The sequence below is a fragment of the Patella vulgata genome, chromosome 6, assembly GCF_932274485.2.
Source record: "Patella vulgata chromosome 6, xgPatVulg1.2, whole genome shotgun sequence".
Lineage (NCBI taxonomy): Eukaryota > Metazoa > Mollusca > Gastropoda > Patellidae > Patella > Patella vulgata.
The window spans coordinates 71,833,392-71,905,480 of record NC_065884.2 but is presented as its reverse complement, the minus strand read 5'-3'; the positions used below and the strand labels follow the sequence as shown (position 1 = coordinate 71,905,480).

General features: G+C 37.3%; 2 protein-coding genes across 2 annotated transcripts; both read right to left on the bottom strand.

The window, feature by feature from the left end:
- Positions 1-1,570: 1,570 nt before the first annotated feature.
- On the bottom strand, positions 1,571-24,620 carry LOC126825508 (uncharacterized). The gene is made up of 11 exons (XM_050555151.2): positions 24,488-24,620; positions 20,614-21,295; positions 17,006-17,209; positions 16,159-16,328; positions 15,146-15,305; positions 14,712-14,860; positions 13,842-13,980; positions 12,750-12,923; positions 11,526-11,686; positions 9,334-9,559; positions 1,571-2,525 (listed from the first exon to the last, which is right to left on the bottom strand). The coding sequence occupies exons 2-11, from the start codon at positions 21,070-21,072 to the stop codon at positions 2,253-2,255; spliced, it is 2,115 nt and encodes a 704-aa protein (XP_050411108.1). The 5' UTR covers positions 21,073-21,295; positions 24,488-24,620; the 3' UTR covers positions 1,571-2,252.
- Positions 24,621-31,047: 6,427 nt separating this feature from the next.
- On the bottom strand, positions 31,048-70,621 carry LOC126825219 (ALX homeobox protein 1). Its single transcript, XM_056101981.1, has 4 exons — positions 70,388-70,621; positions 54,479-54,490; positions 41,692-41,829; positions 31,048-31,446 (listed from the first exon to the last, which is right to left on the bottom strand). Exons 1-4 carry the CDS (start codon positions 70,619-70,621, stop codon positions 31,048-31,050), a joined length of 783 nt encoding a protein of 260 aa, XP_055957956.1.
- Between the last annotated feature and the right edge of the window lie 1,468 nt (positions 70,622-72,089).

Below are 72,089 nucleotides of genomic sequence, written 5' to 3'. Positions count from 1 at the left end.
GCTTTGGGGGACATTTTGCCCGGACAGCGGCACTATGGCCTACTCTTATATCGAATTCCAACTGCCAAGGGATCTTTTTTACGTACACGCCAATGTATACACAGGACCTCGGTTAATCGTCCCATCCGAGCAACTAGACATCTGCCCTCCGTTCCGCACCACTGACAAAGGGAAAGCGCACGGAAAATTCCGATGACCTCGTAGGGTCCGAACACGCGACCTCCGGGCTAGCGAGCCAGCGTCTTACCTACCTAGCCACCGTGGCTCCATCAATGGAATAGAATGAGCTTTGGGGTCGAAACATTTCTTGGGTTATTTTTAGATTAATATATTGTATTTGTCTTGATTTAATTGAGAAAACAAATTCACAATATTTAAGATAGCTAATCTCCCGAGGTGGATTCAGACTGATTTTAAAAAGGGTGTAGGGTCTCGTTGACAAATTCAAAATATTAGAGGTACAGCTCATCTCCCGAGTCGATTCAGACTAATTTCAAAAAAGGGATTAGGGTTTCGTCGACAAATATCAAATACCACTAGACAGATTGAAAGAGGGGTATCAAAAGGTTCCACTAAAAATAATAAGTGGTGCTGGCTTCTGTTGATACTGTATATATAAAGCGGGGGGGGGGGGCGGCGTTGTGTCATAAGGTCTGTCATTGAGTCAGCTGGCGTGGTTTCGATACCCCGGCTGTAGGTGACAAGGAGTAGGGTCGTCGGGACTTCTGGTTTCCTCCAACTACTAATGACCCGTATGCGCAAGCGAATTATTGAAATAAAATTGAACCATATGTTAGTCCTGAAATGACCTAATTTGTGTCGAGTGACGTTAAATCCCCCATCTCCCTCTCTCTCTCTCTCTCTCTCTCTGAGAAAGGAACTAATATTCCCTTTAGAGGTCCTATTTCGTTTCGTTTTTTATAGTTCAAAATTTCGTTTTACCTGTCTTCACTACACTAGGATCTGGAAGAGTTGTTATATTGTGAGGGATTAGCTAATGAAACTGTCTGTTACGGCTAGTTATTGGCGTGAGATGCACGGAAAGTTGGGTAAACCACTAGAAAACATCAACGCTGATTAATTAATCAATGTCCGACATCATAAGGTCAAAAGCCGCTCGTATGACACTTGACGCGACCTTCCACTACTACAACCGGTCAGATCTTCATGGAGTGTAAGCCATTGAAAGTATAAAAAACGAAACGCAATATAGATCTTTATTTTAATTAGATTGGTATTGTAATTTGCAAAAGATAAAAAAAAAACCCTTAAATAACCATGCAAATTCGAAAACCAAATTTTGCTTTGATTTGTTTCCCGCATGCTCAACGATAAGAACTCGGCTCGACAGATTGATTGGATAACCCCTCACATCAACCAGAACACGGTTTATATAATAATTCATTCAGATCCTAGTGTAGTGAAGACAAGAAAAACGAAATTTTGAGCCATAAAAAAACGAAACGAAATAGGATCTGTGTTTTAATCAGATTGAGTCCTAATGTTCCTAATGAAGACGCGGTAACGTACAATTGGGCGGAGGGGGGTAACTGAAAATATAAAACTATCATTCTTTATTATAAAAATTATTTTATTAATTATGCGACTATATAATTTGTTTGTGTGTGACCAAGTCAGCCTTTCTATAGCCTACAGGAAACGTAAGATCACTAATATAGCCAGTACAAAATTTTAAAATCACTACTATAGCCTGTAGGAATTGTAAGATCAATATTATAGTCTATAGGAATTGTAAGAGCACTATAATAAGCTGTAAGATCACTCGTATGGTATGAACGGAATTGTAAGTTCAATATTATAGTCTGCAGGAATTGTAAGATCACTATTATAGGCTGTAAGGAATCGTAAGATCACTATTATAGTCCGTGGAAATTGTAAGATCACTATAGTAGTCTGTAGAAATTGTAAGATCACTATAGTAGTCTGTAGAAATTGTAAGATCACTATAGTAGTCTGTAGAAATTGTAAGATCATTATTACAGTCTATAGGAAGGAATCGTAAGATCACTAGTATAGTCTATAGGAATTTTAAGATCACTATTATAGTCTATAAGGATTGATTGTAAGATTCGCTATTTTATCCCCGTAAGACTCGTCTCAAAGATGTTTAAGATCACTATTGCTATTTGCGATCTGTTGACGTAAGGACAGTAAGATCACTATTGCGATCTATTGACGTAAGGAATGTAAGATCACTACTGTAGTCTATTGACGTAAGGACTGTAAGATCACTATTGTAGTCTGTTGACGTAAGGATTATAAGGTCTATCATAGAAATAAGCGTCCAATAACTTTAACGGGGGTTTACTTCCAGGAGGTTTGCACAAGAGTCTTCTAGGATTATCAATTATAACTCTGGCTCCATCGTTTTCATCCTGGTCTACATCAACACGTGGTGCTAGTCTCATTGACGAATCCTTGTCCTTCCTTTTATCCATTTGCTTTTCGGCTATCCTTCGTGCACGAGGGGGTTTTGGTGTTTTCACAAATTGGAAGATTTCCAACTGAAACAAAAGAAATATATATCAATGAATGAAACAATTTATTTATTTATTTATTTATTCATCCATTTATTTATGTATATATATATATATGTTTACATATGTATATCTATTAAGATCTATGTATGTCTATGTATATCTATGTATATTTATGTATCCGGCGAATCGAAACCACGCCAGTTGACTCAAAGACAGACCTTATGATACAACGCGCACGCGCTAGCCATTCAGCCATCGAACTCCCCAACCCGAAAAGATATCCTTGACAGTTGCCCGGAATATTTTCTTCAGTTGTACAATACATGACAAGCATTATGCTCGGACAGCGTTTTCACTAATTTTAGGGGATTTTATTTCTGGAAACTGTGAACTAGAATATTATAACAAAAACTACAAATTGATATGTTAGTTCTTGTATTGTCCATTGATTTTAAGAATCGACTGACTCCAGCCATCTGTGATGTTGATATAATCAAATAATGTTTATTGTTGTGAGGAGAAGATGACCAAGATATGGTGAAGAAACCACCATCAAATATTTATTACCTGGGTTATTGCTGTATAATAGAATTAACCATAGTTTATGAGCGGTCTTTCATAGTAAAATTAAATTTACTTGAAGTCTCTAGACGTTGTTACATGAATGGAATAGGGTATAACGTCACATCGACACAATACTTGGGTCATTACTATGGTTACGCGTGGAATGTGAATGATACTCGGATGAAGGCTTCTCTCACAACATGTCCTAGTATAAGGTCTGTTATTGAGTGAACTGGCGTGGTTTCGATTCCCCGGTTGTACGTGACAAGGAGTGGCTAATGAAGAAGGGCTCATACCATATGGGCAGTTGGATGGCCGAATGGTTAGCGTGTGCGCGCTGTATCATAATGTCTGTCATTTAGTCAACTGGCGTGGTTTCGATTACCCGGTTGTACGTGACAAGGAGTAGGGTCGCCTGACTCCGGGTCCTCCGGTTTCCTCCTACTCTAATTATAAGCCAATAATTGAAATAAAATTGAACCATATGTTAGTCCGGAAACGGCCTAGTTTTTATCGAGTGAACGTTCCAGAAGCTATTGATGGAATGTGGCTAATTTGGCGAGGCGCTGCCTCACTAACCAGTGGGTCTCGGGTTAAATCAACGGATTTCCCTCTTCTCTGTGGGCAGACCGGGGGGACTACGAAGAAGAGAGAGAGAGAGAGAGAGAGAGCACCCGATTAGATTTTATTACATACTTCGAGAAGGTATTTGTTGAGTAATAAAACCTTCTAGTAGTTTATCGAGGGCTGGCCGTCCTTACCGCACGGTACAAATTTTATCACCACTAGAAGCAACAAATTCCAGAACAAGCCAGAACTCATACCAAAATGGCCGCTTTATACAAATGAGTATTTAGGGGAATACTAACCCGAACCCTAACCCTAACCCTTTTAAGAGAAGTAAAAACTAAATAAGACCCAAGTTCAGTCTTTTAAAATGGGTTAGGGTTAGGGTTCGGGTTAATTATCCCCAAAATTCTCATTTATATAAAGCGGCCATTTTGGACTTATGAAGCACCCGAACCTCGATAAACTACTAGACGGTTTTATTTTACCGTGCGGTAAGGACGGCTAGCCCTCGATAAACTACCAGAAGGTTGTATTACTCAACAAATACCTTCTCGAAGTATGTAATAAAATCTAATCGGGTGGAGAGGGGGGGGTAACACAAACTAGGTCATTTCGGGACAAACACATGGTTCAATTTATTTCAATAATTCGCTTGTGCATAGGGGTCTTTAGCAGTGGGAGGAAACCGGAGGACCCGGAAAAACCCACGAGGTTAGACAGTGCGAAGAAGCGTCTAATCGTTCGTATTGGTTGAAACACGGATGTCCTGGTAACACGTCTCTCATAGCAACATATATGACTCATGCAGTCCTTCATGTTTATAAAATTGTGCGGGAGCCATAAAAAGCTCCTGGTACCTTGAATATATGCAGTTTAAAAGTAAACAAAACTGAAAGTAGTTTATTAATCTCAATATTTAGGAGAGCAATTTAGCTAATTTGCAGGAGTCTTTAATGACTCCTTTGAAGGAAAGCCGACGTGCGTCGAGAGGAGAAGGAGCAAAAGCTCCCCTTAAACGTGAAGGACTGCGCATGTCCGTTTTTATCTCGGTTGGTGCCGAAAAGTAGGATCTAAAACCTATTTCATTTTGATTTATTTTAGGAAATACCATCTCATGATATTAAACATACATTATGCAAGAGCTAAATCTGTTTATTGCTGGTCTTTCTTTAAGTCTAAAATGTCATCTAAATTATTAATTAGACATTAATTAACTTATCCAGGCCATAATCAACTCTCGATGTCAACGCTAGCCTGCAATATTTACTGGGTTAGGATCCCATTTGCTGCTCAACTTTCATTCATGATTTAATCATGAACTGGATAAACGAGACTATAGAACCGACTTCAGTAATGATGATCGGTTCAGAGTGCATCAATTTGACTGAATTTTTCAGCAAATTCCCTTTACATTATCTGGTGAAAACTTTATCTAATATTACCTAATGTATCTTTAAGATAGAGTTATATAGTGAGATGTCCTTCGAACATTGTTAGTCTATAGGTTTCATTTTAAGAGACATTATAGCCTGCTAACTCTTCTAAAGTGGTCTAAGTTTGTACTGTTTATAGCTCTATAGAGAACTACAAGTCTGAAGCAGTTATCATAAACCTTTAGGATGTAGGTCAGTGGATGACCATTAACACCATCAATTAACCCTCAAGGATTTAATAAAGCCATGGTCAGTAAATCACCTTCAACAATAAATTTTATGTAGTCCAAAGACATCTCAAGTAATGTTAATGGAGATCAACGTCTCTTTAACACATTATTTCCGTTATCATTGCTTGTCCAGGTTGAATAGGCGCGAAACAGATGAAATATTATTGAGAGAGAGAGAGAGAGACAGAGAGAGAGAGAGAGACAGAGACAGAGAGATGGGGGGGGGGGGTAACGTCCACTCGACTAACATATGGTTCAATTTTATTTCAATAATTCGCTTGGGCGTAGAAGTATTTAGCAGGAAACCGGAGAAAACCCACGAGGTTGGACAGGCGAACCTACTCCTTGTGACGTAAAACAGGTGTAGTTGACTCAATGACAGACCTTATGATGCAACGTGTACGCCCCTGAAACATTAGCGCTATCGTATATATTGGTTTTGTACTTTTGCAGTATTCATATACATATATGATATCGAGAAATGATCTATCGATTTATTCCCTGTCTTTATGTAATATCCCCGTCAGACCGGGGTGGCGTCCTTACTGCGCTGCTAAGGAGACGGAAAATGGTCTCAGAACGCGTCACGATCGCTGTCGTCTCCATGGTCGCCAATGATCGCCCAGCCACGGCGTTTATTTTGAGCATGTTCAAAACAAACGCCAAGGTTCTGCTATCTGACCTGGAAAGCTGTGAGAACGCGGCTTTTTCAAGTTTGTAATCTTTTGTGGACATTTTATCGAGTTGTTTGCCGGCGACCTTGTGCATTTTCTGTTCGCCGTGCGGTCGCAGCAGCGCAGTAAGGACGCCACTCCGACCTCACGGAGACATAAGGCTCTGCATAAAGACGTATGTCAGTTTGTTTGTAATATATAAGTTCAGTAATGTATTTAATATAGAAGTTTATATGTTTACTCTATTTTATTACTGGGGGTTAAAAATGGTCTACTGTCTGATTCATCGTAAATTTTAAACGGATTTCTTCGATTATGAACAAACTACTTAACTTTGGTTATTATAAACTTACCTGTGTGTTTGTAATGAACTCCCGTTCGATAAACTCCATTGCACAACTAATTATCACAACGATGAGAATAATTTCTCTCTTGAAAAATTTGAAAATTTACTTGTAATTTCGACAGAGTCGATGTCAACAATGTCTTCGTGACGTATTGGTCGAATCCAATATACCTGTTGCGGGGGTTGGTTAACATTGAAAGATAGTTTGACAGCGCGATCATTTTGATCGTATATGGGTTTGGGCGACGAAAAATATCAATTGAAGGCAATTACATAGGAGATTTATATGGAAACCATTGATCGCCAGTCTATCAAATTTTCTTCACAATTAAAATATCACTGATTGCACGGATACTCGTAAAAATAAAGTCATGAATAAACTATAAATATCCTATCTTCTTTATGTTATAAATAATTTAACAAGGATCATGAAGCTTACCTCCGAATTCTCTGAGTGTATTTTTAATTTTATACGCATTCTTTCGATCGAATAATAACCGCTTTATTAACATCTTTAAGCGTGTTGCGGCAGCCCTCAGCGTGTCTATTGCCGTATTGGGTGCCCGGATGGGTATATAATGCTACTAAGCCCGTATGACCCCGTAAGAAGCGGAACATTAATTCTCGATTCGACAGTTTTGACCGAAGTGTGATAAAGCCCGTAAAACGAATGTATAGTTGTGTTTGTGCGGCATGCGTGTTCAAAAGTAAATAATCCCATCCGAGTCGCTAATCAAATAATTAGAACAAAATATTTCAAAAAGTAAAGCTATAAAATTTGCAGAGATTTTACTAGAATGTAAAAGACGGTAACTAAATACAGGAATACGGGTAGTTATGTGTCCGAACGCTCAAACCCAATGCCAATTGTCGTAGGTATCCAGACCACTCGGACCAAAGACTACTCGGACTAAGACCAGTCGGACCAAAACAAGACCAGTCGGACCAATTAAATTATATTATAAGGCTAGACAATATGCTATTTATTTATTATTAAATCACAATACAAAGAAGCAAATAATTCTTATACGGAATTCTTATATTTAGAGTTGTTTGGTTCAATTTTGTGTACGAAAATAAATCAACGATTAGTTTTAAAATTAATTAATAATGGTGCCAAAAAAAAATATCAATCTAATTTTTCTTTACTCTTGCAATGAGACTCGGTATGTCCAGACTTTTGACAGTTTCTACATATACGGGTATACTGTTCTTGTCTGATAGCCTAATTTTACTTTTTCCACATTCGCGGTATCCCCAGTGGTTTCATTCCGTTCTACCCCACTAACCCCTGGGTTACTATATATGGGGGTGGGGCGGTGGAGACACGTTTTCAAGTTATCCGCCCCTGATGCGTTAATATAAACAGCACATAATAATACGAAGACCGGACGTTTATATGCCCCTTTTTAAACGTGACTACAAGTGTGGTTCTCGATATTTTGCGATTTGGAATACAATTATCAATTTATTCAAACAACACGTTATTATTAGTTCGAGTAGTCATATTAAAACACACACAATTATCAATTTATTCAAATAACACTTTATTATTGGTTCGAGTAGTCATATTAAAATAAACACAATTATCAATTTATTAAAATAACACTTTATTATTGGTTCGAGTAATTATATTAAAACAAACGCAATTATCAATTTATTAAAACAACATTTTATTATTGGTCCGAGTCGTCTTTCTGTTGGGTCCGAATAGTCTTTTTGTATGGTCCGAGTAGTCTATTTGTTTGGGCTGAGTGGTCTATCACTTGGTCCGACTGGTCTTGAACCGAGTGATCTTTGGTCCGAGTGGTCATGGATTCTTGTCGTAATTGTACTTGAATTTCCTATGCTGTCACCCCTAATACGAAATGATATCTTCCGCAGAGTGACGTAACCATCTTCCATATTGGTATTTTTCTCTGGGAAAAGTTTGTGATATTTCAATTTTTCAAGAGAGAACTTGTTTTCATCGTTGTGATAATTAGTTGTGCAATGGATTTTATCGAACGGGAGTTCATTACAAACACACAGGTAAGTTTATAATAACCAACGTTAAGTAGTTTGTTCATAATCGAAGAAATCCGTTTAAAATTTACGATGAATCAGACAGTAGTAGTTTAACTCGTGCGCGTGAAATCACAAGATCTGTCAATCAGTCAAGTTAAGTAATGTATTTGATATGTTTCTTTATCACGTGTACTCTATTATATTGGAGGGGGGGGGTGTAAATGGTCTAGCGCGTGCGCGTGAAATCATGAGGTCTGTCAATGAATTAAGTGGCGTGGATTCGATTCCCCGGTTGTACGTGACAAGGAGTAGGCTTGCTTGTCCAATCTCGTGGACTTTTTCTGAGTCCTCCGGTTTCCTCCCACGGCTAAGGACCCCTACGCGCAAGCGAATTATTGAAATAAAATTGAACAATGTGTTAGTTCCGAAATGACCTAGTTTGTGTCGAGTGGACGTTAAACCCCATTTCTCTGTATCTCCCTCCGTTGGTTTATTTGTATGAAATGTGTAAATTTGAGATTTTTGTTGGTTGTGGTGGTGTAGCTGATGAAATTGAAATTTATATTCGATTCAGATATACCCCACAAAATATCACCATGGAAACCCCGATTTTTAAACATGAGAACCCCCACCCCACGTCATCTGCAATCTGATTAAAACACAGATCCTATTTCTTTTCGTTTTTTATATTTCAAAATTTCGTTTTACTTGTCTTTACTACACTACGATCTGAAAGAGTTGTTACATGTATATAACCCGCGTTCTGGATGATGTGAGGGATTAACCAATGAAACGATTTGTTACGGCGAGGTTTTGGAGTGAGGTACACGGACCTGTGGGTAACCCACTAGAAACATCAACGCTGATTGGTTAATCAAATGTCTGACACCATAGTGTCATAAGCCACTTGTCAGATCTTCATGTAGTGTAGGCCATAGAAAGTATAAAAACGAAACGAAATATAGATCTGTATTTTAATTAAATTGCCCCACCCGTGTATATTCTTACCTTTGATTTTCCATCTGGTTCACTGAACACAGAACATTTCTCCTGAGCATCGTATGAATATCCTGGCCATTTCGCCCAACCACTTGTACCTTTGGCAGTAGCAGGAATATTAGCCAATAACTCTCCTCCATGCACCCGATCTAGGGTAGCTATAACCCGTTTCTGATAATGTGCCCAATGTGCGTTTTCTATAAATCGTTTACCCAGTTCAAACTCTGAAGGAATACTGAAGATATATGAAACAAGACATAAGATTCAACAACGATTAACAATTCCTAATGTTAGGTTCCCAATATCACGATTCGTGCTATAGTCGAAATCGTGGTTTTAATCGTGGAGTAATCGTGGTGATCCTATCAGGGCTTATCATATATTGAGGTTAGTCGTAGGTATCGTGTCGAAACGTGTTTGCACGTGGCTGAATGTGGACTATCGTATAGCAACGCATCGCACGACAGCACACTGATCAGCAGTGAATGATCGCTAGGCCGCTACAATCACCGATAAGGATGACATCAATACGACTTAATGAGTCCCAAATATTAACTTTTTTCTTCCGTCAAATTAAATTCTAAAACATTTTTTTCATTTATTAGAAAAATAAATAAAGACGTTTGAATTATTTGTAGGTAAAAATCATTTCCTATTTAGTGTAAATGGGTATTAAAATAAGTAAAATTCACCATTTAGCCCGAATCAGTAACGTCTTATGTAAACAATGCACGCGCTATTGAGCCAATGATTGACGCCGCGTGATGTGACGTCACGTGTCGAAACAGTCATCTGTCACAGAGATATTAGAAGATCTCCGTAAAACAGATTGGCACGACAGTGGGAACCTAGCCTCCCCACCCCACCCCGGTGTTATGTTTTTTTCATCATCAGCTTCTGTACCCCAATTCTAACAATTCAATTACAATATTCCCAGAATCTCACTTCGCTAGCTCTTCGGATTGAACGACAAACCTGGATCCACCAGCACACACACACTGGAGTGCAGATAAAAGACTATTGAATCGTATGTTAGTCTTTAAATGACCGTTTGTTAGTCTCTAAAGTCTCTAAATGACCGTTTGTTAGTCTCTTAAAGTCTCTAAATGGCCGTTTGTTAGTCTCTAAATGATCTAATGTTAGTCTCTAAATGACTGTTTGTTCGTCTCTAAATGACCGTATGTCAGTCTCTAAATGATGTTAGTCTCTAAATGACCGTATTTTAGTCACTAAATAACTAAATGTTAGTCTCTAAATTATGTTAAGTCTCTAAATGACCGTATGCTAGTCAATAAATGACCGTTTCTTAGTCTCTAAATGATCTAACGTTAGTCTCTAAATGACCGAATGTTAGTCTCTAACTGATGTCAGTCTCTAAATGACCATCTACTCACTAAATGACCGTTTGTTAGTCTCTAAATGATCTAATGATGGTCTCTAAATGACCGTGCGTTAGTCTCTAAATGACCGTATGTTAGTCTCTAAATGATGTTAAGTCTCTAAATGACCGTATGTTAGTCTCTAAATGATGTTAGTCTCTAAATGACCGCATTTTAGTCTCTAAATGACCGCATTTTAGTCTCTAAATGACTGAATGTTAGTCTCTAAATGATGTTTAGTCTCTAAATGACCGTATGCTAGTCTCTAAATGACCGTTTCTTAGTCTCTAAATGATCTAATGATAATCTCTAAATGACTGTTTGTTAGTCTCTAAATGACCGTATGTTAGTCTCTAAATGATGTTAGTCTCCAAATAACCATATGTTGTCTCAAAATAATCATATGTTAGTTTCTTAATAACTGGAGTAATGTGTTGACGAGACGCCACAGAGCACTTAAACGGAATGTTCAGTGCAATAGAAAATTAGTATTATTATTACAACATCCCGGTCTGTTGTCTGTAACCGTTCTTCGCTGTATATTTTCCTACCAATTTGTTCGTACTTTTATGTAACATTTCAATGCGTAGAAGGTTTGAGATTTGTTCAGCATAAATTGTAGGGTAACGATGGTAATTGTGAAAGAATCTATAATAATATTAATTTCACTGGCGACAGAATGACGGATCACGAGTCAGCCCCATTACCAGATCAAAAGAGAAAGAAAATGGCCTCAATCATGCCAGATAAACGACTATTGTAAAGATTAAAGGTTAAGTTAATAAGTCGCCATCTCAAATGGATCAGTCAATAATTACTTACTTGTGTTGTGTGTATCTATCTCGAATATAGTCCGTTATATCCTGTTTTGGTATTATTCGCCGGAAAGTGCGTAGTGATACCCTCAAGACTTCTGCACCTTGACTTATCATTTGAACGGGTGAGAGAGAATAGTTACTATCTGTTGACAGGATGTATAGATCCTACAACCCAAAAATAAAACATGTGATAATACTTATGCATTTCAGAGAGAGAGAGAGAGAGATATAGAGGGAGAGAGAGAGGGAGAGAGAGAGAGAGAGAGGGGGGGAGAGAGAGAGAGGGGGGAGAGTAATATGGTTCAATTTGATTTCAATAATTTGCTTGCTCGTAGAGGAGTTTAGCAGTGGGAGAAACCGGAGGACCCGGAGAAAACCCACGAAGTTGCACTGGTGGCCCTATTCCTTGTCACGTACAAGCGAGGAATCAAGACCCTATAATCCAACACGACCGCGTTAACAATTCGGCCACCCAACGCTTCTAAATTAGCTAAGGGTGAAATGAAAAGAAATGGGTTTAACGTCCTACTTTTCTGTGCCGACTGGGCTACAGAGAGAGAAATGGGGTTTAAAGTCCACTCAACTCAAACTAGGTCATTTCGGGACTAACATACATGGTTCAATCTTGTTTCAATAATACGCATGTGCATAGGGGTCTTTAGCAGTGGAAGAAAAAGATGTATGGAAATATGGAAATAGGGTTTAACGTCCACTCGACACAAACTATGTCATTTTGGGACCAACATATGGTTTAATTTTATTTCAATAATTCACTTGCGCGTAGGGGATCTTTAGCAGTGCGAGGAAACCGGAGAAAACCCACAAGGTTGGATAGGCGACACTACCCCGTTTCACGTACAACCGGAGAATCGCAACCACGCCAGCTGACTCAATGATAGACCTTATGATACAACGCGCAGGCGCTAACCATTCAGCCATCCACCCCTAGTAGGATACAAGACGCATTTTTCATTTTTATTTTGTTCTGTTGTAACAGTTTAAGGGGTGTTTTAGATGTGCACTTGGTCCACATTGGTTTTCCGCCTATCCGAACGACTAGACTGTGTTTTGCCATGTCAGCTATCCTGTACCACTGACAAGACTTAAGCACACTGAGAAATCAGGGGAACTATCTAAACCAACAGCGGGATCGAACTTACGCAAGTATTTTGCTTAGTATGAACATAAGATTAAAGCAAAAAAAAAAAAAAAAAAAAAAAATTCCTACGCTATAATCGCCTTCTTGTAGAGCTCCTACTAAAGCTATCTGTTTAGTTTGACCGACGCCATCTTCTACTAGTCGTTTTAGTGCCACCTCGGTTTCCAATATGTCTTCTAGGTCATCATCCATATCTTTAAGAACGGAAGTGACGTCAAAATCCCGGTAAAGTTTGATCGTACCCTGTAATAATGACAAGATGTGTTCAGAGAAGCAACAATCTGATTAGAATACAGATATATATTTCGTTTCCTTTCTTTTATACTTTCCATGGCCTGACCAGTTGTAGTGGGAGGTCGCGTCAGAGGTCATACGAGCGGCTATTCACCTTATAACGTCAGGCATTGATTAATCAATCATCGTTGACGTATTTTAGTAATTTACCTACAGTTCCGTGCACCTTACGCCAAAAACTCGCCCTAACAGACGGTTTAATTGGCTAATCTCTCACATCATCGAGAACGCCGGTTATAGTGTAATAAAGACAAGTAAAACGAAATTTTAAACTATAAAAAACGGAACGAAATAGGATCTGTGTTTTAATCAGATTGAGAAGCAAATTACTATGGGTGCGATTATGTTATATCAGGTATATTTGTTACAGATGATCTGAAGCTAGGATTCTGTTTATGAAACCAGAAATCATTACGCACACAGAGATCCATATACTTCATACTTCGAGAATAAATCTCTCTCCTTAATGGCCACCATATCCAAAAATGTCTATATTGTTTGGTAATGAAAAAAGGGTTTGAAAATACATTTTCTGACAGGTTTTGGTGAATATTCATGATTTTGAGGCGGAGGGATACAAGAGTTGAGTTGTTGGTTAGGTTGAAATGTAGGGCCACAAATTGCATGTTTACTTGTCTCTACTTCCAGCTTGTGTATCTCAAGTTTTTCATGAAGAACCTTATACGTTCTTTTGGGCAAGAGTTTGCCACATGTTGATCCATCTGTGGTAGAAAGCGTTCTACCCAACGAAAATTTGGGAAAAAGTTAGAGCCAGTCTAAGAGATGAGAATTAACATTAAAGTTAATGGGGAAATCATTAGTGATCTGTGGCCAGAATGTTAAACCAAACACTGTAGAGTTACCTACCTTTAATACGAAATAAACAAAGTTAGCTTTAGACCAATCGGCTTCCACAACACGGCCATGAGGCATTTTTATGATTTGTGACCTAAAAACTACGTCTTTTACCATTTCTTTGTCTAAACATCGGAAAATGTCGAATATCCTGTTGAATAAAATCAAATCATTTTGGGTTTTTTGAACAGCTTATTATTCTAACAATGTATTTTTTATAAACAATATTTAGGTCAGTGCTTATGTGGAGACTTAACCTCTCCCCCCAAATTCTTAAACCTAACCCTGATTCTGACCCTAACCAACAATTCTCATCTATTTCTTGATATCATAAGGTCTGTCATTGAGTCAACTTGCGAGGTTGTACGTGACAAGGAGTAGGGTCGCCTGTCCAACCTCGTGGGTTTCTCCGGGTCCTCCGGTTTCGTCCCACTGCTAAAGACCCCTGCGCAAGCGAACTATTGACATAAAATTGAACCATATGCTAGTCTCGAAATGACCTAGTTTGTGTCGAGTGGACGTTAAACTCTCTCTCTCTCTCTCTCTCTCGCTCTCTCTCTCTCTCTCGCTCTATCGTTCTCGCTCTCGCGCTCTCTCCCTCTCTCTCATACACACACGCACTAAGATAATGCGATATTACCCTCGGTGGAGCGGACGATAAACACCAAGAACAACAACGTTCTTCATATTCAGTACAGGAAACTCTATTTTCCCTGTATTTGGACTGATAAATGCCCAAGGAACTTTTTCGGTCCGGGTCATACTGGTTAATGAGCCACTGTCATATTCACAATTCTACTGCCCGCCCCCCCCCCCCCCACTCTGCTCCGCCCCAAACAAGAAAGAGTCAGAAGATAAAAGGATGTATTGGTAAGAACTTACTCGGCAAACTGCATCTTTTGATGTAGCTGTGAGTCTATATGATGAGGACAGATATCTAGAAATATCTCGCCATCAATATGGAAGAACTCGGCTGGTTCTTTAACAATGATAGTAGCAGATCGCAAACCTTCTCCTATTAAAGCTTCTTCCTTTTAAATAATATTTAAATAAGACATTGTATTTTAGTAGGATGCAAATACTTAAACGTTCGTCAACCTAAATACTTTAAATCAAAAAATACACATTATGCAAGAGGTAAATCTGCCTATTGCAGGTCTTTCTTTAGGCCTGAAATGTTATCTAAATTATTAATCTATCATGCAAGAAAATAGTTAACGGGTTGGGTGTACAATATGCAATAATAATAATACGAAGAAATATGAAAAGGCTAGGCAGTATAATTTGTACAAATAATACATTGTATAGGTATTTACCCCAAAATTTGCACCACTTTTAATAATATTTTCTGTCGTATTGAAAATCTTTCCGTTTTTGTCCTCCATTTCAACTTGTATCATCACAGAACCAGCATATATAAAATATAAATATTCACCAGGATGACCTTGTCTTAATACAACACGACCTCTAGCACACCTACAAATATATAAACAACATGGCCTCTAGCACACCTACAAATATAAACAACATGGTCTTGTGTTAATACAACACGACCTCTAGCACACCTACAAATATAAACAACATGGCCTCTAGCACACCTACAAAATAAACAACATGGCCTTGTTTTAATATAACACGACCTCTAGCACACCTATAAATATAAACAACATGGCCTTGTCTTAATATAACACGACCTGTAGCACACCTATAAATATAAACACCATGGCCTTGCCTTAATACAACCCGGCCTCTAGCACACCTAAACAATATTAATATGTACAATATCAACATGTACGATTTTCACCATTATTTGAACTAACTGTATGCCAACATCAAATGGTTGCGTCACATCTGTTTTTTTACTATATTGTAGTAACTTACATGGTATATCTGATATATTTTACTTGGTATATCTGATATATTTTAGTAGCTCACTTGGTATATCTGATATATTTTAGTAACTTACTTGGTATATCTGATATATTTTAGTAGCTTATTTGGTATATCTGATATATTTTACTTGGTATATCTGATATATTTAACTTGGTATATCTGATATATTTTACTTGGTATATCTGATATATTTTACTTGGTATATCTGATATATTTAACTTGATATATCTGATATATTTTAACTTGGTATATCTGATATATTTTAGTGCCTTACTTGGTATATTTGATATATTTAATTTGGTATATCTGATATATTTAATTTGGTATATCTGATATATTTCACTTGGTATATCTGATATATTTTAGTAGCTTACTTGTTATATCTGATATATTTTAGTGCCTTACTTGGTATATCTGATATATTTTAGTGCCTTACTTGGTATATCTGATATATTGACATATCTTGACTCGTTTATCCTCAGTAAACTTTTCTCTAAAACTCTGCATGTTAATCAATAAATCGTGCAATCTTTTAATCTCGTCTTTTGTTCTTTGTTCGGGTTTTCTAATTGTTATAGTTTGTGCCCATAGAGGTACCTTCGATATCTACAACAAACAAAAGCATAAAAGTTAAAGACACCAACTGTGTATAGTCCCTCGGTAGGTGTGACAATTCGATCTCCATTCGTGTACATTGAGTACTCTTGACAATTCGAAATCTAACAACAGTTATCCCGCCTACGTATCTTCGATTTCCAACCGCCACAATCTGACTAAAATACAGATCTAAACTTCGTTTCGTATTTTATACTTTCGATGGCCTCTACTACATGAAGATCTGACCAGTTGTAGTGGACGGTAGCGTCAGAGGTCATACGAGCGGATTTTGACCCTATGGCGACAGCCATTTGATTACTCAATCAGCGTTGATGTTTCTAGTGGGTTTCCCACAGTTCTGTGCACCTCACGCCAAAAACTCGCCGTTACAGGTTGTTTCATTGGCTAATCCCTTACATCATCCTAGTGTTTTAGAGACAAGTAAACCTAAATTTTGAACTATAAAAAATGAAATAAAATAGGATCTGTGTTTTAATCACAAATTGAATCCGGCTCTGAATGTCAGAGAGTAAACGTTTTCCCTGCCAGTTGTGTTTCTGTTAGGTCGTCTTCGAATTGAGACAGTGACCGACTTTCAAATTCGGACGCAAGGCTAACGGCATTCGCTTCCTCCGATCACTTGCTAACACAGTGACTGACTCACTTCACGATATCTCGTAACTTACCGCCCTATCTCTTGAAAACCATGATTTATCAAAGAAAAGTTTGGAACTTTCTCCTTCATTATTGGCATCTGGTTGTTTGACTGGTATATAGAACATATCCGACATTGGTACCTGTTCTGACATGCGTATAGACAATCTCTGCATGTCCAATGCTAATTTACTCACTGCCTTTATAACCATAGCATACCATCGAAATGTCCGAACCTAGAGAGAAAAATAAAAATCGAGCATTTAGTTTATCTAAGTAGGCGAAGGGTCTAAATGATTAATAAATTTGAAAAATAAACAATCAGAATGTTTAGTCCATATCGAAGCTTTGATCCACGGTATTACTTAGAGTAAATTAAAGATCCTGTGTGCTCAAAAAACAAGACGAACTGGTCTGTGAAAAAACAAGACGAACTGGTGTACAGCAAGATTAAAATACAACTCGTGTGCAAAACCAGAACTTGTGTGCAAAAAGTTAAAAACACACTGGTGTGTAGAAAGAACCAAAGGAACTGGTGTGTAGTAAGAACAAAAGGAACTGGTGTGTAGTAAGAACAAAAGGAACTGGTGTGTAGTAAGAACAAAAGGAACTGGTGTGTAGTAAGAACAAAAGGAACTGGTGTGTAGTAAGAACAAAAGGAACTGGTGTGTAGTAAGAACAAAAGGAACTGGTGTGTAGTAAGAACAAAAGGAACTGGTGTGTAGTAAGAACAAAAAGAACACAAATAATTGGTATGTAAAGAGTACCATAACAGAACAGTCACTACCAGTTGATAACGTTTTGTAATCCATGTCGAACTCCCAATGATTCACGTTTTGTAATCCAAGTCGCAGGGGCAGTAAATGATTACGTTATACTCCCAGGGATTCACATTTTGTAATCCAAGTCGAGGGGGGGGGGGGGTCAGTAAACAATTACGTTACACTACTAATTATTCACGTTTTGTAATCCAAGTGGGGGGGGGGGGCAGTAAACAATTACGTTACACTCCTAGAGATTCACATTTTGTAATCCAAGTCGCAAGGGGCAGTAAACAATTACGTTACACTCCCAATGCTTCACGTTTTGTAATCGTCGCAGGGAGCTGTAAATGATTAGGTTACACTACCAGTTGATTCACGTTTTAAAAATATAAGAATTTTTATCACAGGAAATAACAATACACAGAATTTCTTTCACTGACTTCTAGATCTAATTATTGTTTAACAGACCCATCCTTTCAACACTTTAAATAAATCGCACAAAATCGATTATTTTTAATTAATGATTAGTCCTCATCGAACTTTTAATTATTGACTTCTGTTTGTTTAAATCACTTGGTTTTTTTTTTTTAGATTGTCGATCCTTGAATTGATGATTGATCATTTAACATTATTCAACGTCCTACTGTTGTGCTCCGACTGGGATAATGAAGACGGGCATACGCCATACAGTGTGCTATGAGGGAAATTTTGCCTGGGAAGCGGCACTGTCGCCTACTCTCATATCGAATTCCAACTGCCTGAAGATCTTTTACGTGCATGCCAATGTTTACACGGGACCTCGGTTTTTCGTCCCATCCGAACGACTAAACAGTTGTCCTTGTCAGCCCCCCCCCCACGTCATGCACCACTGACAAGGGGTAACCACGTCTGAAAATCTCCGCCAATAATGCAGGAATCCAACACGCGACCTCCTGACTAGCGAGTAGGCCGGGCAAAATTTCCCTCATTGCACACTGTATGGCATATGCCCGTCTTCATTAGCCCAGTCGGAGTAGAAGAGTAGGACGTTAAACCCCATTTCATTTCTTTAATCCATCCTTACATATATCACAGGTTAATAAGAATTTCGCGACCTCATGGTTGAAGAATAACCCACGATTAATTTAATAATCAACGTTAACGTGTTCCTTTCGTTTCTCGAAATCACATCTAAAAAAACAATAATTCGCTGCCTGATGGTTGAACTAATTTATGTCAGAACGGTCAAACAATTAACGTAAATTTCTACCTTTCGTTTCTTGAAATCCAAAATATTTTGTTCCATGTTCCATGAGAATCCCACGTCAAAGTTAACATAATTCAGCGACCAGGACGGAATAGCCTGGGATTATCACCTAGAAGAATCTTTAGTTTTCTTTGTTTCTTAGACGACGAAAGACAACACGAAGTCAGAGAATTAATCACCCACATCAGATTGTGTGATTATATCTTACACAGAGACAGTTAATCAACGGAATCCGTCTTTGTTCCATTCAAATGTCATGCCTCAATACCTTACTTGGTGGTGACGTATGAGTACAGTAATGGCACTGTACTCTTACCTTTGCTAGAAATGACTTTTTAAAGAGTTTAAACCGATGTGCATTTTTTTTTAAAGTTAAAAACGACAGCAATGGCTGCCCAGGTTTACTATCATGTCTTCTAAGACTGTGTCTAGAATTATTTTAGTGCCCTTGTCGATAAGACATTTAAAAAGTTACCCAAGATCACCCAACGAACTTCGCTAGAGTCTCACAACAATTTGGTAAGACTAAGTATTCGCCGTTAAATGGTTTTTCGGACTTAAAGATACATTGTCACGAAAGTGTTTATATGGGTATTTATTTCCAATAAAAGTATGGCAAATGGAAAGTATAGACCCCAATCTTAATAGAAAAATACCAATTCCCTGAAAAACTCCCACGAGGCAAGCACTGGGCAAAAATGTCAGGGTATCACTAACTGGCAACCCGACGACTTAAAGGGCGGTTGTTATTTCTTGATTGAATGAATAGCCGATTTTGGGAACATTGAGAGGTTTAAGCGTACAATAGTCTTTAGATTTAAACGGCGGAAAAAGGCAGAAGATAATCCAATATTATCAATATGTATGGCAAATGGACAGTAAGTAAAGACAAATATTTTTTGCCGCCCCCCCCACCCATCAATCAAGTTGCATGACAAGTTGAATGGGTATTTCCTCGCGAATACAATGTTTTGAAACAAGTATTTGATTGATTAATTAATTTGAATATGTTTTAGTCCAAATATATCATCAAATTGTACAGTTTGTACGCGGGAAGGCATCTTTAATTTAACCTTTGGATCTGTGCTTGATACGAGAAGACTTTTCGAAACGTTAGGTTCTATGTTTACAAACCAGTGATTGCTTCCCATATAAATTGTATTTTTTTTTTTTTTCATTGTCATCATCCATGTGCTAATCAGATTCACACTGATCAGAAGTGAATATTCGCTTGGCCTCTACAGTCACTAATAAGGATGACATCGTTGCGATTTAGTGAGCCACAAATATTAACTTTCTAACTTTCTTCCTCTGACAAATTAAATTCTAAAATATTTTTTTATGTATAAGAAAAATAAATAAATACGTTTGAAGTATTTGTTGGTAAAAATTATTTCCTATTTTAGTGTAAATGGGTATTAAAATGAATAAAAGGCGCCATTCTGGTCGAATCTGTAACTCTTATGTAAACAATGTACGCGTCATTGAGCCAATGATTGACGCCGCGTGATATGACGTCATTTTTTGAAGGCAGTCATCTTTTACAGAGATATTAGAAGACTTTCCTAATACTCTGTGAAACAGATTGAATCAGATTATAGTAAATATCATTGAAGACAATAGAACTTACCTGTCTCACGTTATCGTTGTCACGTTCCACAGACTCGGGAAAATCATCGTACAATCCTAAACTTCCTTTCCGGAAATCGAGGGACGAGCGCCTAGAACCATCGTCAACCTGGGGCAGCTTCGGGCGATTCCTTCGCTTCCGTCTATATTGATCTTGAGTCCATTCCCGCACAACTTTTGAAGGATCCGGGAGCTCTACCAACGGCATCGGGTTACGACTAGACGGTCGTCGCTTAATAGCGTTAAGTTCGATGAGGTAGGACGGAGTCGTGTACGGACCCGCAATGCCAAATCTATAAGACTGGGTGGATTCATGCTGAAAGGAGTTTAGTAAATCGGGATTTGATTTCGACCTGTTTCTCAAAGATGTTATTGCTGCTTGTCGGTTGGGGCGGAATCTCCGTTTTTTTAATCCCGGTGCTGTGGTTGGCCGTATAGAACTTGAGGCCATGCTAGACATCTTGGACTTTTTTTATTAACAGGTTTGCTTCAAGGTGCTTAATTAAGCTTCGTATTCCGGATTTTCAACACCTCTCTGGATTAACGTTGTTGACTTATTTATAATCTTTGACACTAAAACATGGCCTTTAGAACCGTGGCAAGTGACATATCTTGGCATCCATGTTGAAAGAAAACAATGTTTGTCCCGATCATGGTGTTTTGATCGATTTCATCTGTTTGATCTGTGAAAATGAATAAAAAATATTGAATGACAACATAACATGATATTGATTACCATTGGTAAAATATATTATTATATATTTAAAGATACATTCCTACTGGAATAATTAGGTCATATATTCCACGTGATATAGTTTGGACTTAACTCCTCGTTTAAAAATCAATTCCACCTTACACTAATTAAGTCATATATTCTACCTAATAGTTCGGAATTAACTCCTTTTTAAAGATGAATTCTACCCTAACATAATTAACTCACCCATTCCACGTGGAATTAACTAATCATTTAAAGTTGCATTACATCCCGTATGGAAATATTATGTAACTTAGTCTACCCGACAGTTTGAAATTAACTAATATTCTCCCCGACATAAATGTGTCATCTAATTTAACTATTAACATCTGTTTTATCTGAATTTAACGATTTTTTTGATTGGTCGATAAAAAAGCACCATCACCAAGGGCAGATAATTTGAATATGTTTCTCCCCATTGATGAAATGAAATGAAATAATATGGGATTTAACGTCCTACTGTTCTGCTCCTAAACTGGGCTAATGAAGACGGGCATATGCCATACGGTGTGCCATGAGGGAATTTTTGCCCGGGCAGCGGCGCTACGGCCTACTCTTATATCGAATTCCAACTGCCAAGGGATCTTTTACGTGCACGCCAATGTGTACACGGGACCTCGGGTTTTCGTCCCATCCGAACGACTAGACAGCTGTCCCTGTCAGGCCCTCCGTCCTGCATCACTGACAAGGGGGAAACCACGCCGGAATATCTGGATGAACTTTCTCGACCAATGCAGGGATCGAACACCCGACCTCCAGGCTAGCGAGCCAGCGTCTTACCCACTTAGCCACGTGATTCCCCCCACCCCCATGGATGAAACCAGGGGTTAGAGGAGTGGAACGGAATGAAACCACTGTGGATATCGAGGATGATATTCTACCTAATAGTTTCTGATTAATAACTCATCATTTAAAGATACAGTCCCCCTGACCCGATTGTGTCATCTAATCTGACTATTAGCGGCGGATAGTTTGGACTTAATTCGAGTATCCTACATAATGGCAGCTACTTTACGAATGGTAGGCTAGATGTTGCCGTCAGTTTGAAAAGATATGATGTATTTTGTAATAAATATATTTGGCCGTAGTTTGAATATATTTTATGATTCATTTTATTCTCAGAATTCGTCTTTTTCTTTAGTAATCGTTACTCTAGTCATCTATTCGTGATTCCCAAAATTGTCATAAAACTAAAGTTTGGGTCACTCCAATATATCTAAAATATTGTCAAGGTCACATGAGGCATGGAAAGGGTTTTTTTTTGGGGGGGGGGGGGGCGTTACCTACCACATGTTGCCCAATCTGTAGGAATATCTTTGGTGGTCTGTAACCTAATAGTAAATCTGATTTTTGAATTTTTAGAGTTGTCTCCCTTGCATTAGTTGAGACACTTGTAGATGAATAATTTAAAACGATTGAATTGATTTTCTTTGTGGAGGTAAAAGTCATTAAATAATTCACGCAGATAGATTAAATGTCATTTAGTTGTAGTTTTAATTTCTGTTAATTATTTCTGACCTGATCGTGACTTAAGGTAAAATGTATTTTATATGATTCATGGTAAATAATTGTAAAATAAAATGAAATGTGGTTTAACGTCCTACTGTTCTCCTCCGACTGGGCTAACGAAGACGGGCATACGCAATGCAGTGTCTTATGAGGGAAATTGTGCCCAGACAGCGGCGCTATGACCTACTTTTATATCGAATTCCAACTGCCAATGGATCTTTTACGTGCACGCCAATGTATACACTAGACAGCTGTCTTTGTCAGCCCCCCCCCCACCTTCCTGCACCACGTCGGAAAATCCTGATGACATTTCTCGGTCAATGCAAATTGTAAAATGAAACAGAGTTAACGTTTTACTTCTCTCCACCGACGGCGAACATAAAAACGGGCATACGCTACAAAGTGTGATATGGGGGAGGGGGGGGGTGCCCGGACAGTGGCACAACGACCTACTCTTATCTCAAATTCTAACTGCCAAGGGATCTTTTACGTGCACGTCTAGACTCTTATATCGAGTTCCAGCTACCAAGGGGTCTTTTACGTGCACGCCAATGTGTACATGAGGCCCCGTTTTTCGTCTCATCCAAACGACTAGCCACTGTTCCTTGTCGGGCCTTCTGTCCTGCACTACTAATAACTGGAAGCCAGGCCACAAAATACTAAGATCCCATGGCAATTTATTCTCATTTGGCTACCCCATCTCGAAAGAATCGGGTACCTCTTTTAAAGTTTGTCCATATTGTCCGTACAATTTTGGCTTTTGACTAACGGTTAGAACTGACGGTACCTGGAATCTAATGTACGGTTTTGACTATCGGTTAGAACTGACTGTACTCGGAATCCCGTATACTTGGTTTTGACTAACGGTTAGAACTGACTGTACTCGGAATCCCGTATACAGTGTTTTAACTAACGGTTAGAACTGACTGTACACAGGGTCCCATATACAGGGTTTTGATTAACGGTTAGACCTCACTGTACCCGGGATCCCGAATACAGGGTTTTGACTAACGGTTAGAACTGTATCCGTGGTCCTGTATAGGATTTTGACTAACGGTTAGGTGGGTTTGACTAACGTTTAGAACCCGGTGTCCTGTGTACGGTTTTGACTAACGTTTAGAATTCATTGTACCTGATGTTCTATGAACAACTCATCAGTATTAAAAGTTATGATTCGATGGGAATAGTGTACAGTTACATACACGCCAATGTATACACTGGTGAAACCCGGCTTTTCGTTCAATCCGAACGACTAGGCTCACCTTCATTTAGGGACTAACACATGGTTCAATTTCCTTTCAATAATTCACGTTGGCGTAGGGGTCTTTATCAGTGGGAGGAAGCCGGAGAAAGCCTACTAGATTAGACAGGCGAGCCTACAGCTGCGAAATCGAAACTATGCCAGTTGACTCAGTGACAGACCTTACAATACAAAACGCACGCGCTAACCCTTCGACCATCCAACCCCCCACCGCTACCCCTACCATGACGTGTGCACGTCTTTATTAGCCCGGTCGGAGCAGTTAAGTAAGACGTTAAACCCCATTTCATTTAACAACTTAGATTTTAGTTTAAATGTACATATTATACTATATATGTATTTTATACTTACATTTGGTTTTCGGAAATCACTCCATGTGTTTTTAAAACAGAATTATCAAAACCAAAATACAAATCTATTCCTATTTATGTGTCGTCTATGTGTTTACACGATATTATAACATGATATTATTAATATTATACATACTCCGTCCTTAACGATACGATATGATAGAAACAGTAACAATACCTGCTATACAATATCTATATAATACAAAATACTTGATGTTTAACAGACAATTGTTATATATAACAACAGTTTCTCTTACAGGTTACAATATATCTTATACTGCTTTAAACATTTCACTTACATATCGATTGTATACATATATATGTTAAAGTGGCAATTCAGTGATTGATTTTATACCATGATTGTGTACAGGGGGAGGGGGGTGTATGGCCGAAAGGTTAGCGAGAGAGAGAGAGAGAGAGAGAGAGAGATTGTGTACAGGGGGAGGTAGTGTATAGCCGAATGGTTAGCGAGAGAGAGAGAGAGAGAGATCGGGTTTTTTGTTGCCGATATAAATGTGTTCTACACGGTCAGTTTAAGGGAGAGAGAGAGAGATAGAGAGAGAGAGAGTTTAACGTCCACTCGACACAAACTAGATCATTTCGGGACTAACATATGGTTCAATTTTATTTCAATAATTCGCTTGCGCGTAGTGGGAGACAACCGGAGCACCCGATCCATGCCACGTGAATGGTTAGCGCGTGCGCGTTCATTCATAAGGTCTGTCATTGAGTCAACTGGCGTGGTTTACGTGACAAGAAGTATGGTCGCATGTCCAACTTCCTGGGTTTTCTCCGGGTCCTCCGGTTCCACCCACTGCTAAAGACCCCTACGAATTATTGAAATATAATTGAACTGTGTTTTAGTCCCGAAATGACCCAGTTTGTGTCGAGTGGACGTTAAACCCCATCTCTCTCTCTCTCTCTCTCTCACTCTCTCTCTCTCCTCTCTCTCTCTCTCTCTCTCTCAATCTTTTGATTGTGCACTTATTTATTGCCGTGACAGTTTTGAATGATTTTGATCACAGATGATTTGGTTTGGTTATCGAGAGATGCCCGTATTTGTTTTCTGTTGAAGTATTTGTTTTCTTCTTTATTCTGTATTTTTTTTCTTTAAAAATACTTATAACATAGAGGTTAAAATATCAGTGTGTCGGTAACTTTGAAATCCGATGACAAATCAACATTGCACGTACATGTAGAATATTGCTCTCAATTTGCTGAAAGCTTTCTCTTCCATTAGAGTCATAACCAGGCCCGTAGCAATCGCCCCCCCCCCCCCCTGAAAAAATGTTTTGCCCCCCATAGCTCTACTAAAAAATATACACTAGACTGTGCGAGGTATGCCCCCCCCCCCAAAAAAAAAAAAACTTCACTGCCCCTCCGAAGCTAGCAAGCTGGCTACGGCCTGGTCATTACCGTCGTCTAAATAGAAATTATCGTATATTCTCCTCAAACTGACCGTGTAGAACACATTTATATCAACAACAACAAAACACCTTTACATATTCTTGGTATTTCTCTAATGACATCATACAGGTCTGACGACGACTGTTGTAATATTTGAATATGGCTGCTCCCAGTAAGTTTCAGCCATGTAACTTATGACCATATAAAAAGCCCCATTTTAGGGTGTGGTCGGACATACTTTAGAGCGGTCTGACTTGGGGAAAGCCCCCAAATTTTGGGTTAGATTTTTGAAAATTGTATTTACCAAGTGTGGATCTTTGTTTCTGGTAAGTTTCAGCCATGTAACTTATGACCATATTATTAGCCCCACGAGGCGATATTGGGTGTGGTCTGACTTGGGGAAAGCCCCGGAAATTTTGGTTAGATTTGTGAAATATTTACTCCGACTATGGATACCATTGCCCCTACAAAGTTTCAGCCATGTAACTTATGACTTAATTTTAGGCCCCCTGGGGCCTACTTTAAGGTGCTGCTGCGGCTATACGCCCCAGCAGTGCCCGATCTGACCAAATGATTTTTACTCGTACGGACACCTGCTACGAATTTGGGGGGTCAAACCTTTTGTAACTGATGACCATATTATTTTGTCATTCGCTCCTGGACTATCAACTTTCTTATGTTTTCTATACCTGGCAAGGAACAATGTCTAGTCGTTCGGATGGGCCGAAAAATCGAGATCCCGAGTTCACATCGAAGTGTACGTCAATGATACCTTGACAGTTGGAATTCGATATAAGAGTAGGCCGTAGCGCCGCTGTCCGGGAAACATTTTCCTCATAGCACACTGTATGGAGCTCGCCTTTATTAGTCCAGTCGGTGCAGAACAGTAGGACGTTAAACCCCATTTCATTTCATTTCGTTTCCTTTATCTTTGGGTGGGTGGGAGGGTGGAGGTAAATGGCCGAATGGTTAGCGCGTGTGCATTGTATCATAAGGTCTGTCATTGAGTCAACTGGCGTGGTTTCGATTCCCCGGTTGTACAGAACAGGAGTAGGGTCGCCTGTCCAACCTCGTGGGTTTTCTCTGGGTCCCCCGGTTTCCTCCCACTGCTAAAGATTGAACCATATGTTAGTCCCGAAATGACCTAATTTATGTCGAGTGGACATTAAAGCTAAAGCTCTCTCTCTCTCTCTCTCTCGCGCGCACGCTCTCACACATTGCCAATTTTTAAAATACAATTGCACCGTGTTATTCTCTGAATACCTCTTAGTTTGTGTCGAGTGGACGTAACCCATCTCGATTCCCCACTCTCTCCCCCCCCCCCCTCTCTCTCTCTCTCTCTCACACACTCTTGTTAAAGCGACCTCTTTAAGTTTCACTTGTACACTCTAATAACCCTTTAACGAGCAGTCATTTTTCTTGGTGTATAGAGTAGAATATTGTTCATATCCAATATACTAGTAATATTAAGTTGTCTCACTATAGATACCATTATTACCACTGGTATTCATATTATAGTTTTATTATTACCGATATCTATTGATTGCGTACAATAACCGTGAGTTATTGTTACAACTGCCTGAGTTATCGTTGCGAGGTAATCACCGATTGAATTAGTATTCCAATGAATAAAAATTGTAATATTATAGTATATCAAATCTTGTTGACCTTTAGTTCGTCTTGAGGATATAAATGGGATTTGATGTGGCTCAGTGATAAACGTGCTGGCTCGCTAATCAGGCCCCGAGTTCACAAAACATTCTCAGACTTAAGTTAAGAATTTACTCAAAATTATTCGCCTGATTTTAACTAAAATATAGCCCCTTATAATTGTTTTGTTCTTTTAATGTTTTAAATGCATCAATACGATATCATATGCAAAGTTTAGAGTTTCTCGATCAAAGATATTTCTGTGAATGTTGGGTAAATTCTTAACTTAAGACTGAGAATGCTTTGTGAGCCCGGGGCCAGGTCTCGGTTTGTGGCTCAGCGGGTGAGGCGCTGGCACGGTAAAGGAAGGGGTTTCACGTCTTACTGTTCTGCTCCGACTGGGATAATGAAGACGGGCATATGCCTTACACTGTGCTTTTATATCAAATTCCAACTGTCAAGGGATCTTTTACGTGCACGCCAATGTATGAACGGGATTTCTTTTTTCGTCCCATCTGAATGATTAGACAGCTGTCCTTGTCAGGCCCTCCGTCCTGCACCACTAATAAGGGGAAACCGCGTCGGAAAATCGAACACGCGAGCCAGCGTTTTACCCACTTAGCCACGGTTTCTTTAAAGGTCTAGATGCATGACCCACGTGCTGTACTTGACAACAAAAAGTAAATTTCACCTACACGTTATTTCCATAAAATAAAAGTCTGGTTTTATCGAGACACCGTATAATATAGCTTCGGTCACTGGTCTCCATTTCCAGATGAAGACTGATGGGTTTAAGTTGTTTGAAAACGTATCATGTATATTGAGTTAGTTGCTCGGCCCTAAGGTAGAGTATAAGGGATTTTAACACAAAATTAAGGAGTTTTTTCTTCAAAATATAATCGAAATTGGCCCTTTAAGAGACAGGACAGACGGGCTGATATCACACCACAAAAGTGGGGTCTACTAAAAATAAAGAGTTTTTGGACATTAAATATATTTTAATACAACAAATAGTTTATATATATATATACAATAAACTGATCAATTAGAACAATACATAGATTTAATATATAGACTTATTTTCATGGACGGAACTATTTACAATACAATATTCGTACACTGAAAAACATTGCCTATTTACACAGAACTACACCATTCATCCGCTACTGTTTCTAATTTAATAGAAATATTAAAACTTTAATAATTAACAAAAACAAGGCAGTTATTTTACAGTTTTTGTTTTGTATATTTTACATGTTAATAATCTAGCAAGCTTCGTTTATTTCAGGTTAAAATACATATGTAACACGCTTTTTAAAGATGCATTATGTAAGAGCTACATCTGCCTATTGCAGATTTTTATTTTGGCATCAAATGTTATTATTTAGACCCCCGGGGGGTTGGATGGTCGAGTGGTTAGCACGTGCGCGCTGTATCATAAGACCTGTCATTGAGTCAACGGGCGTGGTTTCGAATCCCCGGTTGTACGTGACAAGGAGTAGGGTCGCCTGTCCAACCTCGTGGGTTTTCTCCAGGTCCTCCGGTTTCCTCCCACTGCTAAAGACCCCTACGCGCAAGCGAATTATTGAAATAAAATTAAACCATATGTTAGTCCCGAAATGACCTAGTTTGTGTCGAGTGGACGTTAAACCCCATTCTCTCTCTCTCTATTATTTAGACATTTATTCACATGACAATATACTCAACTCTCTAGATCATCGGGTGTGCAGATGTAAACGGATTAAAATACGACAGCCATTTAATGATTTAATTTAGAAATGGAGAAGCGAGGCTGCGCTTCGATTTACAAGTAACGCTGCGACGATAATAAACATCTTGAAACAGTGATAATGTCGCTCAGAATAAAGTTAATTTGAATGAAATTTTCAACATATTAATTTTGAATTGTTCATTTTGAAACTGTTATAGGCAGAACGGCCATCTCTTTATTTAAATCTTACATAATGCATCTTTGATTAACATAAATGGCTGATAAACAACGCATGCCCTTACCAGTTGGAGATTTCAAGCGTGATGCGAGTCGACATTTACTACGCACTGGACACTACGCATAAGGCTAAGAATCGGTAATGCGGTGTGCGTGTCCGGGATTGGTGCCTATAGACTGCGTAACGTGCTGGGTGAAAGTTAATTGTTAATTTCGGGGCAAGGATTTATTTCACACGGTCCCATTTCATTTGTATTAGATGGAGTTTTAGCCAGCGAAAACGCACACATGGAAACGGGCCTCATGTACTCTTTGATTACAATTCCATAAATTCGGAACCTTCGGAACAATTCGTGAAGCATCCTCCAGTGATATCACCAAGGCAACCCTAATGACGTCATTTTTTAATAACACTACAACTATAGCATAAATATGATCAAGTATTATGCACTAGGCCAGAAGCACTGAGTCATAGTACTGGAAGACATCTGTACTAATTCAATGATTACCTAGATTAGAACAAACGAAACGAAATAGAAAAACATTTAAATTGAAGCATGTTAAACACGTGCTAGAGATTGTTCGTTGATTAAAAAAAACGAAATTGAAAAGTGAAGTTAATTAGTCTTTACGATTTTTTTTAGTTCACATAGATGATTAGTAATGAACACATTTAATTTAATGATTTCTGATTAACTAAATAATAACCTCAACAACATACAGAACTTTCATTTATTCTGGAATCTGACTAAAAAAAAATAATACAAATAGTTGATTCGTGCCTGTTTGATTTTCACAACGTTAAAAACCGTTAATTATAAAAATTCGTGTTCGTTTTTCGTTTGTATCATTTGACCACCATTATATAAATTAGATTATCGCTTTATAATGCGTTATGATACTAATTATATCTGATGTGCATGTTTTGGGAGATTTTTGGGGTTTTTTGGGGTTTTTTTTTCATAATTCATTTTCCGTAAAATAATTCATGCAGATGTATAAATTGAAATTGATTTTTAGTAAGCATTAGTAGAAGCACTATATATAATTAGCTCACTTTAAAATATAATTAAAATATTAAATTACTTCAAAGAAAAGACAACTCGCTGATAATGCTTTGGTTATCTCCCCTTTTTTCAGATTTGGCACAATTTACAGATTGCGCGAACATTGAGTCTTTTCTATTTACAAGGCACCAACCGTGGTAATTAATTAGTCCCGAACAGTCCAGTCCAAAGGACACACAGCTTGACAATGTCCCACTTGTAGGCCTACACAGATTAATAAAGTTAGTTTTTATGACACGTCTGTATTGTTTCTATGGCAACAAAGAGTCAACGTGAAATCTTACATTTCCACGAGCAGTCATCCATTTCATATTAATATACTCTAACTTCTTTTTTTTTTAAATCTGCTTTTGGCCCTGGCAGCACCAGATGATTAAACACAACATCATTCGTTGTATGTCCTGGCGGATATCGTAAAATATATTTGCATAGATTCTTGATTTTTGACCATATTTTTTGTTTAATAGTTTCATCAGTCCTCATAAACAGTTATTTACCGTATGCACTTAGAAGTCCCATAGACACACTGTGTTCACGGGCTTTTAATCTGAGCGCAGCAATACTGGAGCTTCGTAATTCAGGGTCCATCCCCGTGTCCAGACCGACTTGAGCATTAGGAAAAGGCATAGAGCCATGGTTACTGTGAGTTAGTCCCCCTGATGACCGCTGACTGGCTGCAAGCTGATTGGCTGCGAGCTGACCAGCAGCGAATTGATTGGCAGCCAACTGATTAGCAGCGAACTGATTTGCCGCCAGAGAATTTTGATGAGCCAATCCCATGAAGCTTGGTAGATCGTTTTGTCCAGCCATACAGGAACTACCCATCCCGGGCATTGTTGTCATGGGATACTGAGCTGGACCATTAGCTGCCCATGGATTGTGTTGCATCTGAAAAAAAAATAAAATAAATTGATAATTATATCTTAAAATATATTTGTAATATGCCGCTAAAAATGCTCCGAACTGGGCTAATAAAGACAGGCATACGCCATACAGTGTGCTATGCGGGAAATGTTGCCCAGGTAGCGGCGCTATGGCCTATACTCTTATATCGAATTCCAACTGTCAAGGGATCTTTTACGTGCACGCCAAGGTGTACACGGGACCTCGGTTTTTCGTCCCATCCGAACGACTAGACAACTGTCCTTGTCAGGCCCTCCGCTAAAATACCAATAAGAAAAGCAGATAACTATTGTCTCGTAGCCGAAGTGACGGCGGTCTAGCACGAGACATAGTATGCTTAATCATTTGAGAGGGGGGGATGGCTAGCACGTGCGCGCTGCGCGCTGTATCATAAAGTCTGTTATTGAGTCGACTGGCGTGGTTTCGAATCCCCGGTTGTGCGTGACAAGGAGTAGGGTCGACTGTCCAACCTCGTGGATTTTCTCCGGGTCCTCCGGTTTCCTCCCACTGCTAAAGACCCCTATGCGCAAGTGAATTATTGAAATAAAATTGAACCATATGTAAGTCCCAAAATGACGTAGTTTGTGTCGAGTGGACGTTAAACCCCATCTCTCTCTCTCTCGGGCCTGACAAATTTCAAATCGATCGTACTCGAATTGGCAGAGCTTTAAATCATTTTCGTTTTTCGTTTTTTTGGGAAGACCTTCACCCGAACGAGAAGATTACAAACTAAATCTTTAGATGAATCTGATTAAAATACAGATCTATATTTCGTTTCGTTTTTTATACTTTCGATGGCCTACACTACATGAAGATCTGACCAGTTGTAGTGGAAGGTCACGTCAGTGGTCATACGAGCGGCTTTTGACCTATGACGTCAGACATTTGATTAATTAATCATCGTTGATGTTTCTAGTAGATTACCCACAGTTTCGTGCACCTCACGCCAAAAAACTTAGAGTAACAGACCGTTTCATTGGCTAATCTCTCACATCATCCAGAACGCAGGTTATATAACAACTCTTCCAGATCCTAGTGTAGTAAAGACCAGTAAAACAAAATTTTGAACTATAAAAAAACGAAACGAAATAGGCTCTGTGTTTTAATCATGCAGATTGTCTTTCGATTTGAAATACAGAAATCGCGAGAGAAGTGACAAACACATTCGGCAAAGCCGGTACACAAGTCCTATTGTTAATTTTCAACATTTATGAAATACACCACAAGAGTAGATTGTTTGTTATCATGAAACCCGTCTGAAATCCAATCCAATATGTATTTAAATAACTGAAATAAATGCATATGGATCTGGTTAAATTTAAGTGATATTTAACTCGTTCAGAATTAATCAAAGTTGACATTTGCACAAGAGACTCGTCACTCGCGTCTAATGTTTCGTTCAAAAGTTGAATTCAAATACAATATAAAACGAACATAAATGAATTGAAAATTAAAAAAACAAACGACAACTTAACTTGGAGGCCTGTACTACCAGGGAAATGTGTATATAAGTGTTTAAAATAATTTTATATATTTAAGAAAAACAGCAGGCAAGCCACCCTTAAACTAGCACAACTTTTTCATTGTTTATCAAAAATATGGAATGAAAATATTTCCAAAACCAGAACGACACGAAATAGTTGATCCCTCTTTCCGTTATGACTGAAACAATATTATCACTGAGAAGTTTGTCTACGAGCTCCAAATGATTTAAACAAGACAATAAAAAAAATCTGATTCCTTTTCTCATAAACCGAGACGAAATGTGGTATAACAGATGAGACATGGCCCCCTAGAGAAATGACAAATACGAAACGAAAATTCCAAAAGTAAAAGATATTCTGCAGTCTCTTTTAACCAGTCACAAAATATCCCCATGGGATTCTTGCCATAAACAGCCATCACGACTTTGTTTGCATTTCCAATTTTCTTGTATATTCATTGTTTTTATTTTATAAAATATCTAAAGTAATATATATTGCCATTAATATATTTGTTTATTACAAGAATTTGTCAGTTATAAAAATGACGAACACATATGATTTTATTGTTTTATAATGAGTTTCTAGAATTCTATGGCACGACTGATTTTAATTATTCACGACGAGAGAAAGATAGAGAGAGAGAGAGAGAGAGAGAGAGAGGGGGGGGGGGGAAGGGAGAGAGAGAGAGAAAGAGCTTTAGCAGTGGGAGGAAATCGGATGACCCAGAGAACCCCACGAGGTTTGATAGGCGAGAGAGAGAGAGAGAGAGAGAGGGAGAGAGAGAGGTTTCAATTTTATTCCAATAATACGCTTTAGCAGTGGGAGGAAATCGGATGACCCAGAGAAACCCCACGCGGTTGGAAAGGGAAAGGCGACCCTACTTCCCCTTGCCACGTACAATAGGGGAATTGAGAGGTGGGCTTTGACGTCCACTCGACCCAAACTATTTCATTTCGGGACTTACATTTATGGGCTAGGTAGATGTACCCTACGTGCCTGGGATCGTACCCACGTGACTTAACTCAATGACAGGCCTTATGATTTAAAGCGCAACCAGTTCCCCGTGCTGCAGAGGAAATGGGAATCAGTTAATCATATTCTGCCAAGTACACGATACCCGTCACTCAATAAATAGACCAGATTTGGGTATCCGGAGCTGAACAAATGACGAGACGTGACAACGTAAATAAAATGAAATGGAGTGAGTCGACATTTTGTTTTATTTTTTTATTTCTGGGTGAGGTGCTCGATGTTTCCATCTACTCCTATTCGAACTCAAAGGATCTTTAACGTGCGCTGCTAACTTGTACAAGGAATCTCGGTTTATCTTCCTACACGAACGATTAGACACACATTCTTTGTCTGCCCCAACAGCGGGCCGGACTTGTAATATTCCGAAATTTCAAATCTACCCATGCTGGGAATCCCACCCAGGAAATTCTGACTGTCATTCCAGGCCCCAAGTTCATAAAGTATTCTCAGACTTAAAGATGGGTTCCCAGAAAAGTATTTATCGGGTGGTTATTTCCAATAAAAGTATGGCAATTTTGGTATATATGGAAAGTAGAGATATCCAATCTTACTAGAAAAATACTGGATTCCCCGAAAAACACTCATGGAGCGTATACAGGACAAAAATGTAAGGGTTCCCCTAATCAACAGCCCGACGATTAAGAACTTCTGCACGCGTGGTGTCAAAGGTCACAAGCGAACATTGAGCGCTTGATGTACAAGTTGATAAACTTTATGAAGAGTTAAACGTACAATACTATCTGAGATAAAAATGACGGAAAAAGACGCGGGTAGTGGATAATCCGAGAATTTAATTAGGATTCGAAATTTATAATAAATAGTAAGCGATTAAAGACAACATCGTCTTATGTATGCAATGAATTCTCCTCTGACTCCCAAGACGTGACGTAAACATGACCTGGTTTGATCGAATTTTAATAGCAGGGCATTCCTTCGCAATTACAATGTTTGAGAAGGATTTGAAGCATAATTATGACAAATTAATTAGTTTGAATATGTTTTTGATCCATATATACCATTAAATCACCGAGTTTGTACGCGGGAACCCATCTTTAAGTTGAGAATTTACTCAACTTTCAATCACTGTTTATGAGAAATATCTTTGATCCGGAAACATAAAACTTTGCACATAGTTTCTTATTAGGGTATTTGATATATTAAAACAACAAAAGTTTTATAATGGGCTATATTTTGGTTACATTAAGGTGATCAATTTTGAGTAAATTCTTGACTTAAGTCTGAGAATGCTTTGTGAACTCGGGGCCCGATTCAGTCTATTTAATAAATCTCGGACACCAAATTAAATCATGTTAGATACAATTTCATAAATGCAATGAAATGAAATCGGGTTTGGCGTCCTAGTTTCGTAAGCAACCAGGGTAATGAAGACATAATCATCTTTATTTGTTTGTTTGTTAAATTTTTGTAGAGTATCACCAACCGGTCAACTTTTGGAGATCAGGAGCCTGTTTCACGAAATTTTAACTAAGATAAAATCCAAATTTTAGTAATTTGATTGGATAATATTAGATTGATTTTAGTGCTTAGCCAATCAAAATTTAAGTATCTACTAAAATTTGGATTTTATCTTTAGTTAAGATTTCGAGAAAGAGTGTCCTGGAACCCACGACTTTATTTGGAAATAATCTATTAGATATTTTGTTTATACAAAAAGTCGCTTTCCTACCTTTTCCCCCAAAAATACATTTTATCATTTCGGTCGATCTAAAAGCAAACAATCTATACATTTGAAGTGAACATGATGTGAACACGTGGGTTTTGGAGACTTCGTTTTAACCCCATTGTCCTTCTGTCCAGGGGGTTAACATGGGTTAACACCGACTCCCTCCATAAACAGGGAACAAATTCCTCAAACACCGTTCAGGAATTCCATCCACACATGGAGACCCGCTTGAAAAAATTCGTGGGAGATATTTAGCTATAGCTTGGGACCGTAAACTGTGACTTTATTCCACATATTTTTTTAAAAGTCGTCGTATAATAATAATCGTCTATTTCGTGACAGGTTTTTTTTATATTTTTATAATATTATTACAATTGTTAATATTAAAAGATTTAGCTAGGTTGGGACTGTAAATTGTGGCTATTTTTTTCAAACATATTATATATTTTTTTTAATGTCTTCTTATAATAATGATCTTCTATTTTGTGACAGTTTTTTCATATTTTTATAATATTACTACAATTATTAGTATCAAAAGATTCGAGCTTAGAATTCCAAAAAGGGAAAAGATTATTTTTTATTTGAAGAAAATGAATTTCTCTAATGTTATTTATTTTGGTCAGTTTTCATTCTCTTTATTTTTTTGTTTTACCAGGTATTTTATAGCTATATTTATTCAGACAAGATACATTATGAATTATTGTTGTACATTGTATTCGTTGGATTTAATTGTTTAATGATCCTTTCAATCAGGTGTGTTTTTGTCATACTGTAGTAGTTAGTATTTTATTGTATATTTTAAATCTTATAATCCCTCTTGATGTTTTAAAGATTATTCTAAACGCTACATTAAAGATACATTATGGGAGATTCGATAACGAGTTGGCAGTTCTCACTATAATAGTTACAAACTAGATAATGTAAAGGCAATTTGCTAAAAATTTCATTCAAATTGGTCCACTATGAACCGAGGACGAAGCGATTGAAGTTTCCGCCTAGCCTCGATCATCATTACTAAAGTCAGTACAATAAACAGTATAGTCTCGATTATCCAATTAATCGTTAAATCGTGAAGGAAAGTTATGCAGTAAATCGGCTCACAATCCACTAAAGATCGCAGGCTAGCGATGCCATCTAGAGTTGATTATGGTCTGGATAGGTTAATTAATGTCTTATTAATAATTTAGATAACATTTCAGGCCTAAATAAAGACCTGCAATAGACAAATTTAGCTCTTGCATAATGTATGTTTAATTAGATGAATTCCGGTATAAGCTGTATTAGCAAGTGTTGTGAGGGCTGCGTCTTTAGTTACAGACAATAAACTTTAATTGAACTAAATTGGCTGCTATAAACTAGGAATGTATAATCTAACTATAAAAGGAAGACATCTAGTAGACTCCTCATAAACTTGCTATACACCTAATACAGTGTTTGTTTCATTTAAGATTTATAACCAGAGAACTTTAGCTTTTACAATATTCGTATTAGGAGTTCTAAATGCTCGTGCAAAGTTCTACTTTAGCTTTTACAGTATTCAAATTTAAAAGACTGCATACAAAATTGATAAACTTATATGTAACTGAAATTGACACCCCCCCCCCCCCCCAAAAAAAAAAAAAAAAATCCCACAAAAAATCCCTGTTATCGACCCTAGCCGGCGATTAGTAGAACCTCTGTCATTTGATTTAATAAAAAAAAACGGTATCTTTGTTTCGAGTTCGAGATAGTATGATTTTGTAATTTTTACTGATTATTTCGAGTTCGAGATAATACGATTTTGTAATATCGCCGCTATCCTTAGTGCTTTGTTTCACAAACTGTTTTTGCTCTAACAATAAAAAGACAAACGAGCAAACTATAAAATATAAAAAAAATATATATCGCCGAATAAATCTTATAAAACGCTTGAAACAATTAATAAAAATTGCGGATTATTACCTACATTTAAGGAGTAACCAATAAATTACGGATTATCCATTAATATATTTTTTTTGTTTCGCGTATTCCCCGAAATATTTCGGGTTTTTCTTCGTTTCTTCGCGTGTGATTTCTGTATTTGCCCAGTTGCTGGTATTTTGATAATCGTGAAGCTGGGAGTGAATCATATAGCGATCAGAGAGCCAACAATCGCCAGCTCTTAAACATATGTGACCCCATCCTCCAGACCCGAGCTGTATGATTTTCGCTTGATATTTATATTCTGTTCTCTGGCATCTCGTCACTGCGAGATATAATACGTAAAGATCAGACCGGGGCAACTACGGGAAGTGTAATTTTTCCGCCATGATATTTCCGAAATGTTGAGTCAAGAAATTGAGAGAATAATCAGCGAGATGAAAAACACGCGCAATATGTTCGCCTATGTTTGCAAGAATGTCGGATAAATTGTTCGCCCGTGGTTTTTCAACATTCGTGGTAACTTGCATGATTATTATGTCTACTAGGCCGCATATTAACATAGTGTTCGACCTAATTACAAACAATTACCCCGCCAAAACAATTTTTTCTTCTTCCTTTAGCCGTCGGGGTCAACTAAAGCCATGTTGTCAATTTATAAAGAAGGATTTTAGAATAACTGTAAAATGCGAATTGTTTGTAGTTTGTATTGAAACAATGTGGTGACAATTTGAGAAAGAATAACACATTAAATGAATAAAATTGAAAGCTTAAATTTACGGAGACGAGATTTCTAGGAGACGTATCGGACAGTGGTTGGAATTAAGGCCTCAAGGCGCCAGGGGTCAATCTGTCTGCGATATCACACTCGGTAGAAGCTGGCGTTAATCCCTAGATGATCAATAATCATTTTCTTCATTTGTTCACGGAACAGTGAAATGAAATGAAATGAAATGGGGGGTTTAACGTCCTACTGTTCTGCTCCAAACTGGGCTAATGAGAGAGAGACAGAGAGAGAGAGAGAGAGAGAGAGAGAGAGAGATTTTAACGTCCACTCGACACAGACTAGGGGTCTTTAGCAGTGGGAGGAAACCGAAGGACCCGGAGAAAACCCACGAGGTTGGACAGGCAACCCTACTCCTTATCACGTACAACTGGGAATTCGAAACCACGCCAGTTAACTCAATGACAGACTTTATAATATACTATTCAAAAAAAGTAGGGGATATTTGATTTTTAAGTGTTATTAAAGTCACCTAATGAAACTGACGAAGAAACAAATGACAAAATGAAATGAAGTTCACATTCATCGATTTATTCCAAATGATCGTTAGACTTAGTAAGGCACAGACTGACCATTATAAGGGTAAAATGATACCCGGGGTCAAACAGCAAAGTTACCACAGCATCACAACCAAGTCAGTAACGGGTAAATCCTCCTCTGTTTGCCAAACAAGCATTGATCCGATGTGGCATACTCCTAATGAGACGTCTAAGGTCATTTTGGTCCAGATTGTCCCATTCCTGTTGCAACGCAGCAGCAAGTTCTTGGACATTGGCAGGACGTTGTTGACGTTGACGTAACCGCTGTCCAAGCATGTCCCAGACATGCTCGATGGGGGAGAGGTCGGGACTCAGTGCTGGCCAAGCTAATGTGGTGATGTTCTGTTGTTGGAGGTAACCTGTAACGATCCTGGCCCTGTGACATCTTGCGTTGTCATCCTGGAAGATGAAACGGCGGCCATGACGTTGTGCGAACGGCACAACATGGACTGCCAAGATGTTGTCCCGGTAGTACTGGCCTGTAACACGCCCTGCAACAACATGTAAAGCCGTTCTTCCAGCAACAGTGATGCCTCCCCACACCATAACAGAACCACCCCCAAATCGATCATGTCTGATGACGTTAACGTCTTGGAAGCGCTCGTTTCGACGACGCCACACCCTCCTACGTCTGTCCAAAAAATCAACAGTGAACCTTGACTCATCTGAAAACATCACATTGCTCCAGCGTCGATTATCCCAGTGTTGACGATCCCTACACCAACGACGTCTTGCCTGAATGTGATGATCTCTCAAACAAGGGATTACGCGAGGACGTCGGGCGCGAAGGTGACCCCTATGCAGTCGATTCCGAATCGTCTGGCCACTCACTCTCACACCAGTGTCTGTTTGAAGACGAGCGCTGATCTGATTTGCTGTGATGACACGATTTCTCAAGGCCAAGGTACGGATAAATCGATCCTGGGCTTGAGTTGTCGCCCTTGGTCGACCTGAGCGTGGTCTGTCCTGTACAGATTGTGTATCACGGTATCTGGACCATAGCCTGCTTATGACAGACTGAGAAACATTCATCGTCCGCGCCACAACCGCCTGTGTTGTGCCGATCTGTAGCATGCCAAGGGCACGTAACCTTTCATTTTGGGTAAGCCGACGCATATCAAAATTTGTTTTCTGGACACTAAAACAATTAAACTGATGTTTCCACCCTGGAATTCAATGCCACAATGACTGTAACATTCAAAGTCAGAGTCGTGCAAATCTTGGGTTGGACCCCCATGATGATCCCAAGCATCACCTGCATTCCATGCGGTAGCTATTGGTGCGTTTGGGCGTCACATGTAACTGGAAATGTTTCTTCTGTTAGGTTCTATAGTGACTTTTTTCTTAGTCATTTGCATATTTTAGTATTATGCCCCCAAAATCAAATATCCCCTACTTTTTTTGAATAGTATATAATGCACACGCACTAACCATACTGGTTAGTGAGCCAGTGCCACACGCACTAACCATACTGGTTAGTGAGCCAGTGCCACACGCACTAACCATACTGGTTAGTGAGCCAGTGCCACACGCATCGAGTCGCCGTGTCTCATGATACAGCGCGCACCATGCTAACCATTCGGCCATCCACCCCTCCCCCCCCCCATCCCCGGGCTAATGAAGACGGGACAAGGAACAGTGACTGGGACGAACAACCACGGTGCCGTGTATACATTGGCATGCACGTTAAAGATCCCTTGACAGTTTGAATTAAAAGTAAGAGTAGGCCGTAGTCCGGGCAAAATTTCCCTCATAGCACACTGTATGGGCTATACCCGTCGCCATTATCCCCAATGTGAATCGTATAAACAGATTTAGAGATGTTCCATCAAGCTCTATGGAAATCATCATTTAAATCGACGTGAACTTACCCCCCCCCCTCTCCTTCCCATACACACACCAGTAACCACCCACCGCACCTCTCCACAAATCAAAACAGTTGTCCAGGGGCATCATAAACACTTATTTAGAGATGGGCAGTCCTAGAAATTTATGTTTTATTAATATATAACATGATCATCATTTATGTCAACATAATCACATTTTCCCCCAATTTTAGACATTGAACCCCCACCCCACCCCCCGTATCTCGAAAACGCCCCCTCAAACGCCCGATCACCACCCAGATTCGGAATCTAAGCAAAAAACTTGTCTAGAAAAACTTGGTCTCACAAATTCACAGCCCGGGTGGCGATCCCCCCCCCCCACCCCTTCAGCCACCGGACTACAAAGACTGAATACAAGGTCCAATATTTAAGCTTTGTTTAATTTTACCACCACTAAAAATTATAAAATCAAATATATAATCCAGAAAAAAAAATCAACATCGTCGTTTCAGTCTTTAAAACAAGCACACCTTAAAATCCTCGTTAGAATCGCGAATAATTTAAACAGCGATTTTCTTTCATTCAAAACAGCTATTTCTACTTCACAACTTTTTGTTAAGGCGGCAGTGCGGAAGTTCCTGATATTGGTCAAGAGAGTTCCTTGGGAACTTCCCGCGTGGTTTGCCCGAGTTCTTCGGATAGGACGAAAAACCGGGTTTCCGTGTACACATTGACGAGAACTCTTGGTATCGTACTGTATGGCCTACGCTCGTCTTCATCAGCCCAGTTGGTGCCGAAAAGTAGGACGTTAAACCCCATTTCTGTGATTGTGATTGAAGGTAAATATTACAGGAAAAAAACGTTTTCTTGCCTCGCGGTTTGATTTGTATTACCTTAATAATCACATCAATTTTTATGTATCGAAAATTTAAAATATTTCTGATCTCCAAATTCGGGAATTCTGAAATTAACTACTACATACCTGAGAATAAGTGTCATGGCGGGGTCCTAATTGCATCTCGTAACCATGGGTAGCAGCGGTTGCCATGGCACGCATGGTTTGTAGCTGCCCGAATCTTTCTCTTTTCCGCCATTTTGCTCTGCGATTTTGAAACCAGACCTGAAATACAGAATAAATGAAATGAAATGAAATGGGGTTTAACGTCCTACTGTTCTGCTCCGACTGGGCTAATAAAGAGTGACATACGCCATACAGTGTGCTATGAGGGAAATTTTTCCCGGACAGTGGCACTACGGCCTACTCTTTTATCGAATTTCAACTGTCAAGGAATCTTTTACGTACACGCCAATGTGTACACGGGACCTCGGGTTTTCGTCCAACCCGAACGATTAGACAACTGTCCTTGTCAGGCCCCCCGTGCTGCATCACTGACAAGGGGGAACCACTCTAGAAGAAATTCAGAATACAACAACAACTGTTTGTTTAAAATGAAAAACAAGAAAAGATAAGCTGAAATCCAATCGTTTAATTTTTATAAATAAAGTAAAATAATATTTATTATTTTTTATTAACTTTTTTTTCAGGTTTTTTCTGAAAGATTTTATTGCTCGTTGAGGTAGGTCTTAAACTATAATTAATAAGATTCACGTTTCCAGGGAACAGGAACTTTTTGTACGATTAAATAATAAAATAGCCCTGTTATTGAAACAGCATGTGCACGTAGATGCAAATTCACAATTTCCTGATAATAAAATGATATTAATAATACATTAGGTGTTAAATTTGAATAAAATCATGAAACGTACAAAAGTATTACTCATGTATTTATATTCTGGAAGTTACATAAAAAATCTGAGTCGCGAGTTTTTTTGGTCAGAAATAAGGCGTTTCTATTTTGTCAGCTATTGCATTGTGACTAAATTTTGCAGTTTCTTCACATTTCATCGACAATATGTTTAACATAATAGTCAAAGTTATATGCAGGGAAAGGGGTTTTACACAGGCTAAGCCTGTTCCCACGTCCTATTCAGATATCCCGAATACAAATATTGTTTAAAAAAAATAAATTTAAATACACATAAACCTATAGTAGTTTTATTTCAGAATACAACTAAATACAAAAATGAAATTAAATGAAATGGGGTTTATCATTCAACTTTTCTGCGCAATCAAACCGAGGTTCAGTGCACAAATTGGAGTGCACGTAAAAGAGCCCTTGACATTTGGAATTCGATATAAGAGTAGGCCGTAGAGCCGCTATCCGGGTAAAATTTCCCTCATAGCACACTGTATGGCGTATGCCCGTCTTCATTGGCCCAGGTCGGAGCAGAAAGAGAGAGAGAGAAAAATGGGGTTTAACGTCCACTCGACACAAACTAGGTCATTTCGGGACTAACATATGGTTTAATTTTATTTACATAATTCGCTTGCGCGTAGGGGTCTTTAGCAGTGGGAGGAAACCGGAGGACCCGGAGAAAACCCACGAGGTTGGACAGGCGACCCTACTCCTTGGCACGTACAACCGGGGATTCGAAACCACGCCAGTCGACTCAATGACGGAGCAGAAAGAACAGTGGGGCGTTAAACCCCATTTCATTTCATTTCTTCTACGAAGACGGGCTTATGCCACGCAGTGTGCTATGGGGGTAATTTTGCCTGGACAGTGGCGTTTCCGCCTACTCTTACATCGAATTTCAACTGCCAAGGGATCTTTTACGTGCAAGTATACGTTAAACCCCATTTCATTTCATTTTAGAGAAAATTGTCAACATTTTGTTTTTACAGTTTAGTTGTTGCTTTATGGTCTTATTGTGTTTTATTGTCAAGTAAACAGCACACGGAGAAAATCCACGGGGTTAGACAGGCCACCTGGCAAGCGTGGGGTCCAACGTATGCTATCTTACGATCCTTGTGGTCTGGATGTAACAACATAATTAATGCATTAAAGATCAGAGATGCGAGTCACGAATCCATGTTATCAAAACCACAGCCCCCCCCCCCCCCAAAAAAAAAAACCCAAAAGGAAGCGAGTTTGTAGCTTTCGTTAAATTAATTTTCTCAGGTCAAGATGCGATGGGACAATGGCCTTTGATAAACCTGGTTTAAATAATTTAGTTGTCGCCTAAATAAAAGTAGCCCTGTACACCTGTTTCCGCGAACTACAAGATAAACGGCGTTTTAACTCCGGATGACTTTTATATGAAGCTGTTGATGCGAGTTATAATGGTTCCTATTGACTTATAGCAGAGTATAGAATGAGTATATTATAGATAGATATATCTATACCCACGTGGTCTACACCGTTAGTTTTCTATACTTCTATGTTAACATGTGTATTTGTGACCTTTACCGGCCTGGGGTAGACATGTTTCGCTGTCTGCCAGAACAGTCGAATTAGCTACCAAACTGGCAAACAAAATAAATATACTGATCACATTTATTTTAAAAGTAAACAAACGAACGGTTAGCAAGCAATTATGGCGCTAATAAGAACCGTGTATAGGAAATCGAAGTCACCTGTATTTAATATTCAATATGACCTTGTTACATGTTCGCGGATATACACCGCAATTAAAACACGGTCCTCTGTTATTTTCTACCGATTAAATACACCTATACAGCAGATTTGACACTCACACAATGTACCGTGCTCCTCCTTTAGTTCTGTTTAAACACGGCCTCTGTCCCCTTGTGATACTCCGGGCCCTGTTCGCCACGTGTAGGGCTCGCCTTTAAATCGTTAACGTGACGCTAAGACCAGCCGTGAACGAACACGTCTTCGTATATACCTACCTACCGTGCGTTATAATAAACCTCGGGGAAACGACTTTAGGTCACTGTTGAAATTTACTGTTTATTTTTACATAGAAAAGTAGAAGATTGTTTTTATATGTAAGAGGCCTCTTACCAAACGGATACACGATATTAAAATTTATCCTGGAGTGCTGATATTTACTTTGGAAACTTTTTGACAGAAGGAAACAATGGCCCGTTTCATACAGTTAATATAAAACAAATAAAATCAAAACCTGACTTGGTTTCTGAACAGAAACGGCGAAAATAATAAGATCCAAACCCGACATTACCCGTGTTTTATTTCACGTCGAACATGGGTTAGGGTCAGCAGTCCGTAGTCAGATTTTGAACATAATTCCAAATTTGTCGATCATTATTCTTTCGATGCCCTTTTTATATTATTTTCTTAAATTCGAAATGAAATGAAAAGAAATGGGGGTTTAACTATCTACAGTTCTGCTCCGACTGAGCTAATGAAAACGGACTCTTAAATTCAAAGATCCTGGCCATAATATCGGACAAAGTTAAATTATTTTTCATGGCTTAATGCGGGTTATAATGTACTTACATTGATTATTTAACATTTAATTTGACAAAAACAAAAACAATCTATCATCAATAGATAATCCCCCGGCTTCAATTCCTTCGACTTGAAAGACGCAGCCCATCAAAAGATTTGTAGCACTCCTTCATATCTAACTAACTTAATTAAAATCAACCTGTCCATAATATCATATTTTAATATATTGGGCGTTACATTTGTAATAAACAACAAAAGATTTCACGAATCACTTATGGGTGACACTGGTTTGTTTTACATCGTCTGCAGAGTGTGCCGATTGCTGCGAAATTTTTAACCACGCTAGTTGACTCAATGACAACCCTTAATGATATAACCCGCACGCGCTAACCATTCGGCCATCCAACCCCCCAGTTACAGTCGAAGGCATTTACCACGAATAACACCCCATCAATTCGTTTCTTTGTAGTTTTCGCCGACATCTTCGTTCAATCTACTAATCATGGAGACAATACAGGAAAATAAACAAATTCTAACTGAAGCGCATGTAACTTATCACAATAAATCGTTTAATACTAATGTCATAAATAAAGTATATAAATAACATTGGTCACGTCACGCCCCCTTGTCGCACACCTTTACACCAGAAATAACGGAAGTAAATAAATACCGGTATATATTGGGGGATATAAGTAAAATAAATACCTGTTATACAGGTTAACTTTAAACGTCTATATAATTCACACCTAGATTCTATTGGTTCCACAGGTGTGTTTCACAGGTAATATTCAAACCCCTTATTTACAGAAGAAGATGAAGTGTTTATTAAAGTGTCACTCGGTGTACATTTACATATCATAATTCAGTTAAAAACTTAATTAAAGAGAACACCGCCCGGCCATAATGGCCTATGGGACACTGGATATATCTATACATTTCTAAAATACAGATTAATATTAAATAAAACATAATTATAAAATAATATCATATATCTTTTAAAAACCGGGATCTCCTTTGAAACATGGTCAAATATAAAATTGCATATCATGGGGTTGTTATCAGTAGAAAAATACTAATACTTTCTCTCTTACCTTTATCTTATGTATTTACACCTATATTGTATTGGTCGTGTTTCGCAGGTGATATTAAAATCGCTAATTTAAGCCTAGATTGGTGCGACTAAAACCCAACTTAAAGTCATTCAGAATACGTAAGGAAAAAGGAGGTGAACTGCAAATGTTAGACTAAAATGAACTATGTATATAGTTTCCACAAGTTATCTAATAATAAGAATTTGTGTATTTCTTGACTTTTCATTTAAGTGACTAATAAAATATATATATCTTTCAATTCATCAAATATAATTACATATTTGTTTTAAAATTGACATCATTATTGTATGATTATAATCTTTAAGTGGCATTTAGTAACTGGATAGAGCAATAAACTATAACACATACTTATGGAAAAACAGCTATTTATTTATTTACTGATTTTATTTAGGCGACGTTTCGAAGAGTATTCTCTCGACGTTATCAAGCTAATAGTATTACTGCCTTGAAAACGTTGAGAGAATACTCTTCGAAACGTCGCCTAAATAAAATCAGTAATTGTTCTTCCATAAGTATGTGTTATAGTTTATTATTAAATGATTCGCGCAGATTTTAAATAATCTAAAAAGAATACAAAATTCATCCACAGGATATAATCCAATAAAACAATATTTATGGATAACAATTACTATAGTTTATTACACTTCAACGTTTCAATAAGATTTCACAAATCGTTATCAAACATATCAACATAAAAAATAATAAATAAAAAAAAAATGTCTTATTTGAGTATACTCCTAAATCCCTTTCAAAGAATAGATTCAAATTTAATAGCAATTTAAATTAGAATGATAATCCAAATGAAACAATATTTATGGATTACAATTACTATGGTTTATTTCACTGCGACGCTTCAACAAGATTTCGCAAATTGTTATCCATAAATAGTATGTAATTTTCTTATGTTCCAGATACTAAATGTCATTCCAGTAATATATCCAGCAGATAACTTTAAAATATATTTTAATTATTTTTCTTTCATATTCTTGGAGAAAATAAGGACGGTGAATACAAAAACATAATTATTTCCAATGTCTCGAGTAAAAAAAACCCCGAAAATAATGTGAATGTCGAAACAGATGAATGAATTTATCTGATAAGATCACAATCTGAAATCTAGCAATTAGTCAAAATGAAAGAAAAAGCGTAAATCTGTGTGGATATCGCAGGAGATCCCATCTTAATTCTTACATCTCCCCCGTAACCCAATACCTCACGAATTTCTTTTTAATGTCCGCCAATAATTAAACAGTGGGGAAAATTAATTAGATTTCTGGGTGTCCGAGATGACAAAGGGCAGATAAATCTCCCCCACGTGCTGTCTTATTCCATCAATATTGTGACGAGAACTACCACGTTCTCCAAGATTCTCGAAGATAAGAGAAACGTGAAACCGAGATAAAAGCAACACGGGCTACGTTGATATTAGAGACATCACAGAAGAATCTTTTATTTTAGGAAGTTAAAATAAACTGTGAATTAAGTATTTATAATTATTCTATTTATAGGCCAAAAAGCGTGGAATCTGTCGTACAGAAAATCTCTCCATTTGTATCCTCCATTATATGGTGTATCGATAGCGGCAAAATGCGACAACGGTTAAAATACGAAAAAAAAATTCTTTTCATTTTTAAAGATACATTATGGGAGATAAGATAAAGAGTTAGCAGTTCTCACTATAATAGTTAAAACTAGATAATGTAAAGGGGATACGCTAAATATTTCAGTCAAATTGATCCACTCTAAGCCAAGATAACCTTATAATTAAATCACCGTAGCATCGATTGCCATTGTTAACGATGTCACGACAATTAACAAAGTCTCTTTTTTAAGCGAAACCCGAATTTGTTCATTTCCTTTATGGCAATTAATTAAATATTCTTATGTTCAGCAACATCCACCAGTTCTATTCCAAAATTTATTTACCATCGACCCCCAACTCCCCACGTCTTTTGATTTTATATCAACTGTAGAAAAACTGTTCCTTTGAAGATTAGGGGCTTTTGTTTTTATAAAATAAAAACGAAACATAACACAACACAACACATTTTTCATCATAATATATTCGTTTGGTTTTAGCGGAATACGAATTTAGTTTTTCCCATTACAGCCATCTTAAAAATTCTGATCTTGGGAAGCCCCCACAAGTTCAGAACCATAATTCATTCCCTCCCCTCGTCTTTGATTTCTACATCAACTTTGATTCCGGGTGATTAGATTAGACAGGGTTGAAGTACGCTAGAAGCACGAGTTCCATTGGTTAATTAATTAAATCAAATTATTAATTACCGCTCTTTAACCACACGCTTGGTTAAACTGACATCGTAAAACACGGTCTCATTCGTTTCGTTTCGCTTTATTAAAGATTGGAACATGTGGAATTCATAGAATACCAATTAAATCACAAAAGGTCCTTCGTTTCATTCTAGATCCGTTACTAAAGATTGCATCAACCACTTTAAATTGACTGCGGGCCTGTCATGTTAAGACAGGAAGTCAAAGCTAGCTTTTCCCAAAACGACAAAATGTTTTTTAAATCTTCAAAAGAATCTTAATTATCATTTAGTACCCCATCAAGATGGTTTCACGCGCCACGTGTTGTCTGAGGCAGGCGGTAATCGACAGACAAGAGGCTAGTATTATTTTAATTATATCTTATTCAGAGGAACATTTTGAAAACTTGAATTTCGGAAATGATACGCCTAATTCTGCTGAAGAAACGGCAATATTTTAATATTTGTTGGTTACAAAATAATATCAATTACGAAGTGTTTTTATATTATCATCAAAGAGTCCGTTCATGTTGATAATTTTTTGTTAGAAAAATAATTACGATTTAGATATTCAATCTAATTTTTGTTATTATCTTTTAAGCGATTTCGTGTATTTTTGTAATTGCTCCATCAAGGGAACAGTGTTAACCATAAGTAACCATTAATTGACTATTTATTTTCTAATTTTCACACATGATGGTGAAAAGGTTTGCACCCGCCTACACTTGATAACGGATATCACGTTCAACAGAGAAAGAGAGAGAGAGAGAGATGGGGTTAAATGTCCACTCGACACATACTAGGTCATTTCGGGACTAACATATGGTTGAATTTTATTTCCATAATTTGCTTGCGCGTAGGGGTCTTTGGCAGTGGAAGGATACCGGAGGACCCGGAGAAAACCCACGAGGTTGAACAGGCGACCCTACTCCTTGTCACGTACAACCGGGGAATCGAAACCACGCCAGTTGACTCAATGACAGACTTTATGCTACAGCGCGCACGTGCTAACCATTCAGCCATCCAACCCTCCTTCACAGTAATAACACAAAAGTTATTTTAAAATTTGTTACACTTTTCAAATTATTTATATTTAAAAGTTCTAAACATAAGCCAAATTAAACCGGCGATCCTACGAGACCCTAGTGGCTATCCCCAAAGAGTTTGCCTGAGTACTCTGCGAATGTCACAACCGCCACCCTCAATGGCTACAGATCACTAACAGCCGCATTGGTTTTAAATTTGTGTCAATGGCATTTACTAATTGAACCGGAAGCACAATGGGCGCGAGCCTCTGGAATAGAATGACTGTTTACTATTGGGCGACGTTTCAAGGCTTGATCAAGCAATGGTGAAGAGCAGAGAAGCCTATTTGAAACGCCGATCAGTAATCAACAGTAATTCTATTCCATCGGACCTACTAACCACGGACAAGAACCAACAAGGGCGGGATTTGTTTTTGTTGTTTTTGGTTTTGTCAATAGCTCTCAAATTATTGAAAAATATGGCCGACAAGGAAAGATATGTTATTAACGATTTAATGATTTTAGAAAAAAAATTTGACAAACTGAACAGTAGGGCCTTATTCGCTTTGACTACTCTACCTTTTCCCCCAATTGTCGTTGGTGTGAACGCTTTCTATCACAGATGGAGCCAGACGTCGTGCTGAGACTCCTGTATAGGGTTTATCATGAAAACCTTGAGATACACAAACTGGAAGTAGCATACACACAAACATATAACTATCTGCCGTATATTTCACCTTAACCAACATATGAACTCTCTTATCCTCCCGCTTCAAAATCATGAATATTCACCAAATCCGACAGAAAATGTATATTCTAACACTTTTCTTCAATTCTAGACCAAAAGAAAAGTCAACAGAAATGGCGACCTCAATGGGGTAAGGACCATGTGTCAACTTTAGGTCTTAGCTCCTTAGGTCTGCCAGAAATGGCGATCACAATGGGAAAAGGACCATGGTCTATTGTGTCCACATTAGGTCTTAGCTCTATAGGTCTGTCATTGAGTGAAGTGGCGTAGTTTCAATCCCATACTTGTACGTGACAAGGGTCGCTTGCCTAACCTCGTGGGTTTATCCCGTCATCCCCGCCCCTCCTTATTCACGCGAATTAATGAAATATAATTGTTAGTCCCGAAATTACCTAGTTTGTGTAGAGTGGACATTAAATCTCTCCCTCTCTCTCTCGATGTCTCTCTCCTCGGTGTGGTTAGGGTTGGTGTAATACTAACAAAGCAAAGATTAGTTCGTGGTTAAGGTTGGCTTACAGTAATCCTGTATCATAAATACTGTATCTACGAGGAATCTTTATTCATAAACTCTCTCTCTCTCTCTCTCTCACTCTCTCTCTCTCCCCCTTTCTCCCTCTGTGTCTCTCTCTGTTAAACAAACGAGTACAAATCAGTCAAACGTTTTTTTTGTTGTTTTGTTATAATCATTTAATTTTAAACATGTCGTAAAGCCCACCATTAAATCTATTTTCATAATAAAATGTAATTTAAAATAATTTTTCTCGAAAGGAAGTACATGAAACTTTTGCAATAATTTTCGAAATGGGTGCATTTTGTTTTTAACGACAACTGCTCGTAGGTCTGGCAGAATGAACGTTTATACCACTCTGTGAGCATGTCTTAATAAGATTATTACTAATTATCTCGCAGTGGGCGAGAGCTAGCGAGAAAAGGGAAAATGATATATACACTGATTAGAATGTATTAGAATCTCCGTAGGGGGTCACGTGATAAACATACTCGTTCTTCTTTCATTTTAATTTCCTGGTATGAAATTTGGCGTTTTCCCGCGAGTTCAAGGGTCACGAAATGAAACTGCATACGTTATGTAATGCGCAGACATGGCGTACACGCGGAGTAATTTCACACACCACCCATAGTCATCCAGAAGACGGTAGTTGGCATCAACGTAAGTACTTGTGCTTTAATTACAATTTTAATTTCGTTTCGGTTGATTTTTAATTTCAAGGACGCAGTTTTTATAATTAAAAGTAACTGGTATTAATAAAATGGTAAAATTGATTTTATAAATTTTTTAAGTACTTTTGGGATAATATTCTAGGAATCTGTGGGCAAACGAATTTTTTAGATGATTAATTTCTGTTTTCTATTAAAATTGTTTTAATTCGCTATAAACAGGCATTATGTGAGAGCAAAATCTGCCAATTGCAGGTCTTACTTTGGGTATTAATTAAATTAGTAATTAAATTTGTATTAACTTGACAAGACCATAATCAACTCTCGATGCCTTCGTATGGCTCCGATTTTAAGTAGATTAGAACGGTTTTAAGAGAGGAATGGGGTTTAACGTCCACTCGACACAAACTAGGTCATTTCGGGACTAAACAACGATTCGATTTTATTTCAATTATTTGCTTGCGAGTAGGGGTCTTTAGCAATGGGAGGAAACCGGAATACCCGAAGAAAACCCACGACGTTGGACAAGCGACCCTACTCCTTGTCACGTACAACCGGGGAATCGAAACCACGCCAGTTGAATCACTGACAGACCTTATGACATAACGCGCACGCGCTAACCTTTGGGCAATCCAACCCCACATTTTGTACGAAGGACAATGTGTTTTTGCAAGAAGGATGTTGAAAACGACTAGCAAGAAGTTCCTTGTTAGCCTTTCCAGACGCGCGATGGGCAGTATATAGATAATGACGTCACATTAAGTCACACACTACGTGAGCTTCTTATCAAACCCAAGGGCAGATAACTCGCGTTTTACTTTTTATTTCTAGCTATTAATATAACATTATTGGAAAAGAACAACACATATGGAAATTCGTCAAATGAAAAATGATAAAAAGCAACCCCCAAGAGAACCAAACCTTTGTAAACTTGTATAAGACAATATTTAGAGTCAACTTAAGGGGCAGACAACCGCGTATTGACTCTCATTTTCTGTTTATACTATTACTCGTGTTTCTATTCTTGTTTTATTTAATTCGATCCGTGAAATATAAGCGTTGTTGACAAGTGATGTTACATGAAACGTGGTGTGTAGTCACCGATGTTAGAAGTCTATATAAAAACCGTATCAAGCATCAAACCCATGTAGGAAAACAATCCAATGTTTGCTTAAGGTTGGTGTCCGTGGCTTTTAGAGAGGATAGCTGAACAGGCCAAATGAAATAATTTAACAGTGTCTGTTAATGGAAATCTTGGCCACATATTGAAACATGGTAAATGAAGACATTATAGTGCTGAGTTCATTCTAAATAAATTCTTGGACAACCATAAAATAAGAATGGGTCCTGCCACAATGACATACTATTACTACCGTACAAAAGTTGGTTAGTTAAGTGAACTCCTGGCCCCGAGTTCACAAAGCATTCTCAGATTTTAGTTAAGAATTTACTCAAAATTGTTCGTCTTATTTTAACTAAAAGGTAGCCCTTTATAAAACTTTTGTTCTTTTAATGTATCAAATGCATCAATAAGAAACTATGTGCAAAGTTGTTTTGTTTCTGGATCAAAGATGTAAACACTATGGTAACGAGGTAATCCTGTATCTACAAGGTAATCTCTATTCGTAAACACGACGTAATCCTGTATCTACGAGGTCGTCTTTATTCGTAAACACCGTGGTTACGACGTAATCCTGTATCTACGAGGTTATCTTTATTCGTAAACACCATGGTTACGACGTAATCCTGTATCTACCTGGTCATCTGTATTCGTAAACACCGTGGTTACGACGTAAGCCTGTATCTACGAGGTTATTTTTATTCGTAAACACTGTGGTTACGACGTAATCCTGTATCTACCTGGTTATCTGTATTCGTAAACACCATGGTTACGACGTAATCCTGTATCTACCTGGTCATCTGTATTCGTAAACACCGTGGTTACGACGTAAGCCTGTATCTACGAGGTTATCTTTATTCGTAAACACTGTGGTTACGACATAATCCTGTATCTACGTGGCTACTTTATTCGTAAACACTATGATTACGAATAACGCTGTCCAATTGTAAATACAACGAGCCTACTATTTGTAATTGTTTTGTTGTGGCCTTTCTGTACAATAAATGAACAGAGTAGAACACATGTGGTACGAATCGTATCTGATTGAGGTTTTCTACCAGAGGAAAACTGGGATGGCCTAACACGTGTTTTACACGGCGGATTGCGTTTCTTCCAAGCACCGATGACCTCGTCATGTTTTCTTATGTAGCGCAAATGTCGACCGTCTTCCCGAGAGAATAGTTGGCGATTTTTGTCCCGTTGTTCGTGCGATATTCTATCTTCAGGGTTAATTTCCACACATAATACTAGTAAGTGATTCGAGGCGTTGTGGCAACTAGATATATATAGTGAGAGTGAGTCGAGAAAACCTGGCGTGGAGATGTGTGTTGGCAAGACTCAAAACATGCGGTTTCTTTAGCTGCCGCTTTTATAGCGGTTTTTATCAGAACACAGGAGATGTTTCTCTAACTAGAATATATACTACTAAATAAAATGGAGGATTAAGATTTGAATTAAGCTTCTGTTTTGCGCAATTGTTCAATTGACCATCCATATAATACACAAATTTTAATAAAACTTTTTTTATCTACATTTTATTGTGTTCTCTTAGAATTCAATCATTTCATTTTTGTTGGTGATTTGATAAATATGGTAATATAGATGCAGCCCCCAAACAGAGAGAGAAATGGGGTTTAACATCCACTCGACACAAACTAGGTCATTTGCGACTAACACATGGTTCAATTTTATTTCAATAATTCGCTTGCGCGTAGGGGTTGTTAGCCGTGGGAGGAAAGCGGAGGACTCCGAGAGTTGTTCATTAATACAATATAATATTTGGTATTGCCTCATTTATTTAAAACATAGAAAGAGCATTTTATGTTAAATCTGAGTTATACATTGTTATAGTTTAGATTTGTGTTTCTCTATGATATTTAATTTATTATTAGGATAATCTACTCAGTTTAAAAATAAATATTCAAAAAATAAATATTGTTAACATCCTATTTTTAATCAGTTATCTAACTTAATCCAGGTCAGGTGCATTTCTCTATCTCACAAACGGTTGAAGATAGTGTACTCTGAACACATCAACCTGTAGTTGTACCTATTGTTAGATATAAACTTCTTTTTTTTTTTGGGGGGGGGGGGGGGTATTAGTTTTTGAGTTTCAATGGAGACTAATTTTGGTATAGATTAGTTATATTGTTATAAATTTATAAATATAATCACATAACGGAGTTATAACATAGTATACAAACCGTCACATTTGCGATCCTACATTGGCCGAGAAAGTTCATCGGGACTTTCCGGCGTGGTTTCCCCTTGTCAGTAGTGCAGTGCGGAGGGTTTCACAAGGGCAGTTGTCTAGTTGTTCGGATGGGACGAAAAAACAGAGGACCCGTGTATACATTGGCGTGTAAATTAATATACATAGTCAACAATTAGTAGGATTACAAGATGAGTTACTATGACGACAAATTATTCTGGCTTCTGTATATAGACTTATAGTCGCTTTAACATTATTTCAAGCAGCTTTCAGATTTATACGGAATTTGTCAATTTCAGATTTATACGGCATTTCTAAGTTTCAGATTTATACGGCATTTCCAAATTTCAGATTCAGATATATACGAGATTTTAAAATTTCAGATTTATACGGTATTCTAAGTTTCAGATTTGAACGGCATTTTCAGATTCAGATATATATACGGCAGTTTGTAATTTCAGATTTATACGGCATTTTTAAGTTTCAGATTTATACGGCATTTTTAAGTTTCAGATTCAGATTTGTATGGGATATACAAATGTCAGACTCAGATTTATACAGCACTCTCAAATTTCAGATTGATACCGCATTTTCAAATTTCAGATTTATACGCCATTATCTAATCAACACGGTTGTCCATGGTAAAGGTGACTTTCTTCAGAGACCCATCTATTGAATAAACATTACATATCAAGACATGGAAATGTGTGTAGAGGATGAATTTAGACGGTAACGGTTCTATTTATTTACATACTTACCGATACAGATCACGAGATATGTAACGTTTTAATTCTATTTCTCAAAACATCATATTCATTTCTATTTATTTATACAGAGGCTCGAGGTTTCTACCATAAATCTGCCATGAAGCTGAGAAACCGCTAGCTATGACGAGAAGGCGTCCAGAATAAGATCCTCCTTGGTCGGTACAAAGGCATTCCTCGCAAGAGTTGCCGAATACGAAACTATGTTCAAACGTATTGGAATCCGTATCTTGTAGCGCTGAAAACGTCTCACAGGCTTTCGCCAACTTCGGCTGACTTAATCTAATTTTATAAGTCTAAACAAGCGTCGATTAGCAAACAGTCGAGAACACTTACAAGTTAATTCAAAGTTGCTGTCAAACTCTCGAGTTATGTGACAAATGAGACGGTTTAATCTATGGGTTATGCTTATAGGCAATAATATTTATTATAATGTTACAACCGTCATATAAATGATAAAACGTGTTAGATATTAATATATACTAGGGGGGATGATATTAGTATGATATATTACAGCGGAAAGTGTAAGCTACTATTACCCCCTCCGCTCTCCCCTTTTTATAAAAGAGAAATCAAGCACAAAATTCGAAAAATAAACATGGCATAATTTTAAAAACATAGTGGTTATGACATTAAATTTATTTTCATACGTAAAAAAAATATATTATGTATAATATATAATTTATACATTTCAACTGCCCCGGTTTGTAAAATGAACATTTTCTTTCTTTTTTCGTCTGTTTGTATTTTGATGTGTATTTTGATGTGTATATTGTGTTGTGTGTATTTCGGCTTTGTGTATTGTGTTGTATGTATTTTGATGTGTATTTCGGTTGTGTATATTGTGTTATGTGTATTTAGATGTGTATTTTCATTGTGTGCATTTTTATGTGTCTTTTGGCTGTATGTATTGGCTGTATAATTCGTCGGTTCGCGAGAAACATTTTATTGTGTTGCATGGGAAAACAAATATAAATACACCAATTGATAAATATAGATAATTCCGGTTGCATAATTTACTGATAGGAATACACTCAGTCATATATGTAGGACTCCCGAACGTGTCATAGGGATGGACACACAATTTCAAAAAGGATTATTTTCAAGATAATTACCAACAGAATAAGATTTCTTTTTTGGTGTTGATTACGTCACAGTTCTCGGACATCAACCATCTCACCTCAATATTTGAATGACGCCCCCACCCCCGCACCCCCAAGCAACAAACAATAGAAATAAGCCATAGAAAACAATTATCTTTTGTACCCCATGGACAACGGCAAAGAAATATTTTACATGTTTTGTCAATGAATACGGAAATGGCCCCTATTCCAAGACATATTCGTACCAATACTTGAAATATATTAAAACATAATATAAAATGTTGACCTATTAACCAGACATTCGTTTTATTCTCCTTTACGTCATAGGTCTCGAATATCAAAACATAACATTGGTCTTGTTCGGTGATATTTGCCTTATGATATCTTTTATCACAAACGAAATGTCTGCACTCTTCAATATGGCAGTCAGTCGGGGTATATTTTCTTTCACTATTTACTTTTTTTCAATTGTTGAAAAAGAGGGATATTCTCTTAACGTAAGAGCTAGCACTCAGTTATTGGTGATCCCCGGTGACCTCTAGAGGTTAAAGGTCATTTTCTAAAACACAAGTTGATTAAGGAATAACAGAAAGTGGGCGGTTAGATAAATACAGTAGGAGAAGTTGGCTGACAAAACATTGATATGGAAGGAGAAAATCGGTGAAGATATCCCGATTCATTCAGTTCGTGGAAAGTACGAAACTTTATAATGTACGAAACTAAACGAGGGTAGCTCCGTGTAAAAGTTGTTGGCCCTTCTTTATAATTATTATAAAACGACGTTGGAGTTTCGGGGCCCCTTTCAAAGCCATTTTCACAGGGACATAAACAGAGAAATTACAATTACATAAGTTTAAAATGGCATTTATCCGAAAGAGTCCCTATTTAGGCAGGCCCAATGCAAATGATCTGACAATAAAAAGAAAGAAACAAAAATGATGTTTAACGTCCACTCCAAAGAAACAAGGTTATATCGACTATTGTAGTTATTTCATTAATTCAAACCCGCTTTGCGGTCCAAGGGACAACCCGCGATTGCAATTTGTAGAAAAGAAACAATCTTTTGGCTTAAGCTATCACTTGTTGTCGCTTTTCTCCTTCCATTTACATATTTTTTTCTGCATTCTAAAGGGAGTCGGCGCGGTTATTTATTCTCTATTTAGACCACTGAGATGCCATCTTTTATTCGGGTTGGGAAATCCATATTGTTTTTAATATTTGTTGAAACGTTTTTATAGTAACCCGAATCCTAATGGTCGGTGTGTGTGTGTGATGACAATATTTGACAACAACCATGTCAAACCTCCCCTTTCTTTAACCAATTCCATCGTACCCACTGACCTCGACTAGAATCCGATAGTCACCTATCTTCTGAACGTTATTAGAAACATATTTCTTAAGTCTTAAATTTTATTTACATATATAGGCGTACATTGTATTAGATATTGTTGATTCGAGGATTAAAATAATAATATTTCGTTTCGTCGACCACCAGACATCAGGCCATTCCATATTTTTGTTCAACCCTTATTAAAACGAACTCCGATAGCATCGTACTTATGTCGATGTTTTGTGCCTTGACTTTCTCGTTTTATGTTTCGTTCAAAAGGTTTCCATGTCTAGTCCCTCGTCTGAATTTTTACTTACGTACATTCTTATAATAAAGGTAACGTTATGTTCATAACCACCAAGAAAAATATGGGATGAAAAAAAGTTCATATTTTTTTTACCTCAGAAATAATATTATCAAAAAACATTAAACGCTCAGCAATATTCTCCATCAAAATTCTTTTGTCTTTAAGAAAATTGAAATGAGAATCTTTATTTGTTTTAAATAGAAAGTCGTCTAATTTTAATTTGCTGCGGGGTAATAGTCTGACAGTTCTGCACCTAATAAATCGCCATTTTGTTTTCCACGGCTTTTAGGATTATTCATCACAAGGAGCAATGTCCATGTTAGCGAAAAATACGTGTAGGCTACCAACAGAACATTTGATGTCAATACCCATTGATTTGAGAATCTGCCACAGGACGGAGGGCCTGACAAGAACTGTCTAGTCGTTCGGGTGGGACGAAAAAACCGAGGTCCCGTGTACACATTGGCGTGCAGGTAAAAGATCCCTTGACAGTTGGAAGAAGATATAAGAGTAGGCCGTAGTGCAGCTGTCCGGGCAAAATTTCCCTCATAGCACACTGTATGGCGTATGCCCGTCTTCATTAGCCCAGTCGGGGGAGAACAATAGGACGTTGAACCCCCTTTCATTTAATTTGTTTGAGAATCTGCCATACATGGATGTAGTCCATTATGTGAGTATAAATACCGCGATAAAGTTGATGGATGTCTACTGGACATTTTATTGTGAATAAAACCACATTTTTACAAATGTCCTACCGTTTGTTTCAAATACAAACATTCACTCAGTTTCAATTCGTAAAATATCTATGGACAACAACGGAGTTAGGTATCCGAGGACACCTAAATATGAAGGTCTATTTTTGTTTTAAAAAAAACAACAAATAAATAGACCCTGATCTTAACAAGAGGTAGGCCTTATTAACGACAATAGCCAATATCCATGGTGATTTTAGTTAAACCAACCATGGGTGTTTTCTTCTAAAAAAAACAAATCTAAAAGAATTTCAAAATCATGGTTTTAATATAATCAGGAATATTAGTTACAATGGATAGAATCAATGGCGGGTTTCGTTTATCAGGGAAGTTCTTAAAGGGACATTATGGGAGATTAGATAACGAGTTGATAGAATATAGAATATGCTGAAAATTTCAAATTGCTCCACTCTAAACGGAGATATTAGCTTTTGAATTTTAGGCTAGCCTTGATACTCAATTCGGTACGATAAAAACATGGTCTCCATTTCCCATTTTTTATTTAATCATCAATGAGCGTTGAGCAGCAGATCGGATTCAAAACCAGTGAAAATCGGACACATAAGATGCCATCGAGAGTTGATTATGGTCTTGTCATGTTAATAAATGTCTAATTAACAGTTTATATAACATTTCAGGCGTAAAAAAAAAGACCTGCAATGGGTAGATTTAGCTCCTGCATAATGTATGTTTAAACAAATGTTTTCATGTGAGAAAAAAAAACAACTAATAGATATTTTAACGAGCACAAGAGTTTGGTTCCCATTTTTCTCAAAATGTGTGTGGGTCTATAAACCATGGGGGACAATATCCATGGTGATGTTTTTATTAACGGTGGACATCTGAATAGGAAGTTCTTAAACCAACCATTGATGTTATGTTTCGAATAACACTAACAAATATTGTAATAATTCATTCATTGAAGTCGGGATGTATACACTCACCGTACATTTCCCTTCATACAAAAAAATAATCATAATATGTTTTGATTCATACAAGCATGGTGGCCATAATATAAAAATCGTTACTATGGCAACACATGTGTTTTTAAAATGTCGATTTTCAATTTCATCCATTTTCCGTTTTTCCTTTTTCTCATCAAAAAGTTCAAACAAAAGGTAGCCCGTGCTGTAAGGAAACAATAATGTTTTAAATGAGCTTCCCCCCTAAAAAACACAGAGATCAGTGAATGGTTTCCACTTGAAAATTCTCCCTTCACACATACGAGAGCGATTCAAGTGCCGTTAACTCTAGAATAACAAGTAACTATAGAAACACAATGTTGTCATTAGGGTTGTTAATCTAAAACAGATCCTTAATAGGGGAACAAATTTCTAGCGTTTTACCTACATCTACTTTCTATAGTATACCATGTATATATATATTAGCCTACCTACATTACAACGTATTTTTCTTTATTTAATACTGCTTTGTTATGGCTATGAATACGAGAGGGAGATAGAGAGAGAGGGAGAGAGAGAAAGAGAGAGAGAGAGAGAGAGAGAGAGAGAGGGTTTAACGTCCACTCGACATAAATAAACTGGGTCATTTCGGGACTAACACACGATTTCATTAATTCGCTTGCGAGAAGGGGTCTTTAGAGGGAGAGGGAGGGAGAAAGAGAGAGATGGGGGGGGGGGGGGGGTAACGTTCAATCGACATAAGGTTATGAATACACCAAGTACTATGTAATTAAAGGATTTCTTTAAATCTATGAAACCACCATAAAGATATTTACCCTTGATGAACGGTGACAGTCATTAGGTTTCTATATTTACATAAAATATTTAAATCTTTACACGGGAAACGATTTGAATCTCTTATTGGTCGTTAAAATTGTTAACAAGGTACAAAATGTCATGCATCCTTAAGGTATTAATATTACCCCCACCCCCACCCCCACCCAAACCCCCATCCCCATCACAATCTCCTGTCACCTCTTTAAAAAAAAACAAATAAAAAATATCATCTGAAATCAGTCCACTAGAAGAGTTTAATGGGAATCGTATCCTTTCCTGAACGCACCAAAATTTTATGTTGTTTTTTCCCTTTTGACCGTATTTTGAATCTCAAAAATCTACCAAAACTGAAATTTCTAAAAACAGAAAATTGTCAATATTGAAAAAAATTATATTATAATAATATTTTTATTTTTAACAATAAACACAACCCTGTAGCCTATGCACATCCTATATATATTAATATTAGGCCTATCCTAAAATTAGTTTACACAAATATTTTGTCCTTTATTCGAAAATATGGAGACTCTAGCCTCATAAAAATATCTAAATTTCTATACCGATCCTTATTATTTTTTAATGGCGTTTTTTGTCGGATTGAATTCAATGTTGAGATATTTTATCTTTTAGATTTATATTTAATAGATGTCTGCACGTGTATTTCGTGTCGTGTACAATATTGTATATTTGGTTTTGGAGATTTAATGTGAATGAAACTGGATGAAAAAGGACATACACACAGCTTGTGAAAACGAGAACACGTGTTCTTCATTTAAAATCCTAGTTACACACGTGTTAACTAAAGCTACGAGAAACCTTTGTAGAAACTAAAAGCATCTCAAAAGCAATTTTATTATACCTTCAAATTTATTAGGTTGGTCATTTTCGTTTCGGTTCATTTTATTTGATCTTGGAATAAATTTGAGTATGCAGCATCAATTATAATTTCGTTTTATTTTAAAGTGAATTTTAGATATTTTACTGATCTGAAATAAAATGGAGTCAGCGCCCTGCTGTTATGTGCCGGTTGGGCTAATGAAGACGGAACCGTTTTACTAAAGTCGTGTATAAACTTCATATTTTAGTGTTTTAGTATTTAGTAAAAATCAATTTTAGACATTTTACTTATATGGTGTAAGACTTCAACTATAGCAAAGTATGCAACATATATTCGTTTTGCTTCATTTTAAAAATGAATTTTAGATATTTCACTAATGTAGTGTAAAACTTCAACTATAGCAATTATTATTCGTTTCGCTTCATTTTAAAAATTAATTTTATATATTTTACTAATGTAGTGTAAGACTTCGACTATAGCAATGTATACAACATATTATTCGTTTCATTTCATTTTTAAAATGAAATTTAGATATTTTAGTAATGCCGTGTATAAATTTCAACTAGTATGGGAGAGAGAGAGAGTACGTGTGTACGTGGTGTGTACGTAAAAGAATCCTTGACAGTTAAACATCGATATAAATGTTCTGCCCTGACTGAGCTAATAACAGTGGGCCATAGCGCTGCAAAATGTCCCTCGTGGCGCACTGTATGGCGTACGCTCGTTTTACCTAAAGCCCGGTAGAGAGAGAGAGAGAGAGAGAGAGAGGGTGGGGGTGGGGTAACCTCCACTCACACACATTTCGGGACTAACATATGTTTCAATTTTATTTCAATAATTCGCTTGCGCGGAGGGTTCTTTAGCAGTGGGAGAAAGACGGAGGACACGGAGAAAACCCACGAGGTTGGATAGGCGACTCAATGACACACCATATGATACAGCGTGACGTGCTAATTATTCTGTCATCTACCCATAGTCCAATATAGGTGCAGACAACTGCGACGTTAAACCCCATTTCATTTTACGCTCGTATCATCTATAGCCTAGTATAGGTGCAGAAAACTTGGACGTTAAACCCCATCTAATTTCATTTTATTTCACAAACATTACCTGTTGCCTAACACGTGGCATATTCAAAAATTACCTGTTGAATAACACGTGGCTGATAGTCACTAGGGAATAGAACAATAGTCAAATATGTAACCAAAAAATAAATAACTGAAATTTGTTTTAAAAAGTACCCCCCAAATTTTAAATATCCCCAACAGGATAACTACCAGTTTGTTTACGTGTAATAGGTGACCAACATTACGGAAGCCGAACGGTCTCCTCGAAAACAGCGATTTCCCTAATTGAGGTGAACAAAGGCAAAAGAAAATATTTTAATGGCCACTATATCGTAACGTAAGTAACAGTTCGGCGAACTTCAAATTGAAAAAATAAACTTTGACATTAAATCTGATTCAGAAAATCTGTGCGAATAACTGGAAAAAATTTACCTAACTTTTTAAAAAAAAAACTTCCAAAAAATCGAGATTTTGATTGTTTTAAAATGTGTAATACTATCGTTTAAGGTCTACTATGGTGCCCCGATGAGGAAACTGTGCGAAGTAAGTAAATAGAGAGTCAACTTGAAACATGACCATTTAGTTAAATCTGACATGCTGACACGTTTTTTACAACCTTAACTTATTTTCCTCTGGTTTTATCAAAAAAGGAAATTTTGTTTTAGTTAAAAAAAAAAAAGAAAAATGTATTGCTATTGTTTGGTAGGTAGGGTCTAACATATAATTCATATTTATTGTTTCTTCTTTCCCAAAATTGATTCGCCTAATATTCTTGATTTTATCACAAATTTAATTGTGAGAAAAAACTGCGTTTGAATTAAGCTTACATTTTACTTGTTGTTATTGTTTAGCCTTTGTTTTATAAAACCAAATCCTGTAATATTATTGGGGTGTTCTCACTTTCCCAGCAGCTATTGTTTTCCAGGTAAAATCATTGGACCAGTACTAATTAGGGTAACAATGGTGTTAAAACTATAGTCTTTTTCATATCAATATCAAACACTTTACATAAAAGTTATTTTATTAACAAATTTAGCATGTACCTATATAATTAAAACAGAGTATAACTCACTAATCTATAACTAATCCCTAATCCGCTTAATTAGTAGGGTTAATCTGCTGGGAAAGTGAGAACAAACCATATTATTACCGAACGTTCTTATAATTTCTATTTAAAATATAAGTTTTTGTTGGGTAGGAAATATTATTTTTATTCTCGTTATTATTAGTTGGTACTTTTTAAAAATGACACCAAGAAACACAAAAGATAAAAATGGTAAAAACAGGGTATTGTTATTTATTTGAAATCAAAAATTAGTTGTTTTTTTTTTTAGAAAATTAATTTATATAATATTCTTATCACAGAAAAAAGAAAGAAAGGTTCTTTTACTTATGTTTATATGTAATATTCCATTTAATTTGATTTACTGGCGAATTTTCCAAAATTAATTCAACATAATGTATACTTTATTTTAACAATGAAAACATTTAGATATTAACAACCTGACTGTTCTCGTTGCTGGACAAGAAAGTTCTTTGGGATTTTCCGGCGTGGTCCCTCTGTTTCAGTGGTGCTGCAGGGCCGCGGGCCTGACAAGGGACAACGTATAGTCTTTCGGATGGGACGAAAACACCGAAGTCCAGTGTACACATTGACGTGCACGTAAAAGATCCCTTTACAGTTGGAATTCGATATAAGAGTAGACCGTAGCGCCGCTGTTCGGGCTAAATTTCCATCATAGCACACTGTGTGGCGTATGCCCGTCTTCATTCGCCCAGTATAGGAGCAGAACAGTAGGACGTTAAACCCCATTTCATTTCATTTCTACCAAATATATTTCTAAAATGTTTATTGTAAGAAGAAACTAAATTGGATAAATGCGACAATTATAAATTTATATGAATTCTAGATTTAGTTCAAAATTTATAATAATTTATATTATGTGCATTATTTATAAACCGATATTCAATTTTTATCAGTAAATTTATAACCGATTAACAAAAGTTTTAACAAATATAGAGGACTTATAACCTATTCAAAGAAGTTTTATAAAATATACTAGAATTATAAGCCAATAAAAAGAAGTTTTGCAAAATATAGTCCAAATATAACCAATGAATGAATTGTTACATAATATAGGTCGGCCCCTATACCCAATTAAATAACATATTATTACAAAATATAGTAGAATTATAAGCAATCAATTAAATGAATTTTTACGAAATATAAGAATTATGATAAATTAAAAGAATAGTAGAATTGTATTCAATTAAATGAAGTTCTACGAAATATAAGAATGATAATAAATTAAAAGGAATTTTATAAAATATGTCATAACCAATTCAAAGAAGTTTTACAAAATATATTAGAATTATAACCAATTAAAAGACATGTAACATAATATAGTAGAACCGGATATATTCAAATAATGATAAAAAAAAAATATGTTTTTATGTTTAAAAACGTTTCCTAGACTAAAACATAAAATATTATTTTTCTTTCTTTTTTTTAAATTTCATCGTTTAATTTGACTAGCTGGACCCCAAAGTTTCATTTTCTTACGATATAACACCTTATTTGTTCCCGTCAAAGATCCCTTGGCAGTCGAAATTTAAAGAAGAGGGAGTGTTTCCTACGAATTTCACGTGTGACTACAGACAACAAAAATATAACCAGACGTACGTCTCGGACTGGCCAATGAATCAAACAATAAATACCTTTATTGGTGGAAGAATTTTCTTTAAAAGTTACAAAAAATACGGAAAGAAAGGTGTCGATAAAGCAATATTCGGTAGCCAAAATTCAGTGAGGCCGCTGTCGGAGCAAAATGCCCCTCTTAGAGCATTGCTAGGATGTTAAACCCCTTTTCATTTCATTCCATATATAATAAGCTTACTGCTATATTACCCCGGTGTCTCAGAAGGTTGCCCGAGAAAGTTTCTTCATATTTTCGGGCGTAATTTCGACCTTAAGTGGTGTAGGACGGAGTAAGTGGCAATGAATCGCGTGTAATCCCTCGAAAGGAACGAAAAAACGATGTCTATGACAGTTGGAAATCGAAATAAGTGTACGTCGATGGGCCACTGCCCGGGCAAAATTCTCTTCATGACATGTATACTCGTCTTCATTATCCCGGTCGGTGCAGACAATAGGACGCTAAATCCCGTTCTATTTGCTCGATGGGCCACTGCCTGGGCAAAATTTCCCTCATGACACATTGAAAGGCTTATATACTCGTCTTCATTAGCCCGGTGGGTGCAGAAACTAGGACGTTAAACCCCGTTCTATTTAATTTAATTATATATGGTATATATACAGTTTAATATATAACACAAACTTTCTGATTAAACTGTTATTCTATTAAAACCCTGCTAATATTTAATCAAAGTTCTCAAATAAATCTAACATCAAACTTAATTACAAAATATTTTGAAAAGCCCTGAAATATTATCAAACTGCATGAAACATAAAACTATATATAATGTAATCTAATTTATTTTTTTGAAAAAATGAATAAAAATAAAAAAAAAACGTCCATATCTGAAATCCTGGTATGTACTTACTGCAAGATATATGTACATCTTAAAAGAAAGAATTTGTGGACATTATCAGAAAATAAATTAGAATACGTAATCGCCGTAGGAAGCGTGGATTTCAGCCGTGATGAAAGGACCCACTAAGCATAGGGTAGGAAAAAAATTTAGTTTTTAACGGCGCTAATGTTCTTTAGCGCTGTACTCACAACATATGTCTCTTCAGGAGGTAGCGAAAACTTAATCGAAATAGACATTTTTGAAGATAGTGTAACCGAACCAAATTTTAAAGCGCTTTGATGTTAATGGAATATAATTAACGAAGACAAATTTATAAAATCTATCTTCTTAAAATTATGTATGTAGCAGTCTAGATCGTGAGAATCGCTTGTAGCCTTGTAGATAGGCCCCGTGTTAGTCCAGTGTCCTACTGTTTTATCTCCTAATCATTCGATAATATAGAACCTTGGTATAAAAACAGTACATTAACCTGATCTAAACATATATTATATAATATACATGTACTCAATACACTCACAGACAGACAGAGAGAGAGAGAGAGAGAGAGAGGGGGGGGGGGAGGGGGTAACGTCGCTTGTCACTAACTAGTAATAAAGAAGTACTCAACACGAAGAGAGAGAGAGAGAGAGAGAGATGTCTCATAATTAAGTGGGAGAGAGAGAGAGAGTAGTAATGATAAGTAAAACGAGAGGGGTCACATGTTCCTTAATCCCTTTCAATTTATGAATAAAATATTGTTTGTTTAAAAACAAACTGTCCACAAGAACAGAAGGGAGTAGAGATAAGAGAACGTGAGGTATACACCCTTCCCAAGTTAAACCTTTTACTAAAACACGATACGAGTTGTTATGCAACATGAACACACTCAACACAGCCAGGGCATTACATACACAAGTACACAATAACTTGTAGGTTTGACAGAACCTATCTCGAAATGGATGGCACCAGAAACTAATCATCTCATCATCTTTTAATTGTGACGTCAAATCCCGTCAATCGATGAGCAATTATTCAAAGACCAGGCATGACAAGTTTCTTGTCGATCGTACATGATCTGGTACGAGGAACAACAACAGCAACAACAGCAACAACAACAACAACAGCAGCAAGAGCAAGAGCAACAACAGCAGCAGCAGCAGCAACCACAACGGCAACAGCACCGACAACAGCAACAAGATGATTAGCGCTTGGGAGCCCAGTCATTCACGTGGAAAAACAGTTCAACCGTGTAAATTTTGTCGTACCCTTAAAAGAGAACCTCTGACATGATATTCGGAAATGCTAGTGCCCAGATAATAGTAAACCTTTTGTATTAACACCCCCACCCCTTTAGTATTAACACCCCTACCCCCTTGTATTATATATGTAACAAAACCTAGATTACTCTCATCTAAAGAAACGGAAAGAGTAAGCATACGTATTTCTTTGGCACGACCCCCGCCTCTACTTTCAGTTTAGTCGGACCACCGTTTGTCCACCACTCACGATAGGAAAATAACAGAATGTAAACCAACAATCCACAAGTAATATTATTTGTATTTATACGAGTAAATTCCTATATGTTATAGTTTCCAGCAGCCACTTTATAGCATACCTTAGGGACGGGTGAATATTTTCTCTATCTAATGTAGCTATATTTCTACTTATACCTACTCTAAACCTATACCATCTCAACGACTACCAGATCCATAAAAACAGTTGATACACGGATCGAGCAGATATAGACTAAACCTGATCTCTTACCTTGACTAGTGAGCCGCGTTATAATAAGATCTTTTATTCTGAATTCATTCAGATTACGCCGCTGGTGCGAGGACGGTGAGTCACGTTACAATTAATACATTTTACGCAACACACATTACGGCATATTTTATAGGGAACTGATACTTGGACCCTGTGATATGCAAATCACAGCCCTACCCCAATAGCAATAGCACCATTTTTTATCCAGGAAATAAACGGTTCAGAAGAAAGAGAGAAGCATTCTTCACATAGAGAACTATCTACTCTTCTTTGAGAATAGATCTCTGCCGTAAATAGCCGCCATATTCAACAATTAGTGTACTGCGGTCCTACTCCGGTTCACATCTGTTATACACCAAAAGACAAATTAAACCTTTTCAATTTTCTTAAATGAAAGCAGAGTATATACGTCTCAAAATTCATGAAGTATACTTAGTGTTTTCGACAAAAACCGTCGACTTAGGAATTAAAATGTCGGTCAATTAGCTTAGGGTCTATTCTCAAGCGAGGCTAATTATAGATAGATAGCCTAAGTTTAGTATGGGAGAGACGAAGATAATAGACCGGAAGATAATAATAAACTGTTTGGTAAAATACATTTTAAAACCCTAAAAAAAAACCTATCAAATCTTCAATTGGTTCCCGGGGACTGTTTCCATAATATATTTTATAAACTGATGCAATGAAAACTTATATTTTAAAACTCTTTCCATTTCATTTAGATTTCGTAAGACAACAAACAACCCTATATCAAATCTTCAAGGAATATTGGTCGTCAGACTCGCTATTAGCTTATACGGTGGAAACTTATTCGCTGATAAAGACTAAGATCTACCTTATTCTGTTTTATAAACCTTTAACAAAAAATCTCTTTGATCTATGGCCGGAATAACTTGCGGTCTGAAAGTGGGGGACCGCTTTGAATTTCTTTAGGAGAATTTGGGGTTATTCTTCTGAAAGTTTTTCTTTAAATCTGTAACGGGTTATTCTTCCAGAGTAGGTTTTTTTTTCCATAAGAAAACATGATATAAGGTTTTTTCTGGGATATTCTCATTTTACATACATGTAAACATAGCCAGTTTATAAGCAAGATAAAGTCCTCGACTTCGGTTATGCCGGGGAAGAAAGACTTTAAAAAAAAACTGTCAACCTGGGTTTTTGTTTTCCTCGGGTTATTTTCTTCAGTCTTTCTTTCCCCAGCATAACCTCAGTCTCATGCTTTATCCTACACATAATGTTTGATCAAACCAAACCGTGACCGTTGACACGAATAAGTAAAAACGTCAATTATTATTAAAATGAATCCGATAAAAATCAATTTGAATTTTTAATTTCATACCACCCTTGGACTATGGTCCTAAAACTGAAGTTTTAATCAACGCATGTGTTTAACAGTACGAACACCGTGTCCACATCTGTTCCCGCCCCCCTGGAGTGGGCGCTAATCAGATACACGTGTTTTCGTGTTTCATCCGTGTTTATAGTCTAACTAGGTATACACTGGACATTGCCCCTACCGTGGAACTTAGTGCGTGGGATCCCGTACAGTTATTACTACACATGCACGTGTGAGAAATATGCATTTTCTTGCCGCTAAGAAGCCAATCTTAAACAGGTTGGGTTTAATTTTTCTCGAAATTAAATTCTGATATCATCAAAGAAGATCGCGAGAAAAATAATTCGATCAATACGTGCAAGTTTAGAAGTACTAATTGAAAATTGTAAATTGTTTCCTAATACATTGGATTTCCAGGGTGAGATGTAGAATTATGTTCATAGCTGTTAGACCTTCTGTGCTGAATTATCTGAGAAAATACTGAAAAGTGTTGCGTACTATATGTACTAGGAGCCGACCATGACGTCATCGCCGCCATATTGTAATTGTGGCGTCATTTTAAACATAGAAAATCAACCGATGCGCAATTGTCCAAAGTGCTAACGTGCTAATTTCCATGGAGCCTTAGGCTTTTCTTACAGGGCGTCGGTCCCATGAAAAACAAGAATAAACCGAGTACCAAGTGTATGGAAACAGTTTATGGTTCAAAACGTACGTCACACTAAACTTACACTGTCTGTCCACAACTAGCTCTGCCTAAAAACAGACACTAAGCTAGTTGACCGACATTTTAAGTCCTAAATCGACGATTTTAGTCAAAAACACGAAGTTTATTTCAAGAATTTTGAGAAGTATATATTCTACTTTCATTTAATAAAATTTAAAGGGTTTAATTAGTTGTTTAATTTAAAGGGTTTAATTAGTTGTTTAATTTAAAGGGTTTAATTAGTTGTTTAATTTAAAGGGTTTAATTAGTTGTTTAATTTAAAGGGTTTAATTAGTTGTTTTGTGTACAACAGATGTGAACTGGAGAAGGGACGCAGCACAAAACAGTACACTAAGTTTTGGATATGGCGGTCATTTAGGACAGAGATATATTCTCTAAGTATGGAGTAGATGGATATCTGTGTGCAGTATGTATAAAATCGTAATTGGTGGCCAAATGAAAAGAAAAATATTATGGATTGTTACTGACCTGTACTCTAGCCTCTGTTAAATTACACCTTAGCGCGAGCTGTTCACGTGCATAGACATCGGGATAATGGGTTTTCTGAAATACTCTCTCCATTTCTTCTAATTGGAAACTTGTAAATGTTGTTCGATTTCGGCGCTTTTTTCTCTTAGCGTCCAAGTCATCCTCTGATAAACTTTTATCGTCACCACCCTTTTCTGTGTCACTTGACTCACATTTTAAATCATCCCGGTCACCCGACATGTTGTCTAGTTTTAAACTATCACCGTCACCATTTAATAAACTCTTCGAATCAGACGAATCATCCATATCTACAAATAAAATACAACAGGACGTCAGATACATAACTATGGCCACGCCCAATTGTTTTCTGGGCGATGTTTCCGGGAACGCTATTCCAGGAGGCACTTTCATTCAGAGGGATGTTTTCTGAAAGTTTATTGTGGAAACGTTTATGGAAGTCAATCTGATTAAAACACAGATCCTATTTCGTTTCGTTTCATATAGTTCAAAATTTGGTTTTGCTTGTTTTTACTACACTGGGATCTGGATGATGTGAGAGATTAACCAATGAAACGGTCAGTTACGACGAGTATTTGGCGTGAGGTACAAGAAACTGTGGGTAACCCATTAGACACATCAACGCTGATTGGTTATTCAAATGTCTGACGTCATAGTCAAAAGCTGCAGAGGAGAGAGAGAGAGAGAGAGAGAGAGAGAGAGAGAGATGGGGTCAATTTTATTTCAATAATATGCTTTAGCAGTGGGAGGCAACCCGAGAACCCAGAGAAATCCCACGAGGTTAGACAAGCGGCCCTTGTCACGTACAAGCGGGAAATCACAATCACGCCATTTGGCTCAATGACATACTCGCCCCCCCCCACCCCCAATTACACAGGCACTGCAAACAATAAACAGCAGTGTATATATAAAATCACGTGTATGGATCCGGGAGGCAGTACAGTTCCGGGCTTATAATGATACGTCACTCCTACGTAAAGTCTGACGTCGTGTAAATCCGATTATCCAGTTTAATTATACTGCTGTAATTAACGCAGAAAATTAATCAAAATTATCAAGTATTTCAAGTACCACAGGTGTGAGTGTAAATACAAAAAGGCGGGAAATGTAATTATTAAGCCATTGATTTAATTACGTCACTAATTAAAATTACCTTGAATCACCAATCTCTTAAACATAATTACAGCAATTCGTTTTTGGACATATAAAATGGCCGATTTTTTTTAGACAATATCCGATACGCTTTGCAACAAAAACTACAATCTAAAATGTTTAAAGTATACACAACGATTCCATTGGTTGAGGACAAAATAAAAGTGAAGAATCTTTTAAAATATTTTAGTATTATAACCAAATCAGGAAACTGCACATTATAACACAGACTCTTTAATAAACAGGGGTGTTGGATGGCTGAATGGTTAGCGTGCCTGAGCTGTATCATAAAGTCTGTCATTGAGTCGACTGGCGTGGTTTCGAATCCCCGGTTGTACGTGACAAGGAGTAGGGTCGCCTGTCCATCCTCGTGGGTTTTCTCCGGGTCCTCCGGTTTCCTCCCACTACTAAAGACACCTACGCGCAAGCGATTATTGAAATAAAATTAAACCGTATGTTAGTCCCGAAATGACCTAGTTTGTGTCGAGTGGACGTTAAACACCATTTCTCTCTCTCTCTCTCTCTCTCTCTCTCTCTC

Coding starts and splice junctions, on each gene's coding strand:
- LOC126825219 (XM_056101981.1), bottom strand. CDS start 70,621: ATGTCGGGTGACCGGGATGATTTAAAATGTGAGTCAAGTGACACAGAA. Junction 31,447..41,691: donor GCCATGACACTTATTCTCAG/GTATGTAGTAGT, acceptor TTTTTTTTTCAG/ATGCAACACAATCCATGGGC.
- LOC126825508 (XM_050555151.2), bottom strand. CDS start 21,072: ATGTCTAGCATGGCCTCAAGTTCTATACGGCCAACCACAGCACCGGGA. Junction 13,981..14,711: donor CAAAAGATGCAGTTTGCCGA/GTAAGTTCTTAC, acceptor TTTATTCAACAG/GATATTCGACATTTTCCGAT. Junction 12,924..13,841: donor TTGTTTATTTCGTATTAAAG/GTAGGTAACTCT, acceptor TCATTATTACAG/GGTACGATCAAACTTTACCG.